This window comes from Prunus avium, chromosome 5 (genome assembly GCF_965620075.1).
Source record: "Prunus avium chromosome 5, drPruAviu1.hap1.1, whole genome shotgun sequence".
Classification (NCBI taxonomy): Eukaryota; Viridiplantae; Streptophyta; class Magnoliopsida; order Rosales; family Rosaceae; genus Prunus; species Prunus avium.
In genome coordinates this window covers 11,319,540-11,390,507 of record NC_142288.1, presented here as the reverse complement: position 1 = coordinate 11,390,507, position 70,968 = coordinate 11,319,540, and the positions used below count along the sequence as shown (strand labels likewise).

Here is a 70,968-nt window from a genome sequence, read left to right as displayed (position 1 = left end):
TGCCATTTAATATGAGTAGATGTCATACACTTCCTCATGGTAGTTAGAACGATCTCCCCATTCTTCTAAGATGGTTCTCGGATCCAATTCGAACTACGTGGAGCTTTTCTCGGAACTAAGTTGTCACTTGAATGTTGATTTGTGGTTTCCTATCTTAAGCTAGTCCTCTTTCAAGGAATATAGTGTGCGATTCGAAAAATAACAATTGCTTGTCGGTTGATAGATGTAATGTCATAAGGTTTCATTTAGACATTCCACAAATCTATTTTAGCTCTAAGCTTATGCATATCAACCCCTTTGATATCTATGACAAAATCTTAACATTATTAAGATTCAATTTTCATTACAACTACATCTTATGAAGTTCTTTGGAAGGTACTAGGTTTGGCAAGTATGTTGCCATTAACCGTGCTTATCCTAATATCAATTTAATCATTATGGAAAGAACCAAAATCATTCAAATTTCTCGTTAGGAGACTTCCATTATGATGTGATGCCATGTTCCTATAGTATAATTAAGGAACGTTTATCTTCTAATATTCCTTTCTTTGATCAACTCCAGGGTTTTAATACTATTGTCATTATGCTTCTCTTTTATACATTCTTGAATACTTTAAAACTATTTCAAAGAATTCAGACTTGTGTTTTATGAGATACACATAGTCCAACCAAGAGTGATCATCGGTGAATGCTATAAAACAAGAGAAGCATTTTGAGGTGTTACCCTTTTAGTAGGGTAAACCCTCTCTTTAGACCCTTTGGTTCTTTAAGGCATCATTGTTTCTAAACTATCATTCTATCATTCATTTCTTAAAAGAAAAGAGGCCATTATCGGATTGTAGCAGTCCAATTACTTGTTAATGAAGAACAATGTAATTTTGTCAAACAAAACAACATTTCCACCTTAAAGATGAAATTAAGTTCATTTAAGAAAATAAAGACGATTTTCATTCTTATACCTCTAATGTAGAACGTTTAAGGAAGTAGCTTCCACCTACTCTTTGAAGACTTATTCTTTCAAATCTTATACACTACTCTGTGCAGAGATTTGATCAATCATATCCTTGGAGTATTCTCTCTCCTTACTCAGAGTAGAGATTCATTGTTGTACATTCATTTGCCTTCATAACTTTATTGAGAGTCCTATTAAACACCTTTAAGTTATATCTTCTACAACACAACTGTATAGTGACCTCAAAGACAAACAACATAGCCACAAGACATATCTTGCAATCTATGAGTTTTAGTTTGACATGTGAGTAAAGACTCCCATTCTAGAACTCATGCATTTGATTGTGTTGAGTGTACTTGTTCTCCTGCAAGCACTTACACACATATCTTGGTGTTGCCACACTTAATGACTTGAGACCTCGTCCTTCTTTACATATAGAGAAGATACTGTGTGTACTGGTCTTGGTGGAATATCAATGCCCAATTGATACTTCTATGACCAGGAACATATTTAGGATTAGGGATCCCGATAAGTTTCGATGTATGTAATCTCATTACATAGTTCTCATATCCACTTATATATTCTTAAGACTATAGTTGTTTTACTGTTATTGTTAGAAATGTGCCCTAAGAGCCAATACATTTGATGTAATCTCCTTAGAATACATTTCGTATATGATATATAAAGGGCAAATTTAATTTGTTATCTTTTACATCGTGTAAAGAAACAAATGTCCAGGGTATGCTAAATAAGAGATAAAGTAATCTAAAGAAGATTAGATTCGGGAGACCTTTAATCTCTAACTGTAGCATCCCAAAATGTTCCTAATCATAGGTTATCAAATGGGCATTGATAAACCGTCAAGATTAACACATATTATGTATGCTCAATTGGGAGGATGGTTAGTCTCAAACTATTTGTGTAGTTGACACTAATACGAATATGTGGGTGCTCATTAGTGAATGAGTACACTGAACACGATCAACCGTAGTTCTCGTATGGAGTATTTATTTATATGTCAAACGAGAACTCATAGTTGCAATAATGCAAATTAGTCCTTAGACCTGAGGCACACAAGCCGTAAAAGATTTGTCTTAAGTGTTGTTGGGATCTCTTAATTCATCATAGGGGCATGTGAATGTACAATAAAGAATCTCTACTTTCGATAAAAGAATGAGAATGTTTCAAGATGTGATTCAGCAAATCTTTGGCCAAAGTATTTTGAGCTTGATTTAGAAAGTTGTTCTTAATCATGTTCCCTTGAATTACATGAGGTTATAAATCATATTAGGGGTTTGACATAATCAATCCGTACCCTAATAATATGATTTGAAATATTGTATAAGAGAAGGACCGTATTGCATTGCAATTCCAACTGAATAGGTCCTTCATCTATTCTGGTTAGCTTGGGTAGCCTTAATATATTGCTAGATGTCACTCTTGGCTTGTGGAAGTCCTAGGATTGATTGTGATCAATCCAAATAAAGGAAGAATTAAAAAGGGGTTTTAATTCCAGTTGGTTAGAAAGAGTTCTAATATTTTCCCACTGCCTTGCTAATTAGAACCTAATGGATCGCACACCTTAAATGGTTAACTTTGAGTAATACAAATGAGAATGAGGAAATCAATTTGATTGATTTGATGTGGATAATTTACTGCGTGTAAAAACATATTTGGGTCTCGGTAATAATTAACGGGAAGCCCAAATGGTTGGGTATCAAGCCCAAGGGCTTAAGACAACTAAATATTATGGTTTAAGTGTCATAAGGCCCAATTTTGGAAGCCCAATGGGGTTTGGCCGAAAATGCTTAAGTGAATGTGTATGAGAATTGTTTCCATAAGCTCATTGACACACAAACGCAATCCAACATCAACCAAATAGGTTTGGGAAATCAAAGAGAGAAAAATGATAGTTTTCAAGAGTGAAACACTTTCTTCTTTAAAAGGGGTTTAGATTTAAACCAATCTTGAGAATCTTGCACTAGCATCCTGTATTCTCAAGTACTTCTTCTTATCTCAAGGTTCCATTGGTGTGGAAACTTAGAGGCCATATCCTTTTGTGGCTCACAAGGAGGAGAAAGATCAAAGAGGAGATCAACAAAGGGAAATCATCAAGAGAAGACCAAAACACAACTTGGTTCATATTATAGCTTCAAGGGTAATGAGAACTTATCCCTTTCTCTTGTACTTTCACTTTATGAAATCATATCAATGTTCATGGCTTAAGATACTTGGAAGAAGTTTTATTTTGAATTTAAACAACCAACATATTCTTCCGCTGTGATTAATTTGATTAATTGTATGTTTAATATTCAATTGAACTTCTTAAAAATGTTTTAAAACCAACAGTTATGACAATAGACCTATTGTCATGGTTGAAAACAACTAGTCTTGCCCATGAATAACTTAATAAGTTATTATAAAAGATGTCATTACTATTAATTATCACATAATTAGTTGGTTTTAAGGGCATACTACTAACAACCTTTGCAAGACTTAAAACCTTGAGGAGAAAGATAAGCTAAATGGTGAATATATAGAACATATGGGAGAACCCTAGGGTTCTCCTTCTCTCTCCAAAATTTCGGCACAAGGCTAGGTGAGCCTTCTCTTGGGACTCTTGGTCTAACTTATCCCACTTATCCCTCTTTTCTCTTTTTAAGACCCTTTTTGCTAAAACTCCATGGGCCTTTAGTTTCTCAAACCATTTTAAGACCCATTCTATTTCAACGTAATTAATTAACTCTTTAATTAATTCTCTCTCTAATCAATTAATCTAATTAATTGACTTAACCGTTGATCTTGTCATCTTTCATTATTTATCCAAATTTTAAGCTTATGGTGTGAGATCCATTGAGTTCTAATTAGTGAGGTTGTGGGTGATTATGAACTCTTTATTTTATCGATTGTGAATTATAACTCCTTTTTTAATTCCCCCTTTATGATGACCCATTTACAGAATATCCTCAAGGCTTCCATAAATTGTAAGTGACGTTTAGCAACATATCACAGTTACCCAAGCTAATATATAATATATTAGGATCAGGGCCGGCCCTGACTTTTGGGTGGCCCTAGGCGATAAACTAAATGAGGCCCCTTCCCTTAGTATACAATTGCGAAAAAACAACAAATAAAATGATTTTACATAGCGCGTAGAGCGCCTGAATAAAAAAGGTCGTATGCATTATAATAGGACACATATATCCGTAAAAAAATTCAGATTAGATATTTAATATCATGTAGGAAATTACAAATTTACAAACCAACATTCCAGCAACCAATAATGGGAACATGTCCCTAAAATTGGTCATTTGTATTCTCAAAACATACATTAAAACTAAGCATTTGTTCAAAATACTAAACCCTTTCCCTTAAGATTGGCTTTTGGCTTCAGGCTTCATCACATGAGTTTAAGTGCAAAATCCTCTTTGTGGTCTGCAAAAAGAATCATACAACATAAGAGAAGTAACAAATGGTAGCACAAATGGACAAAGAAACTACAATAAGTAACAACATACATATTTTTGAAGACATAAAACTGAAAACAAAGAAAGTAGGACACAAAACGTCCACTAAAAGTAACTCACAAATGTCTTCAACTAAAAGAAACTACAATAAGTAACTTAGCATACATTACGATAAAAAATTATAGAGCATAATCCTACCTGGTTAATTATAAAGCAGAGTCTAAGTCTCTTAACAACAAAGTCATTGTCTGTGTATAATTTGGATCACAAAAACAGCTTTGAAAACAATATATAAAATGGTTACAGGAAATTTGGAATGTCCAAAATCTGCATGGAGCCTACTTCCTCCCAAATAGGCAGCCAATAAGAGATCCACCCCATTACAATGTGCAAATATCCGATGCTTACCCTTTATCAAAATACACAAATATCTGCTTGATTTCCTCTGCACCATCTACAATCCAAAAAATATAAACAATAACATTAAAAGTACAATCAATCACTGAAAAATCCTTGGTCTTCTAGCATTTTGAGATGCAAAATCTTCAAAAACATCTTCAAAATCAAGCTTTTCCAACATATTCTTTTCAATGCATAAGATTGCCAATCCATTCAACATTTCTTGAGACATAGTTGAACGCAAGTAAGATTTTATTAATTTTAATTTTGAAAAACTTCTTTCTGCAGATGCCACAATCACTGGCATAGTCAATATAATTCTATAAGCAACCGAGATCTACAGATTTTACATAATTAAGAACTTGAATGGCAATCTTTGCCTCTTGTGGTAAATACAATCGTAAAACTTCCAATTCAGAACACAAATCATCAACATTAATATCAGATTCATTGCCATGTGTCAAAGTATCTTCAAGATTAACACAACATTCATGCAACATTTGATAATTCATTACAAATAACTTTTTAGGATTCAACAAAAAACCAAAAATACCTTCAAATATTTCTAATTGTTCAAATCTACTCCTCAAAGAAGAAATAGCAACATCGACCACAACAAGAAAATAATTAACCCTAAAAGATTCTTCAGCAGATTGAAAAGTCTCTTCATGATCATTTTCATCAAATTGTTTTCTCCTACGACTTTGACGTTTTTCATGAAATACTGGGTTAATTTCCATCTTAGATGCAATATCTTTGGCAGAAAGTAAGGCAAATGTGAACCCATTTTGTCTATAGTCTTCAAAATAAGAAACAAGGCCCTTCAAATTTTTTATTGCAGCATCAATTTACATATCTCCATATTGCAATTTTTGGCTAACTAAGTCAATTTTTTTCAAAATGTTATGTCATATAGTCATGCTCAACAAAAATTCAAAACTTTCAAGTTCATGTGTTGCTAAAGATTCAGCTTCACTCTTTGTTTTGGCAACTTCACTAACTCTAGACAATTCAAACAAAGCTTCTCTTATATCATCGGTTTGGGTTATTATGGCTCTAACACTATTAATATGACTTTCCCATCTTGTTGTTGACAATGGTTTAAGAGTTAATCCATGGAGATGATCTTGAAAAAATTTCCATCTCTTTGTAGAACTAGCAAATAGAGTATACATGCGTTGCACAACTCCAAAAAATGACACAGCTTTAACACTTGAGTTTGCCATATCACAAATGTTAAATTAAGAGAATGACAAGCACATGGCCCCTTTCCATATAAAATGCCCTAGGATTTATTTCAAGAAGCCTATTTTGCACACCACTATTTTTCCCCTTCATATTAGATCCATTATCATAACCTTGGCCCCTTACATTATTAATATCAAGTTTAAGAGACTGTAATATAGCTTGTAAGTCATTAAAAATTCCAAATCCAAATGTATCATTCACTATCAAGAACTCTAAAACATACTCTTCTACCTTTATTGGAACATTTGACACATCTACACATCGAATTATTAAAGTCATTTGCTCATGGTGACTCCCATCTGGAGTACAATCAAGTATTACGGAAAAATATTTTGCCTCTTTGATTTTTTCAGTTATAGCACTTCTAACTTTAGAGCCTAGCATACCAATAAACTCATTTTGAATTTTATGGCTAAGATAGTGATAATGAATCTCATTATTTTGAATACGTCTAAAATGCTCTTTCATTACCAAATCAAATTCTGCAATCAATTCAAGCAGCCCCAAAAAGTTACCATTATTATCTTGGTAAATTTTCTCATTCTCTCCACGAAAAGCTAAACTTCTTTTAGTAAGACATCTCACAACATAAATTATTCTTACTAAAACTAGTTTCCAATATTCTTTTTCTTTTTTAATTTGCATTTGTATGTCTTTATCAATTGTTTCATTCATTTTCAATCTAATATGCAAATTAATCCAAGTTCTCATGTTAGTGATATGCTCAATACTATTTTCATGTTTTTTAAGCCTCTCACTTAAATGTTTCCAATCATTAAGCCCTTCATTTGCTAACAAACTTTTATTCTACACTGATTTAAACAACTTACAGCAGAAACAATATACTTTGTCCACATTTTTTGAGTACACTAGCCATTTTCTATCTTGTTTCTCTCCATTTGGTAACTTTCTTGTATAGAATGAATATGAAAAATGCCTAGAAAGCCCATCCACGGGAAACTTGAGATTACTTTCTCATATAGGACCATTTTCTACTAAAGATCCTTTGTTTTGTTATCAATGTTATCCCAATTTCTTGGATCATAGATATTCAAAGCATGACTTATTTGTTATGTTTCATTTTCATTCTCAAATTGATCACCAACCCCATTCAATTCATTTGTATCATTTTCTCTCATTTCTTCCTCATTATTTTCATTCTTAATGAGATCACCAACCTCATTCAGTTCATTTGTATCAATTTCTATAATTTCTTCCAAGATTATTTTCATTCTCACTGAGATCACCAACCCCTTCATTAAGTAAATCATCAGCTGAATCTTCAATTGAAGAACTAGTTTTAAAAAACTTATCAAGAGCTCCTTTTTGAGTTTGAATAATTTTTTTCTATTTTTCTCCTTTTATTTCTTTTTGCACTTCCAGATTCATGTTTCCTAACCATTTTTCTAGTGAAACTCTCAAGTCTAAAAAGTAGAAAATAGACAACCAATGAACAAAACAAACACAGCAAACACAACCAATGAACTAAAGTGTACAAAAAAAAAAAAAAAATTAAGCAGCAAATAAAGAGCGATAAAACCTAGTTAAAGCTTATATAAAAAGGCCTCAATCTTGCAAAGCTTTATTCAGGCTAGCTGTGTTGAAACTAAAATTAGAGAAACTTCACTCCGTACCTCCACCTGATTCATGTACATATGAAATGATAAGATACATGCAATTCAATCAAGTATTCATAAATTTGATTACCACTTCGTGTCTCTATGTGTTTTGTTCCTATTGGAAATTGAAACAATAGTTTGCTGGGTTGGAATAAATATAAATAAAAAAATTATAAATCTGATTACCTTTTCAATTTCTCATGCTCCTCCCCTCTTGGTCACCATCAATCTCAAAGACAATTTGTGAGCTTTTTAGGCCTAGTTTCGGATTACTGTCACTTTTTTAAAAAGTTGCTTCTGCTGTGCTTTAAAAATAATTAGCTGTAAAGTAAAGTAGCTCCATGTTTGGTAAATAATATTTTTAAAGTGCTATTAGTACAAAAAACAATGTCAAAACCGTTTGGTAAATTTTAATATAAAACTGTTGTAATTGTGAATAATGACTAAAATAGACATGATGTTGAAAGTGTTATGTGCTAATCATGTGATGGTAGTGGTGGTTATGGGGGTGGGGGTGGGGGTGAAAGAGATAGAGGTGAAGGTGATGGTGGTGTTGAAGGTGGAGCTGGTGGTGGTGATAGTGGTGGTGGTGGTGGTAGTGGTGGTGGTGGTGGTGGTGGGGATGGCAGTTGTGGAGGTGGAGGTGGTGGTGGTGGAGGAGATGGAGGAGGAGGAGGAGAAGGATGTGGTAGTGGCGGTGGCGGTGGTGGTGGTTGTAGAGGTGGTGAATGTGGTGGTGGAGGTGGTGGAGTTGGATGTGGAAGTGGAGGTGGTGTCATTTTTTAAAATGAATGATGGTATTTTAGGAATTAAAAAAATTCATTAAAGGTTCATCTCTGCTTCTTTTGAAAGTAGCTTTGAAAAGCAACCTAGAGCTTGCTTTTAAAAGCTGCTGTTAAAAGGCCACTGCTTTTAAAATAATCGGGATATTTTATTTTTACCAAACACCTTAAACTGCTTAACTTTAAAGTGAAGCAGGTTTTTGGCGGAAAAAAGCAATCCCAAACGGGGCCTTAGTGTGAGATTGATTCTTAGGATTGCAATATGATATGAGAAAAGAGGGATGAGAGAAACTGAAAATAATGGATATGGATTGAAGGGAGATGGGGAAAACAGAGAAAAATATGGTGGTGGATTATTAAGAGATCGGTGGATTAAATAGAGTTCAATGGCGAAACGAACTAGGAGAGGTGCTGCTGCTGGTTGCGTGGGAAACAAAGAGCTTATGGGAAGAGGAATCACCTTCCTCATTTAATTTCATTGCTGACTGTTTTTTTTTTTTGTAAGTTGGACAATAGTATATATATAATATAAAAAAATTTGGTGCCCCCTTAATTGGAGGCCCATGGCCAATGCCCTTCTCGCCTACCCCTAAGGCCGACCCTGAGTAGGGAGTTCTTAGTATGAGAGAATGTTCAATATAATTGTGGTTAGTTAGGTTCTTATAATTTGTAGTGTTACAATCATAAGAATGAGGTCGTTGCATCTTGGGAGACAAGCGTCGTTCAACCCATGTGCACTGAAGTGGGATGTAAATTATCTTAAAGACAGAATGCCAAGCGTTCGCCTCAAACAATTTTTCAGGTGTTTCTAATCTAATTTATATGTATATTCAGCATTGGTGTTGTTCATGTTATATATATATATATATATTAAATTTGTATATTTAATTGCATGTTTATTTCTATATTTCTTTGTTTAAAATATAGCAATCAGACCCTTTATTTCCTACATTAAATGGGCAAAAGAAAAAGTAAAAAACTTAAATTAACGAAAGGAAATTTCCAACAAAATAGCAAGTCACATTTTTTATTTTTCATTTGATCCGGCAGACCCAAAGAAAAGAAAAGAAAAAAACTGTAGATAAAAATAAAATAAAATAAAAAGGCAGCCAGCCACGATCCATAAAGATCTGGGGCCTTATGTAACATTACAAGAATACCCTTTTCCCTATTTATGCCGTGGAGTGGAGCTATAAATATCGGATACGTAAGCGGAAATTAGGTAAATTCCTTGGTTGGCACGAAGGCTTGGTTTTCTCTCATCGCACAGATCAGAATTCGGTGGGTTTTAGGCAAAGTCGGTTTTACATAACAGAAACTCTGGATTCCACCTCTTCCCGTCCTTGGCGACGGTGGTTATGCCGCTTGGCTTTCAGGTTCGTTTCCTTTTCTTTGGATCTGATTCCCCACGCCTTTTCATTATTTGTTCAAGTTTTGTTTTGTTTTTCTGTAATTCGATTTTATTCAATTTGTTTTGGCTGAATTTATTTTATTCTCTTTGTTTTGTATATCGATTTTATTCAATTTGTTATTTGGGATTTTTTTAGAATTAGGGTTAGTTCTTCTTCACGTATTCGTCTTGATGTGTTTCTTCGATTTCGGTTGAAATTTTGTTTGGTTGCCGAGAAACTGTGGGAAAGGCTTCAGGATTTGACAATTTGGGGCTCTTTCTTATTAGATTTTCTTCGTCTGGGTTACTATGGTTTGGTAAAAAATTTCTGATCTGGAATTGCTTCTCTGGATAATGTAATTTTCTGGGTTTAATTTGGTCATTGATTCGGTTATTGGAGGCTTTTTGTTTGTTTAATTGTTTTTATATCAGCGATTGATTGTAATCTCTTTTAAGTCTTTATTATATAAATTGGTAATGTTGTATAATTTTTGCCTATTGATATTTAAGAGAGGTTATAGCGTAGTTCATATTTATAATACGCCTGCTTCTGGTTTTTAATGCTGGAATTTGCATCATTATGTGCCCAAATTATGTGAGATTCAGTTTGAGTGGTCATTATATTCAGTAATGGATTCCTTGTATCATGTCTGCGTGATTCATCTGATGTGCGGTTACTTGTTGTAATCTAAATTTCAGGTTGTGCCGGGCTTGGATCTAAAGAGCTTTGATATATTTCTGAAGACATGGAGCAGATGCGCTTCTGGTCAAATTGCCACCAGTACCGGGTCTTTTCTTTCCAGGAAGTGCTTGACTGGAGATTTCTTGTCCTTGGAGATTTTCTTCTGGTTTCCTTTGTTAATTGCACTTAGTGGTCAGTTTCTCTTAAATGATCAATACGGGAGACGTGATGCTAGTTACTTCTGAGTCAGGTGTTGGATCTTTAGTGCATAGCGCATTGCTGATACAACATCGAGTTGAAATTTCCGTGAAAACTTCTTCAGGGGTACAGTATACATCTCACATAAACTGTTATGCATCTACTTATTATCCAATGCCTGCTTCATATGCCTAAACTTTGTTCTCTGTTTCTTATGACAGGGCTAAAGTCTAGCAATCTGTGACTGAAGATCTCTACATAGTTAATATTAGATAATCAGTTACGTCAACCCAAACCAGTGCAGACTGTTTATTTCATAGTTATTATTTCAACGTTGCTCCTGATGGTTTCTATGAAAAGTGGCAAGATATTGGTTAACTAAAGATTCCACACTGATTTCTACTTAGTTTAGATGAGATAGAAGTTTTTGTTTATTGAGCCTTGGGTGACACTATCTTGAGCTTGGAGTCTTTCTTCTGCGGGATAAATCATTCTGGTTGGTTTTTCAATTGGTGTCGATATGTCCTGTGATGCTTGCCCTTTTTTGCCATCTATGTCATGCTCTAGTCCGCAAGCTGTGGAGTTAGTAATGAATAAGGCTGTGCAGCCCATCCATCATAAGAATTCTGGTTTTGTGCTTGTGCGTGTTGCCTCACAAAATTAATGGTTTGATTCTGCTGGACGAGCAAGGCAGTTGTTTATATCCTACAGTGTATTTTAAGGATCATCTTCTGAAGATAAATTCCCATTTATCTTTTACGAGTCTTTATGCTTTCACTGAATAAAGAAAGAGCTGCTTTGTGTTCCACAGGAAGAATGGAGAGGTAAGGTTGTTTACTGTGCGACTTCCTTTAATGTTTATTTGTTTATGTTGATACAAATATGTAAATTTGTGGTTACTCTAGGTACAAGTTAATAAAGGAAGTTGGAGATGGCACATTTGGGAGTGTCTGGCGTGCTATTAATAAGCAGACTGGTGAAGTTGTAAGTTTGTTTTTCATTTTCTTAAGAATTCAGTTTATGATTTACAGTTTTAAATTTTGTTCTGATTATAATCAATGAAACAATTTTACAGGTTGCAATTAAAAAAATGAAGAAAAGATATTATTCATGGGAGGAGTGTGTAAGTCTACGAGAGGTTAAGGTAGTTCAACTTACTATATCCTCTTTAGATATCTTGCTTTACCATGCATTTTGAAATTATATCATGAGCTTCTACTTCATGCAGTCATTGCGTAGAATGAATCATCTGAATATTGTGAAGCTCAAGGAAGTCATCAGAGAAAGTGACATCTTGTACTTTGTGTTTGAATACATGGTAAGTTATATTAACACAAACTTGCAAATATTTTCAATGACTTTTGTTGGCGAGCGTTGTTGCTTATTCTCTATAATCTCATATGGACATTGCAGGAGTACAACTTGTACCAACTTATAAAAGATAAGGAAAAGCTTTTCCCTGAAGCTGACATCAGAAATTGGTGTTTTCAAGTTTTTCAAGGCCTTGCTTACATGCACCAGCGTGGATATTTCCATCGTGACCTTAAGCCAGGTAATTGATGCAATTTTAATGCACGACTTTAGTTGAGTAATTAAAAGGTTCGAAGAGAATTTGAAGGGCTTAAGGCATCTATGCTAATGAAAATTCTTGTATATCTTTTTTTTTTTGAGATGGAAACATGTGTACCTCTTCAATATTTTGTTGAAGAATCAATCTTAGTTGCTTATTGTGGGTTTGGGTTTGTTACTTTTTTAGTGTCAGTTTTCTTTCATTTCAAAGCAGATTGATGTTTGCTGAGGCTGCAATGATCAAGTGGAATCCTTGATTTATTAGTGTACAATTTCCCCTTTGTTATACTTATTAAGAGTTGTAATGCCTGCTGCTGTTGTTTTTGGACACCAATTCGTAATTAGCTACTTTTCTTCTTTTATTATTTGATATTTATTTATAATTCCAGTATAAAACCATTGCTAATGAGATTTGATGTGGCCATGTTTCCAATGGTTTTGGAGGTACACATTTATATTTGAAAATAATTTTTAAATTTAGAATCTACTTGCTAGATTAGAAGCAAAAAAAAGGTTTTGACCACCAAATTGAAGTTTTGAATTGGTGAAACGTTGGAAGGGGCGCTGATCAATGTACATGCTTTATATTTTCTTGCCTCTTTTAAGTTTCTCTGTTTTGACATCTTTCTTCAACAATTTGTTATTCATGTATTGTAGAAATTTCTGTCCACCAGTGGAATGCTTTGTTTTGTTTGTGTTTTTTTTGGGGGGCCTTCTATGTTGCTTCGTGCATGGTGTTGCTATACTTTGTTCAAGTTGTGTTTGTATTTCTCTTTTGGATTCTCAATGATCAGTGGCAAAATCATGTATTACTTTTGTTTATTATGTTCTGTGTCTTTAAGTCGTTCATTGTTGTCATCTGTTGGGTCCGTGTCTTCTTTTGCTACCGAACTCTAACACAATGCTACCTATCCTTCACTCCTTTGTAGAGAACTTGTTGGTTACCAAAGATGTCATCAAAATTGCTGATTTTGGTCTTGCTCGGGAAATCGATTCGCAACCTCCATATACGGAATACGTGTCAACACGGTGGTGAGTGTTTATTTTCGTAATTAGTTAGCTCTGCCTGAGTGCAAACTGATTTGAGTTACTAACCTCTAGAATGTGGGCATGTTAGGTATCGAGCACCTGAAGTCCTGCTCCAGTCATACCTGTATAGCTCAAAAGTCGGTGAGTGTTTATGGAAGTTCGAAGTTTTGATTTTTTTTTTTTTTTGGAAAGTTAATGCGTTATTGATGGTTGGTTTCTGAATGACTTAATTTTTTCATTTATTTAAATGTCAGATATGTGGGCAATGGGTGCTATCATGGCTGAGTTGTTTACTCTCCGCCCTCTATTTCCAGGTGTTAGGTATGTATTCATTACTCTTTAAACATCAAGTGATTTGTTGCCCAATGGGAAATATTGCTATGATTATTGGATAGCATTTTGATATTAATTGATCGTGTAACTTGTTTGAAGATATTTAGTAGTTTATCTGCTGATAATTTAGCAACTGATATATCAGTTGATTTACTTTTAATGTTCTTCTTACCCTTGCTTCCCCTCCGACTGTGTTTTCAGCGAAGCAGATGAGATATACAAAATATGCAGTGTGATTGGTAGCCCAACCAAGGATTCATGGGCTGATGGGCTTCATCTTGCAAGGGATATCAACTACCAATTTCCTCAGGTCAGTTTTATCCTACTTTCTTTCTGGCATTTTTAGTGTGTTCGTTGAGTTGCGTAGACTTTTACAGCAATCTCTTGGGGAATTCTTTCTTCATTCTTACATGTAGCAGACAATGCTGTCATTTCTGTATTGTATTTATGAAAGATCTTCGATATAAATGATTTTGAGGGGCATGCCTTTTGGGATTTAATTTTATCTGCGTCATCCAGTATGATTAGTGGATATTAAGTTGGATCTGTTTCTTTTTGCAGTTCGCGGGTGTTCATCTTTCTACGCTGATTCCATCAGCAAGTGATAGTGCAATCAGCCTTATGACAGTAAGTCCAATTTTGTATTAAATGTAGCTGCTTTCCCCTCCCTACCTCCAACCACCCCACTGTGGCACATAGTTTAAATTCTTGTTACCGGAACTGGGGAATTTTTCATGTCCTCAGATCAAACTAGAGAAGCCATTAAACTTTTATGTCTTAACTAGTAGTCACTGATGTGACACTTGCGTTTTCCCGTTCCTTCTGTTGTAGTCACTTTGTTCTTGGGACCCGTCCAAGAGGCCAACAGCTGCAGAGGCCCTCCAGCATCCTTTCTTCCAGGTAGGTTTTTTGGAACAAAGTATAATTAGTGAAACATCCAGTCTTGAATGGTTATCTATAGATGTTTTGCATATTCTAAGGTGTACTTTTCATGTGGCAGAGTTGCTATTATGTTCCGCCATCCCTCCGCTCCAGATCAACTGTTGCTAGGACACCTCCATTTGGTTTGTTTATCTGATAATTGTTGAATTGCGTTTTTAATTATTCGTTTTGTTTAGGATATTAATTTATGTGGATTGTTACACAGCTGGAGCAAGGGGAGCATCGGAGCAGCAATGTGCTAGAAAATTATCTGGGACTTTATCTAATTCAAAGACTTCTAGCAACTTTCCCTCCCCAAAGCTGCATGCTTCTATGGGCACAGGTCAGTTTGAATGTTGTTCTGTCGAGTTTTAGTCTTTATATTTTGGCTTCAATATTTTTTTGTTTTTAAACATCCGTAGTTTATGTTCTGTTTTGAAAAATACTGTATGAGTTCTCTGCCAGGTGGTTTTTTCTTGGGTTTTCCTTGTTAATAGCTAATACTGATGGTTTGGGAAAACAATTCCTCAATGAGAGTATGAAATAAAATTGAGTTTTTTTTTTCTATTTAAAAGATGTAATTTAATAAGTGCTCCTATTACTAAGGAAGCATTAATTTTCTAGATTGATTCTCATTATGTGATTAAATATCATTGCAGGTGTGCAGCGAAAACTGGATATGGTTAATCAGGTGAGTGCAGACGCGTATTCTTTCATCTGTTTTATTTCAGTGTTTGTGTGCTATGCCATGCACATACAAAGATTGCTATTACTGTAACTAATAATTTTTTCAACTTTATCATTTAAGGATGCGAAAAAGAATGATAAATACTTGAAGAGCTCTGCTAAGCAACAAAAATATCGACCCCCTGGTAAAAGCAGTCCTAGTAAGTTTCTTGGGTACAACAGGATTATGTTTCAGAGATTTCAATTGTGTTCCATGTACTGTGCTGATGACATTTATCAATCATAGGGACAAGTGGCGTCCTTTGGTTTTTGGTTATGTAAATTTTTTAAGCTCGAGGTGTTCCTTTTCTGTTTGATTTGTGATTAACTGAGAAAACTATGTTGGTTGGCAGCGTCTGTGAACAAGGGAAGGATTTCACGTGGAGTTTCAGATACATCTGAGAAGCTGGCAAACATGACAATTGGTTATCGCAAGCAGACTGTGGGGCAGCAGATGCGCCCCCCTCCCATGAAGGCTGGAGTCCAGTGGATTGGCGAATCCGGAAACTTGTATCTCAGGCCTGTTCAAGAGATTCAACCTGGCAGAACCTATTCGAGGAAAATTGCGGGTTGATTGAAGAGCGACTTCTTTAAGAGGTCGTCATATATATAATCTTTCATTTGTGTGATATCATCACTTGCAGCAGTTGTGGATTTCTCTGTCTTTCTTAGTTCTGAACCTATGTACTTTCCCCTGTGGCATTTGGTTTGCTTATTGGTGTGTCAATATGACCTAATGGCATCTTCTGCCTGGTCTATTATTAACGTTATCCTATCGCTTTCTAAACAATGACCTGTATTTTCAGAGTAAATAAATGAAAGCGAAAGGTTTTATGTTTGTTTAAAGAAAATCTGTTTATTTCTTTGCTTTTTACGACGTGGCATTTTACCTTCTTAAGGGTTCAATTCTCCTGTTACTATTTGTCGTGTCGCCTTTCTAATTTTTTGATGTGTGCTTTTATTTAATCCTAAGTTTAGTTTTTAATTAAATTTTAAAAAAACTAATAATTGAAGAAAGATCCAACAACCACAAGAGCTCTCCCACCTACCCAATTCCGCCGGTGCAACCCCTCTCTCCTCGCTGTTGGAAAAGCCTCCTCTCTGTTTTCCCTTTTCAATCGCTCTCTTTCTACCCCTTGGTTTTCGATCCAAATCTGAGTAAATGCACAAACAATAACCTAGCTCATTCTTCATCTTATTGAAAATAAACACCCCTCGAAATCTGATCAAAACCCAACAAAAGTTTAAGCACTGACTAAACCACAAACAAGACCTATCAGTTTTGCATATTGTTTTATATGGATCCACACAAGATTAAAACGTGCACTTCTGGCTTCTTTGAAAGAGAGGGATCAATAGGCAAAGAAATCAAGATATATAAGGGGCACAAATGTAGAAAAAAGCAGATAGAGAGAGAAAGGCTTTGCCAGCACCAAGGAGAGGGGGTTGTCGCCTATTGGGTGGGTGCTGGGTGGAGTTTTGGTGGCTGATGGGATTGGGTGGGTGGAGGAGTTCTGGTGGCTGCTATATCTTTTTATTTTTCTTCAATTATTAGTTTTTTTATTTAATTAAAAACTAACACTGTTAACTATGTAGCACGGACACTCCATCGGGCTGAAGTGTCAAAGTGTCTGACACGCGGACACATGGACACGTCTCGGACACGGCTTGGACATGGGTCAACAGTCAAGACATGTTTTGGACACGGTCAATTAAAATCAAGACACGACAGGGACCCTTTTGGAAATTTGGAAATTTTAAAACAAAAACTGGGGTCACAACATAATTATTGAAATAGTTGTGGGCATATTAAAATAGTTTTTAAAAGTGGGTTTTTCTTCTCTCCTAGCCAGCCGCCTTTCATGAAAAAAAAACCCCAGCTTTTCTTCTCTCCTTCTCCGCATATTCTTTCTTCTCATCTTATTTTAAGGGAGCTAATTTCCCCACTCCCCTTTTCTCCACTTACACTCCCTTTTGCTTTTTAATACTTTTTAATCAATTTTGTTCTTTCTCTTTCCTATTCTATCATTACCCTACATTAATTTCTTTTTTTACTTCACTTTTATATTATTTCTTTTTCTTTATACTTAATTTTCCAACTTACACTCCATTTTCAGTATTAAAGAGAGAAAAAAAACTTTATTTCTTACTCGATTAAAGGAAAAAAAAATATTGAAAATGAAGTGCAAGTTGGAAAATTAAGTATAAAGAAAAAGAACTAATATAAAAGTGAAGTAAAAAGAAATTAATGTAGGGTAAGGGCATAATAGGAAAGAGAAAGAATAAAATTGATTTGAAAGCATTAAAAAGCAAAAGGGAGTGTAAGTGGAGAAAAGAGGAGTGGGGAAATCATATCCCTATTTTAAATTACTTAAAGTTGAAACCTCAGTAAATGCATACGAACTATTGTAGGTGAGGGTTTAATATTTTTTTTCTTCTAAGTTTTGTTTAAACATGTTTTTTTTTTTTTGTCTTTGTTCCTTTGTAGGAGAGCTGATATTTTTGGTTGAATAAAGATATTAATAACAATTTGGTCGTGAGAGAAGCATATTTTTTGAGTGGGTAATTCATTCACTTTGTTTCTTTTTGTTCTTTTTTTTATGCTAAGCTGATTCTTATTTTATGAGGTGGGAAATCGTTTTATGTGTGAATAAATATGTGTATAGTGCTTTATTTTGTTTAGGGAAAAATGAGTAATGCTAATTCAAATAAGGCCTCCTCTCATGCATGCAATCATATTTTGTGGTGCATTAATTATTATGTATAAATGATGAATATGAGTACCTTGTGTTTGTTTTATTGTATTATGACATTAAAGTATTGAGTATGAATTATTTTTGTAATATAAGTATATAGTATTATAATTTTATTATGATTTATTATTATTTTAATTGACGTGTCCTAGTCGTGTCCATGTCCTAATTTTTTGAGATTTTGTGTCGCTATGTCACATTTTCGTGTCCCCGTGTTCGTGTCCGTGCAACATAGACTATTAACTTAGGGTTAAGTGGAAGGACACGTGTCAACAAATTAGATAGGTGACATGGTGGACACAAGAAAAATAGTAACAAGAGAATTGAACTCCATTCTTAACACGCCGTACGAAATCTTTTCTTGCGTTTGCTCTTTATTTGGCTTGCGGTAGATTGGTTATGTTGTATGGTTGTAGTCATGCAACTATAGCCTAGGGGTCATCATTTGGTCCCCGAGCCCACTAGCCGATGGGGGCTTGCCCAGCTAAATGAGGAAAAGTTCGGTGTGGCCCGTTATGGACCGACACGATATATTATTCAGTGGGCTGGGCCTAAACTAGGGGTTTGAAGCTTGGCACGATCTATAGGCCAAGTTCGTTTGAGCCTAAGAGAGCCCAACCCGGCTCGGCCATATATATATATATATATTGAAGACCTTTCTTATTGAGATGGACGATAATATACTAAACTTACACACATTATATGGATGTTAGGATTCTAAGCAATTGCTTCAAACCACTACATATATTTAACTTATCATGTTAGGTTGGTTAGTTTGCTTGGGATTTTTTGGGAACAACCAAGCCCAATAAGAGCACTTCCAGTAGTGCCCTCCAGCCAGAGCAACAGGGGGCCCAAGCCCCAGTTTGATGTTTCAGCGGGCTTCTACAGCCTGGACAGCGCATGGGTCCCAACAAACCAGGCCAACCCAATGGCAAGAACAGCTTGGGCTGTTGCCTGGGTTTGCTGACATCAACGATGACGTCAGCAATGAAAAAAAAAAAAAAATCTAAAAAAATACTAAGAATTTCAGAATTTCTTTAAATAAATACTTAGTCATATTCTTCATTTGCTGCCACTATTCACATGAATAGTAACAGCCCTTGCCCTTGCCCTTTACCATGGCAAATGGGTGGAAATGCTCTGAGGGAGAAGCCGAATCCTATCACCACCTCTGTACAAAAGCATTTTACTATCTTTCATTTTTAATCTAGCCGCACTACAACAATCTGCCTTCTCTCTCTCCCAATCCCTCTATCAATTAATTAGTTTGTTCATAATTTGATATCTGTTAGAAGAGGATTCATTTCACATAGTGAAGCAGGGGTTGAAAGATCGATCGATCTAAGGTATGAATAAATTCATTTCCTTTTTTAATCTCTCTTGTGTTTATGTTCTTATTAGTTCTCTGTCTCTAACCCATTGCTCAGTTGGGCTTGATCTATTTCACAGAAAAATCAGAAACTCAGAGACAGAGACAGACAGAGTGGGAAACGTTTTGACTATGATCTCATCCTCCTTGTCAATCTCTTCTCTGGTACTTTTTCTATGGGTTTTGACTATCATTCCTTGATATCGTATGAGCTGTTTTCTTTTCTTTTTGTTTGTATTTTATTACGTAAGCTGCTATATATACTCTGTTTACACCATAATCAACCGAGCATATCTAGCACCAAAGCGACTAGCACCAAGGCAGACACGCCTTCTTCCCTGCCAAAGGAAGACACTCTTCCAAGACAACCAACACCTGCCGAACCTAGTCTCTAAGGACACGTGTCACCTTCACAACGACTGACACAAAGTCCCACATCGGAACTTTATACAAGCCTCCCATTTTCACCTCCCTATAAATAGAGAACAGTACCCAAGACGAAAGGGGTAACTAATTTCTTACCTTTACAGTTACTTTGCCAAAATTACCATTCTTAGCTGACTTAAGCATCGAAGAGCCTTCGGCGGGCACCATACCGGTGTCCGAAGCTTAACGATTGCTTCTTCCACTTTGTCTTCTACAGGGTACTCAGCTATCGAAGGTCCTAGCCATCTTCCTTGCTGAAGATCCTATACTTTCCTATCTAAGTTGACCTCCCAAAAAGAGCATCAACATACTCTGTGGGAGGGCAAATCTGCATAGAAAATTAAAACTTCATTTAGGTGTGGTTTGGTTTATAGTCAAAACGAGATAAAAAAAGATAAGAAGAAGGGAGCCAAAAACGTTTTGAAATACTGACCAAATAAGGGAGCCTAAAAGTTTCAGGGACAGAGACAAAGTAAGTTTCCAATACTGACCAAATGAAATAAGGGAGCCAAAAACGTTTTGAAAGATAAAAAAGAAAGAGTATTAGTTAGTGGTTTGGTTTGCTCAATTGCACATGGAAAGTTCAACTATATTTATTTATTGACAGATGATTTCTTGTTGAGTAGATCTTGCTGTGCAGCCTGTGGAAATCTTAAAGCAACATTTCTTATTGTGGTGGTGAGTTATATGATTGTGATTTCAGTTTTATTAGATGGGGTATTATTTTATGCTCATTCTTGCATTGTTATAAGGTTTTTTTTTTTATCACAAATGGTCCCTTAGGTTTGCAAAATTATCGCATTTCGTCCATAACGTTTTTTTGTGACATTAATGGTCCTTAAGGTTACCCTTCACACATCAAAATGGTCCCTGCCGTTAGCTTCCGTCAAATTTTCTGTTAAGTAGCTGATGTGGCACGTGTGTGGAGCCCACACATCCAATAATATACATCCATGTAGCTTTAAATAAATTTATTATATTTTAAATATTTTAAAACTTAAAATCCAAAAAAAAAAAAAAAAAAGACATGTACCTCCTCTGCCGGCGCCTCACACCCACCCTCGCAGACCCACTCTGCCTCTCTCTCCCTCCTTTTCCTCCCTTCTCTTTCTCTCTCTCCCTCATCTTCCTTAATTTTTACAGGCTAATCTACCATAGCTTGATGTAGTTTCTGCATCAAGAAGTTTCTGCATCTACCATAGCTTGATGAAATAAACACTTGGGTCCTTTTTTGTTTGAAAATCAATGAAACCCACAACCAAGGAAGATCATTTGCTTCAGTTTTTAAAATAGAAGTTAATCATTTTTGTTGAATTTCTACACTCGTTTTTACCCAGAACCTGTCTCTGCAACTTTGGAACCAATATCGGGCTTGGCATAGTTGCAGTACACTTGGGTCCTTTTTTTGTTTGACCAAAACCTGCAAATCAATGAAACCCACAACCAAGGAAGATCAAGGAAGATGAGGGAGATAGGGAGAGAGGAGGGAGGAAGAGAAGGGAGAGAGAGGCAAAGAGTGGGTCTGCGAGGGTTGGAGGCATTGGCAGAGGGAGAACGTAGATGGTACAGGTTTTTTTTTTTTTTTTTGGGATTTTAAGTTTAAAAATATTTATAATATAATATATTTTATTTAAAGCCACGTGGATGTATGCTATTGGATGTGTGGGCTCCACACACATGCCATGTCAGCTACTTAACAGAAAATTTGACGGAAGCTAACAGTAGGGACCATTTTGATGTGTGAAGGGTAACCTTAGGGACCATTAGTGTCATAAAAAAAGTCAGGGACGAAATGCGATACTTTTGCAAACCTAAGGGACCATTTGTGATAAAAAGCCTTGTTATAATTATTTGGTCTTTGATATATATTGAGTCTTTACTTTTGTTGAATTTTGGTAGCCTGAATCAATCAAGATGGATAATGGAAGCGAGATACAAGTGAACGAATCTACAAATGATTCCACTCCACCCTCACCACCACTTCCAAGTGCACTGAGATTAACAAGTAAAGTGTGGTCTTATTTTGAAAGGGTTAACACAATTGAAAATGGTAAACCAGTAATTAAGACTAAATGTGTTATTTGTAATACTAAGTTTCCTGGTAGCCCTAGTAGTGGTACTAGTCATTTATCTCGTCATTTAAAAAAGCATGAAGCTGCACAATATAGGATTAGTCCACGTCAAACGTTATTAAATGCTGATGTTGTTGGAAATTTAACAAATTTTGCTTATAATCATGATGTTGTTCGTAAAGAAGTTGTAGATTTTATTGTTAGAGCTGAACTGCCATTTACATTTGTTGACAGCCATGATTTTACAAGCATAATTCAGCGTGCATTTTGTCCTCAATATAGAGGAATTTCATATTCTACATGTAAAAGAGATGTGATGAAAAAATATGGTAAAGAACGGGCTGAAGAATTAATGAAAATTAAAGCATCAAGACCAGATTGGATGGAAGCCAGTGAAGAGTTTGAGAATGAATCTGAAAATGAGACAATTCAAAGTTGAAATATTTTTTTTTTGGAAGACTTTAATTTTAATTTTATATTTGACTTTGTTTTTGCATAGCTTTGGATTGGACTTGAATAGACTATTTGTTTGGAAGGGGCTTGAATAGACTATTTGTATTTTGGACTAACGATGTTTTACTCCATCGAGGTTTAGGTGCCGTATCGAAATGGGTCTTGATGTTTCAATTTCATCAATTTGGTAATCAATGTTTTTAAATTTTATCAAATTATGATCTTCGTCAATTTCATCGTTAGAATTTCTGTTAAATTGATGACATGGCAAGTGTGCTATCCATTTTGATGTCGATGTGTGAAAAAGACAATAAAATTTTTTGTAAAAATATTTTATAACAGAAATCAAACACCATATTCCCCCTTCTCTCTGTCAGACTAAAAATCAAACACCATGGCTTCATCTTCAATCATGGGCCACAACTGCTACCCTGATCAGCTAGACGCCTCCCCACCCCAACCCTACATGGGCTATGCCCTCAGTGGCAAGGTCATGCTCATCGACATCATCAAGATCCTCTAGAGAAAACCAAAATGTCGTCGATAAACACGATAACAAGCTTATCCATGCATTCTTTGAATACCCAATTCATGAGGTCCATATTTGAGATGGGTTGCGCATATTGGAAAAATACCAATACCAGTGTTTTATGTTCTTTTCCTTCTATTTTTACTCTAAATTTTTCGAGTATATCTCCCACATTATTTTTGACAGGATCTGACCCAAATTACACTTTGGAATCCGAGCCAAACCCTATACATGTCCGACACCTGGCAAGTGCCGGGCACAAATGACCTAATTGCCCTTCTAGTCAAAATTCAATTAAGCTAGGGTTTGACTTCTACCGAAAAGTCGGCAGCATCTCCCTTATAATTTGATCATTCCTCAAAATTTAAACCTGTCAAACAAGCATATAAATATGCACACCAACTGCCAGCATTCAAATATTTACATTCTAACAGTTAAACATGCATTCTAGGGCAATATCAGAGCATCTACACGGAAATAGATTACAAGTATAAAATAATTATACAAAACCCTACGTTGGCAAATGATGTGGAGGAAGGTGGTCTCGGCCCGGTGGTGGCGCAATGAAGCACAACTACTGCCTAGGGGCGCAAAACATTAAGAAAGGTGAGTGGACCAAAAACAAAGTTTCTGAAAGTACATAAGAACGTACTAACCCCACTGTAAAAACAATTATGAAAACTAAATCAATTTCTTCATTTATACTCGTACGGAAACCATTCATACATATTTATATCTACTAAGCCAATCACACCCTTCACTCAAGTAATAGTTATTGAAAACAGTGCAAATGGTTTAGCCTACCACCTGGGTTCACCCATCTCGTTTCCGTGAATTCCTTTAGTTTCCGTGAATTCCTTATAATCCGTCAATTCCTCGTATCACCATTGGTGACACATCCTCGCAGGTCTCGGTGACGCGAAGTCAACCCAAGCCGCAACCCTCGCAGGATTTTGGGGACATTTAGTCGGCCTGATCCGCATCCCTCGCTCCCACGGTCCGGGTATCCCTAAGACTTGTGGGGCAAAAGTCAAGCATGCTGACATACCAGAAGGCAACATTTATTTTATTTCAAAGGCAACCTTTTTATATCCGAAGGCAACATATTTATATTTGGGTACCTCAGGTGGCGTAAAGAAATATGAAATTCTGAAAAGACTAACGAATAAATGAATTCCTGTTTAACTTAAAACTCTGCTGCCATTAAACCTGATATTTAATTAGATTTTCCTTTTCCTATATCCTTCAAGGATATCTCCCTCGGCAGCATATAGATTGAAATACTTAAAAGCAACAAATCGAATCATAGAAACATTGATCATTTAAATAAACTTATTCAAGATCAAATAATGAATTAAACCACATAAATTCATTTATGAAAACAAACAGTCCACTCACTGATGGTTTGTGCTAGCTGGACCCTTTGAAGGTCCCTCTTGCGGGTCAACTGGTGCTCGGGTGCCTGATTCAATCATCATGAATATTTATTAATAAATCTGCTCAATAATATAATATTAAATTAAAAACCTTGACCCTCGGCTCCTAAAAGTGTGTGCATCGATTTAAAGTCATTCCTATGCCCACATTAGCTTTTCTTTCATTTGGAATGGTTTAGAAGTAACTCTAGACCCAAAAGCGATAAAGTCCCAAAAAGTTAACCTAGGACCCCGTGGGGTCCATGACCACAAATCTCTGATCTGATAGTTCGTAGAGGATCCAATATGCCTAGGACACATGTCCCAAGAGTTTGGTCTAGATCGGATGGTCGGGTTACTAACGATCGCACGATTGGACGGACGGACAATTTCTGTAATCCTAGCCCTAGGGTTGGCATTTTCAGGGTATCCGAGACTCCGATTTACGATCCGTCGAAACCTATACGGTCTTGAAAATATCTAGATAAACATATATCAAATTAACTACGATCCAACGGTTTAAATGTATAGAAGCCGGAAATCGCACAATAGGCGAGATCCGTTCGGGGTTCAAACGTTGTCCGAATTGAAATCCGCAAGTTCCTACACGCTCGTGAGGACACGAACATCACTCTAGGATCGAAAGTGGTCCCTAAAAATTGCGGCGGCCGTAAATTCTCCAAATCATCAGCTCTAACTCCTACCCTGGGTAAAACACCTAATTTGGAACCACTTTTGTTCTTAAATTAGGGCTAAAAAGTGGCCGGAAGTGGCCGGAATCGCGATCTCAAAACTAGCAGAACTTTGAATCCAAAATCAACCCGCCTAGGCTAGGAATTTCTCAAATCCTACCCAACCATCAGCTAGAATAGACCTGGCATTCGTGTCGTGTTATCAGTATTCGTGTCGTGTTCGTGTCAACCCGCTTTTCTTAACGGGTTGACACGACACGACACGATAAGAAAACGGGTTGAAAATGCTCAACACGAACACGACCCGTTACAATTCGCGAATCACACGACACGACACGATTTACACGATAAGAAAAATAAACCATTTTTAAAAATATATTTTTAAATCTTCAAATAAAATATCAATTACTGACAGACAATACATTATAGATGCAGGAAAAAAATCCCAAAAAAAGCTTAAAATGTATTAAACATTTACACCAAAATATAGACATGGCATTCATGTCGTTCCAAACAAACAACACATTATATTATACATGCCCAAAAAGATCATTAACATTCCCAAAAAAAAACTAAAAATATATTAAACATTTACACCAAACTTGAGATAACAAAAAAGAAAACAACATGTATAGCATCCATGAATGTGATCCAGACTTCAACATTTCACTTGCAATGTTCCTGGAAGAAAAAAAAAACATTGACAACTATGAGAAAGTATACAATTATTGAGAAATATTATATTGATAAAATATCAATTACTCATCCATACCTCACATCAATCATCAAGAGAAATACTATTGGAGCATTGTCCCGATCTAGTATCTTCACAATTAAGTTTGAAGACATCTTCAGTAAGGATTTCTATCTCTTCCTCCATGGCTAAGCATTGAAGAAAACCCAAAAATTACAAATCATTATTAATTCACATAATGAAAAAAAAAACAGAAAAAAAACAGACTAGTTTTTAGTTATATAATTAATACCTCCTTTGCCAAAAAGCCAATCTCGAGTACACAACAAAGCTTGAACAATTTCAGGCAATAACGAACTACGATATTGATCTAATACTCTCCCTCCAACACTAAAAGCCGATTCCGATGCAACCGTAGAAATAGGAATTGTTAACACATCACGAGCTAGATGTGAAAGTATTGGATAATGAAAATGCTCTATTTACCACCAAGAAAGAACATCTATGTCTTGCTTTCTATCTAGTCTTTCCTCATCCAAATACTTATGCAATTCATTTTTCCTACTTGAACTTGGACCATTTTTGTAACTAATATCAAAATCCTACATCATACAAAATGAAACATACAAAAATTAAGGAGACATACAATATGCAATAATACATGGTATATATATAAAAGTAGTTATGTTACCTCAAAAATGGTATCTCCACCTTCCGTGTGATTAGTCGTCTCATTCATTCCATAATTCAAATTAACAAGATGAGATAAACTTTCTGAGTACACATCAAAAAGAGAAGCCAATGTGTCTCTAACACACTTAAATTCTTCAGAATCCTTACCATGAAGCTTGGTATAAGCCCACTCTACAAAATGTAACTTATAACGAGGATCCAAAATAATTGCAATTGCAAGAATCAAGCTGTACTCTGACCAATACTTCTCAAACTTTATATTCATATTAGTTCCCATCTTGTTCATGAAACCATCAATATCTTCCATGGCTGCCTTAATTTGGTGCTGGATTATAAACACCTTAGGGAAGAATAAATTTGATGTGGGGTACTTTGTCCCAGAAAATAAGCATGTAACATCATAAAAGTACCCCCAAAACTTGGAAATCTTCTCTATTTTAATCCACTCTTGGGGAGAAGGACAACTACTGAAATTTGAATCAATCAACCCTAAATTAATAAAAGCACGACGAAAAAAGAGTGCACTCTCAAGCATGGTATAAGTTGAGTTCCATCTAGTAGGGACATCTTGTCTCAATCCTCTCTTATTACCCATGATTCCAACTTGTGAAACACATTCATAGAACTTTTGTTTCCTCCCCTCAGAACCCTTTATATATTTGATGCACTCACGAATCTTTATCACTGAAGAATCAATTTCCTTAAGTCCATCTTGGACTATCAAGTTTAAAATGTGAGCACAACAACGCACATGAAAAAACTTGCCACTCATCAACAAAAGACCTCTAAAGTTCAATTGATTCGTTAAAATATCAACAAAAGAAGTATTTGCAGAAGCATTATCCAAAGTAATAGAAAACAACTTCTTCTCAATCCCCCACTCAGTTATCAATGTATTGATTTTTTCAGATAATGCAATACCAGAATGTGGAGGAGGCATATGACAAAAATTTATAACTCTTTTGTTCAATCTCCAATCTTGGTCAACAAAGTGAGCAGTAAGAGCAAGATACCCATCAGTACATATAGAGGTCCATAAATCTGAAGTTAAACAAATTCTTCCCTGAACTGAGCTTAACAAACTATGAAGTTTCTGTTTTTCACTTTTAAACATCCTCAACACGCATGCCTTAACGGTGTTTCTACATGGCAGCTTAATATCATGAGAGATATATGCAAATAAAGCCCTTATGGAGTCATATTCAACAAAGCTAAAAGGCAAATTATGCTTGATGATCGCCTCTATTAACAAATCACGAAATTTCACATGATCAAATTGCGGGGAACGCAATCCTGAGGATGACATAAGTAATTGTTTCACATCACCATGTGACTTCTTAAGGCAATTTTTAGCATGATTCAACAAATTTCCTGTACCATACCTACTATCACATGCATATATAATCCCACAACTTTTACATTTAGCACGCTTTTTTTTATCTTCACCCATAGGCAATAAATCAAATGATTCCCAAGCAGGAGATCTTAGTTTACGCCTACCCACATTGACTCTAACCTTTTTCTTTGTAGGGCTTAACTCTTTATCTTCTGTATTTTCAGTAGTTGTATCAATACCCATTGAAATGTCAACAGACTCCTCATCATTAATCTCAAAAACATTGACAGCACTATTTCCTGTAACATCCATCACACCCCCTTCAGAAAGAAAACAAGAAAGACATATGAAAATATCATTAGAAATAACAATTCAAAAGATGGCCAACGGACATGACCTGAAAAGGTAATTCTTTACTTTATTCACACACAAAAAAGTAGCTTTTGTCAATTTAATAATATTGCAGCCATCATTAGTATTTAGTACCACTTACAGCAAGTAAACACCGAAAATCATTCACATTTGCAGATTTTCTCAGTTTCTTCAACCAGACCAGACATCAGAAAAGGCTGAAAGCTTTGTAGAGACAGAATACTTAGCAAACTCGAAAAAACATATCTTCAGTTAGATGAACTCATTAATCCAGACTAAGATTATGAGAATTTCAAGCAAAATGGATTATAAATCCTTAAACCACATACCCATAAAAAGCTATGAATCTATGATAGCAGCAACATAAGTAGACATGAACCAAAACAGAGGAATCATATACTGTTTACCAAACATGATAATGTCAATTAATGATGCTAAAGCAGAAAAGAAAGAAGATGCCACACAAATATGAAATACCTGAAGAGAAGATTGTTGTACCTGCTTGACTTGAGAGAGTATTTCAGTCTCAGAAGAGAAATGATGATTGACAGAGAGAAAGTTTGAGAGAGATCGTAGGAAGAGAAGAAGATGAGGTTTTGAGAGAGAGAGAGAGAGAAAGTGAACTGTGATTGTGAGTGTGCGGCGGAATGAATGAGAAGCAGAATGCTATTGTGCTAGGGTTGGTAAGGATTTTAGAATAGACAATTACAAAACTACCCCTTCTTAACGGGTTGGTTCGTGTTTTCGCGAATGGACACTGAAACGACCCGTTAGCTTATCGTGTGGCTAACGGGTTGACACGATAGCAACACGACACGATAACACGAACACGAATACTGAATTTTTTTTGCGAATTCGTGTCGTGTTATCGTGTTTCGTATGATATTGCCAGGTCTAAGCTAGAACGTGAAAAATAGCTAGAAATCCATACCTCACACGTTTAGATTGGTGGCCGGAGGAGAGAGAAATCGATGGCGCAATTTCTGTCAAAATCGGCGACTTTTCGCGGCGGTTTCCGGTGCGATCCGACGGCAGCTAGCGGCAGGGAAGGCTGGGCTAGGGTGGCGGCGTGACGATAGTCCTTTCTGGATTGGTCCGGCAGTGGATGGTGGTCAATGGTGGTAGTTTGCAGGGGAGGGGGGTGTCGAGAAGGAGAAACAGAGGGGGAGGGGGGGTATCGCGAGGGGGAAAGAGGGAGAGTGAGGCGAGAGAAAGGAAAACAGGTTTTTTTTTTAAAATTGACCGGTCAAATTACCATTTTACCCCTCAACGTAATTTGCTTGTATTTTCTTCGTTACGGTTCCGATTCGAGTCCACTACATGTCTACGGACTCATTTCGTCACGCTCTACGTAGTGGTGAAATCGAAAATTTCAAATTCCTTCTCGGTCAAAAAGTCAACTTTAAACCAAGTAAAATATTCTAGGGCTATAATTGTCTTTTCCTATATGAATTAATAATTAAAAATTAATTAAGGTTTGGGTTATTACAATTTTCACCATTCATTAACGAGGAAATAGTTTTTTCCTCATTGAAAGTGTAGCGAGAATTTTTTACGATTCCCTTCAAATCTATAGCGACCAACAATATATAATCCTTGCAATAGAAGCCTTTTAATGAGGAATTAATTGCCTCGCAATATGTCTCCCGCATTATTTTCACAATTTATTAAGGAGGAAATAATTTTTTCCTCGCTGAAAGTGTTAGTGGGAATTTTTGACATTTCCCTCCTAACCTATAGCGTCAAACAATATATAATCCTCTTAATAGAAGCTTTTTAATGAGGAATTAATTTCCTTGCAGTTTGTGTCCCACATTTTTTTTCACTTTTTTTTTAAAGTACCACAATTTTTCGGCAAAATTAAAATAGGATTGTTATATAAAAAAAAGGTTTAAATTTTGTTATTACTTTATTTTTTAATTCAAAATTAGATTTTGTAGAGCTTTGGGGTGAAAATAATGTCACAATGAGTTTATAGGATTTTGTCTTGTATTTTTCTGATTTTTAATTTATTTATTGTGGATTTTAAAAGTGAAATTGTAGGGAAATAATATGAAATAGATGAGATTGACTCGTGTCATCTTCTTACGGCATCTCCGTAAGCTTTTAGAAATTTGGCCCTATTAGATTATGACACGTGTCCCTGTCTTGTTATTTTTTGTTTTTATCTTAAACAGTACATAACAAATTAAATAAAAATCACAAAAATACACTGAAAATTGCTACAAACTCCTTGTGTAACAGTCATCCATTACAGAGATCTTAAATCATAATTCCACATATTTTAATTAATGGGAGATCATTGAATCAAAGAAACAATAGTGTATTGGATAGAATGTTTTGATTTGTCTATGAAGAAAGTTAAGTTTTTATTATCACTTTGTATTTTTATAATTTATAATTAAATTTTTGAATCTTTAAAGAGAAGAGAATATCACAAGGAGTTTATAGGAATTATCGGTGTATTTTTGGAATTATTTATTTATTTATTATGTCATTTTCTTGTAATTTATTGTGTTATAGAAGTAAACAATTCATAAGAAATTAAATTAAAACCAGAAAAATACACCAAAAATTGCTACATACTCCTTACAACATAGCCTTCGGTTATGGAGATCTAAATTCATGATTCTAAATATTTGAGTTAATGGTAATCAATGGATCAAAGAAACAAGATTATAAGGTGGTATAATGTTTTGATTTGTCTATGAATAAAATTGGGTTTTTGTTATTACTTTGTATTTTTATGATTCAAAATTTGATTTTGGGAGTTGTAAGGTGAATAAAATATCACAAGGAGTTCCTTCGAATTTTTGGTGTATTTTTCTGATTTGCAATTTATGTATTATGAATTTTAAAAGTTAAATTGTAGGGCAATAATAAGAACTATAAATTATTTGACATGTGTTAGCTTTTTAAAGGCTCTCTGTCAGTATATATGACATGTGGCCGTATAACATGGTGACATGTGTCCTTTTCTTGTTATTTATTATTTTTATCTTAAATAATTCATAAAAATGAAATTTTAAAAAAATTGTTATTTATTATTTTTATCTTAATGAATTCATAAAATTATTTTTGCGTGAGCGCCTTTTTTCACAAAATTTCCATTTTGCGGTTTTATTCCTTTGAAATTTCTCTCTCTCTCTCTCTCTCTCTCTCTCTCTCTCTCGTCCCTAACCTAACCACAAACCCTCTCTCTCTCTTTCGCCCTCTCTGACCCCAAATTCTCTCCCTCTCTCTCCACCCCAAACCCTCCATCCTTCTCTTCCATTTAGCAACCATTCAGGATCACAAGACACTCACACCTCTATGCTCTCAAGGTAAGCCTCTCTCTCCATGGCCACTTTTATTCTGGGAGGAACGAAAACACAGTCTTAAATTCGTTGAAAACCTAAGAGCATGTCCAGCACAAGGGCCCTGCCTTGGCAATAGGCCCCCCGAGAGCCTAAATCCCCCTCCAGCGCAACAAAACCAGCTTGGGCAAGCATTGGGACCCACCAGCCTGGGCTCAAGCCCGAAGGCGCTGACATCAGCGAGCCAAAAAAATCCAAAAAAATTCAAAATCTTTTTTAAAAAAAATACCAAAAATTTATGGATGTTTTCCCTATAAATATATAGCAATTTTATTCACTTTCCACACCAAATCCTCATACAAACTCTTCTTCTTCCAATAGTTATAAATTGTAAATATTTGTAAATTTGTAATTTTTTTTTTCTTGCATTTGTAAATTTTTTATATTTTCTTCCATATTTATTTTTTTCTTGCATAATCATTTTATTTCTTACATTTCTAAATTATTTATATTTTATTGTATATATATTTTTTTCTTGCCCTTGCCCTAGTCTTTTAGGGTGGAACCAAAAAAGGCAAGGCTGCCACTAGGGAACTTGCTCTAAGATCCCCTCTACTTTCAATTTCATAATCGGCATTTCCACGTCTGTGCTACCATCGACAACGGCCTCCCTCTATCACTGTGTCTCCCTCTGCGTGTCTCTCTCACCATCTCCGTCTCCCTCTCACGGTCTCACCAGTCACAACCACCGCCTCTCTCTCGCATCCGCTGTCTGTATCAAGGTATCATCTCCCTTTTTCCTTTTTGTTTCAATTTTATTAATGCGTTTGTGATTTTGTTTCGCTGTTTCAATTTCTATATTTATTTGTGGTATTGGATTTTTATTTTTGATTTCAGATTTGATTGGAGGTGTTGAAATTGCATTGTGGTGTTGGATTTGTGATTTTGTAAGTGTATGCTTGAAAAGGACTCTGTTTTTATGTCTTTTGACTTTCTGATTTTCTGCTTTCTGTTTATCAGTTGTGGTAGCTTGGTTTGTTTCTTTTTTCCCTTCTCCAAGTTTTCTGAATACTATGACTTTTCTTTTTCAAGTGGTTATTGTGGGTTCTATGTCAAATTTGGGTAGGGTTTTGTGTCTGATATGAATGCCCTGTTTTGCATTTGATGTGGGTTCTATGTCAAATTTGAGTAGGGTTTTGTGTCTAATATGAATGCCCTGTTTTGCATTTGATGTGGGTTCTGTGTCAAATTTGAGATGTTTCACTTGCACACGTACCCAGTAGTTAATTCATTTTTTTATGTTTTAATGCTTTGAGTCTGATTGATTATTTTCTAAGTCTTGAATGTTTGCTTTATACTTCTGGATTAAATCTGAATTTCTTTACTATCTGTTGGAAGAAAGAATATAACAATTCATTTATATAATTGAAGTAAAAAGTTAGAAGTTGGAAGTTGGTCATGTGGGTGTGTATTCGTTTCAAGGTTCCTTTGCCTTTGTCTGCGAGCTTATGTTTTTTTTGGGGTTATTATTATTGATTCTTTTGCCAATGTAGCTTATTGAGCTAGCTGCAGAGTTGTCTGTATATTTTATATATAAGCTAGCTGCAGGGTCATCGTCCCATAGATTAACTCGTCAGTTTAGCAATTATTTTTGTCCATTATTCCTCTGCACCTTCCTGTCCCATAGATTATCTCCTCTGCACCTTCCTGTCCATTATTCCATTATTCTTCTTCAAAAACTTTCTCTTTCATATTAAGATACAGTGAACTAACAAAACAAAAAGAAAAGCTCACTTCAATTTCTGGCTCTGGTGGCTCATCTTCATATCTGCATTAGATAAATTAAAAGGGAGTCAAATTCATATACACAAAACACAGAAACAACCACAGTTTAAAAAGGGAGGCAGAGAGAGAACCCCATATCCATGTCGTTGTAATCCTCGTCCGCCATTGTTAATGAGTGAACAAGTTTTGAGTGGTTGAGAACTTGAGAGAGAGAGAGAGAGAGAGTAATGTCTCAGGCAGGGGACTGGGTTTAGGGTTTGAAATAGGGATTTGGATGTTTCGATGTGGGAATGACCACCCTAATAAATAATAAGAATAAGCCACTTTTTTTCAAAGACCAAATTTGATTTTTCATTTTGAAAAAGGAAAGTGTTGCTAAAAACGGCGTCGTTTGCTTTTTTATTAAATTTTTTTTTCCTACAGCAACGCCATATTAGGCATCTTTTTCCCCAAAACACCAAATTTCCTGAAACAAAATTGAAGTCTGCTTCAGCGACCTGACCTCAATCTTTGTATCTCTTTTCTCTTTGGCGTTCCGAATAGCTCTAGCTCAGCTTCTAATTGTAAGTAAGCCCGTTCCTGTATTTCATCTCTTTTTCTTCTATCTTTTTTGGTGTGTATTGCAGAAGTATACTTATATCTATTGTTTTGAATCCAGAAAAATAGGAACATTAATAGAATTTTCGCTTGTTAGTTCTTATGTTTGTGCTCTCTGAAAACTAGACAATATTTGAGTAATGAAAATAGTCGGTGCAAATTGCAGTGCCCTTTTCAGTATTTGACACCCTAATAGATTGTTGTTCTTGCAATTCTTTATTTATTTGTATTTGTTTATTCAAATCAAAACAGGAGCTTGGAGGCTGGAAAGGTAGTTTAATTTATTGTCCTAGAGTAGATAAGGTGACGTTTTATCATAGAGAAATACATCTGTGTGTGACTCTCTTCTGTTGAGAGATTGGATTGATTGTAAGTGTTCCTTCCTAGGGGTTATTTTGGTGTTTGATCTTTTAAACAAAGAATTGAATCATTCCTCTACTCAATGCAAGACCGGATTCCTTTTCAAATGATTAGGGTTGTCTCTTTCTTTCTGTACTTTATATGTACTTATTTCTGTATGGTTATCTGGTGTGTCAAATATTATTGCAACAAAAGCTTTTTTTATATATTTATTTTAGAGGTTTTAACTTTAAAGTTTTTCTTGGGTAGGTGATTTTGGCATTCACTTTTGTTCCCCTGCACTCCCTCTCTTCCTAATGATTTTCTTATCTTCCTATTAGTTGCCTAGGTTTGTTTGTTTTTTGTTTTGTTTTGTTTTTTTTCTGTATGTTTGATTGTTGTGTTTTGATCAAAACATACAGAGTGGAATCACATTCTGTCATCTTTCATTTTTTTTTTAATAAAAATTTTAAAATTGTGCTTCACCTTCCGTGGTTCGTTTGGTGGAAGTGGTTGAGGTTATTTTTTCTATTTATTTATTTCAAATTCGTGCTTCATCCTGTAGGCTGGTAAAGTGGATGAGGTATTTCATTTAATTTTAATTTTAATTTGTGGTTTTCCATTGAGAAAACGAAATGTGAAGGTTAACCTCTGAGGGCTGTGTTTCTCCCTGGCAGGTTATTGGGTTTTACAAAATTGTGCAATACTTTGTTCCTTCAAATTGTTCAAAGAAGTCCAAAAAATGCATAAGAATAAGGGAAGAAACAAAGGGAGACCCTCTACGAGACAAATGGATAGGAAGGACCAAAACATGGACACTGATAACCAAGAAATTGCCACCGAGATCCAAAAAATGGACATGAGGGAGATTTCGAAACAGATTGAGCTTTTGGGTATGTGTATTTGTCTCTTGTTTTTCACATTCATGATTCATCCACTTTCTTTTGTTGTTTTAATGGAAGGTTATCAACCGAAAAAAGCACATGTAACCATATTGGTAGCTCTGTTTGTTTAACTATGCTCTTAATTTTGTGATTCTTGCTGATACAATGATAATATGAAGTATATTGTGAAAACTGATAAAAAATTTGAATTAATTATTCTAATCTGACTATTTTGCATCTTCCTTCTTGTAAAATCAACCAGCAAAATATGAGAAATTAGTTGTAATGAATAGCTTAAGGATGAATGAAATTAGGTTGGTCCTAAATGACGCTGACATGCTAGTTTGTAAAGGATTGGCATATAGTGATTATGTTGGTCAGTTTCAGGCTTGGATGACCTGAATTACTTAAGAAACTGTAGTGTCAAAAAGTACATTGCACCAGTTTTAGATTGTCAGCTGTATCTTGAAATCAATTTCAAACTTCTTGATGAACTTATGTTCTCTGTGCTGTGATTATGGATATGTGTTAGAAGTGAATGGATTGTTTTTCGAGCTTATTTGAGATTGTCATTGAATCAGGAAATCAGCATTGACACTCAACAGAGTGAATTGGTCCTACATGATGCTGACATGCTAGTTTGTAAAGGATTGGCATATAGTGATTATGTTGGTCAGTTTCGGGCTTGGATGACCTGAATTACTTAAGAAACTGTAGTGTCAAAAAGTACATTGCACCAGTTTTGGATTGTCAGCTGTATCTTTAAATCAATTTCAAACTTCTTGATGAACTTATGTTCTCTGTGCTGTGATTATGGATACGTGTTAGAAGTGAATGGATTGTATTTTGAGCTTATTTGAGATTGTCATTGAATCTGGAAATCAGCATTGACACTTAACAGAGTGAAGTATATGTTTGCTTATATGACAAGTGTCTCTTAACCATGTGAATATGGAGCTAGTTTCTTGCTTAATCAAGTTCTGTTGCATGTCCAGGACTGCATTCTTGATTTGCAAGTCTATCATGGCATTTGATGGACTTAAAGTCTTAGTTTAATCAAACTACAAATAAAAAAATTGACTAGACTCGAGATGCTCTAGTTGGAGAGTTAGAGTGCACCAAAGATGTTTCATAAGAGCTATTAATCAAGAGGTTATGGAATATGTCATACATGGTTAGATGCACTAGAATTCAAAAGGTTGGAGGGATCTTTCATGAGTTTGAACTTGATTCTCCTAAATTTACATACAGTCCTGTCTAATTAGGGTTCATTAACAACTGAATTTGGATTCTGAAATCCATGGTCTCATTGGTATCAAGGTGCAGTGAAGATTTGGAACCTTTGAGGTGCCACTATTAAACTTGAGGCATGGTTATATTCTAGTAAATAGTTGGTTGAGAAAACTGCAATTGCGTCGTTGTTCAGTTCAAAATGGATATAGTGTTACCAAAATTTAAAGCATGAGGGAAAACTCCTTTACCCTATGAATGATCAAGATCTATTTACAGTATGAAGGGGTGCTATTTACCAGTTCACCTGTTATCATGGAGTTTTTTTCTCGTAATCATCTATACTAATTGTTGGTATTTATTATTACCGGGAAGTGAAGAGATATTTTTGTTTATATCTTTGTGAAACAATAGTATTGCTAAAGTTTTCCTTCTTGAGAGAATGTGTACATATCTGCAAAATCATATTTATATTTTGGAAGATTCTTAGGAAGAGGTCTTACAGTAGAAAAGCCATGATGTGATGAGTAAAATATGTCTTAATTTATAATAACCTGCTACACCTTGCTTAATTAGGATGTGGGGAAATTGGATTCAACCATAGTGAGACATTTCATGAGCTGGGAAATAAAGTTATACTTTATTACAATTTGTGTCAAAACTTGTGTAAAAAACATAGTGTCATTGATCTGCCCCATATATATATATATATATATATATATATATAATGAGATATCAATCTTCATGATTTGTGCATTGAACTTATTATATAAGTAATACGATAGAACAACTTCATATGTTTGAATGTGTGCCTTTTCAGTTGTGTTAAAGCTAGTTTTAGTCTGCTTTTTCACTTCAAACTTTTGCATCGCAGGTTCTTCTCATATGACATGGAAGCAAAGGAAGGAGTTGGAGAATAGGAAAGTGATTTCTCTAGGTGGAAAGGTATGGACCTTGGCCCTTATCTTATTCAAAAGTAACATATTAAGCTATGCACTGCTTTATTTTGAGTTCTGGTTTGTTGTGGGAAAGGGAAAAGGATTCACTATTGGAAAGATAAGTGAGCGGGAGAATTTCCATAGTGCCTATTATTTCCACACTTTACAAGCTTTGTTGTCATGTACCTGTAGCCGGTTTGATAATTACCTCCTTCAATCGAAAATCTCATGTCACAATCATCATGATACAATTGAATCCTCTGGCATCTTTTGCATGTAAATCCTATTCGGGCTAGTTTATTGATGACCCATCTCCTAAATTCAACCCATCCACGATGATTTGAAAGGCTAAGGTACATCATAAGGTATAAATACTTGCTTGGATAATTGACCATGGAAAAAGTTCATACCTGAAATTAATATTAAGCTTTGAGTTCTAATGAGTTTAGAGATAGTCCATCATTTTAGCTTAATGTGGATTGGAGGGCTGATGTAGCATATAGCAGTTAGTTTTTAAGGTGTGTTGCCTGTTATGATGATGGTTTTGTTCTGTTAATGTGGATGTGGTGGTTCCAATCCCGTTTTCAGCGGGCTGGTGATTTGCTGTGACATACCGTTGTTTAGGTTATTACTTTGGTTCATTAAAACAGATGGGGCTAATATCAGTGTAAAGCACACAGCTCATTAACAGAAATAGGACATTGGTTTCCTTCTGTTGTACACTGAGCTCCAAGTAGCACTGCTTCCTTCAACTATGGTTGTGTATTTATTCATTTGCATGCTTTCCAGTTTCCAGAAATATTCATTTGCATGTCTTCCAGAAATATTCATGTGTGCCTGCCCTTGAAACAGCCTCCAAAGAAGCAGAGACTTCCTCTAAGTATAGCAAGAGTGGTAATGAAGAATCAAAAGGAAAGGGAGAAAAAACTGCTGGAACAGGTGATTATTCGCTTCCATTGCCCCTGTTGAATGGGGAAGCATGGTCAACTTTTACTAACTCAATAATCAATCTGCATAGAATATGGTTCTTGGACGTTTTGGTGGCAATTTCAGTGGTGGTTCTAGAAGATCAATGGAGAAGCAAAGGCCTGAGAACAGGGTTCTGAAAGCAAGTGAAGGTCGCTTTAGAAATGGTGTACTTGATGTGAAGCATTTGTTACATGCAACTCCGTCTAGAGACCGCAGCTCTGGTGCCCATGTGTTCAGAGAGAACAAGAAGGGAAATGGAAAGCAGAACAAAGGTAAGAAGATCGGTATGGGCCCTTGAATGCATGAAGATGGAAGATCGTTTCGAACAAAAGAGCAGAAAGAATTTGCTTCTGCTTGTTCTCCTATTGGCATTTGAGCTCAAACAGGCAATACTTGGACTGGTATTTGGGTCCAAGTTTGGATTTTCCCAAATTTTGGCTCCTTCATTTTCTTGGGTTGGGAGAGGTTTTGGGCTATAATCTGGGATAGTTTGGATTTAGCCTCTTAGGTTGGAGATAACCTAATTAGCATATAGTTAGAAAATCTTTTCTTTCCATGTTTTTCTTCCTTGCACTTAGAAATGTTTGCAATACTTGTCACTGAATTTTGTTTTCTACCATTTAAGGCTAGACTAGCCAAACGCCTGTATTTCATGTGCTAATGCATAATATGGATATGTTGCTTAACTTGGAGGAAGAACGGGGACTATTTTTATAGCTTTCTAAAATTATTTTGTATGAATAGTAAAATATAATCTTCATACTGCTGAGATATGCATATTCTTCTTTCCCATCTATCTACATCCGCAGGCACACCTCCTAACTTGACTCAACTAACTAAAAATACTGACCAAGCAAAGAAACATGCAATGCCTGGAATTAATATAGTATATGAGCAGTGAGCTGACAAGAATCATAGACGTAAACCAAATGAAATGATTAGAAGATCACTTCGAATGATTTATTTCAATTAGATGGGAAATTGTTAATCACATGGTTGAGATGCCTTCACCTCTTTACTTTTTATGCATATGTTGGCCAAGCTATGTGAACAAGTCATAGAAACATTTAATTGTGGAAAAATTCAACTTACCCTCAAATAGGACCGTGCAAGTATTATAGTGACCGTACTAATATTCTGAAATTTTTCCGAAGCTCACATTATTATTTCCACAATTAAATACTACTATTATATTTGAGGGTAAATTAATAACGAAGAATTTGAAGTTAGAATTTTGGTGTTTTGACTTCAAGGAAAAATACTAGATGTCGATATGACTGTGTGGTATTTTTTGGAGAATTTTTGGAAACTCGGAAGCATTTTTAGTGAATTTTAGAATTTTAGAAAATAGGAAATTAAAAAGGGAAATAGCGGTATATACCCCTAATTGTATAATCTTAATTAAAAATACCACCACCCCCCCCCAAATATTTGTACAACTATCACCTATAAATATAAAATTATTGTCCACTTATTGCTGAATTTTCACAACTTCAGAAATTTTGTTCTCTCTTAGGTCACTCAGCTCTCTCTCTCTCTCTGGCACAGCTCTGTTTCTGTTTGGTTTCTGTCTAAAGCAGCTCACTGTGTCTCTCTTGGCTCTCTCTGTGTCTAGCGCAACTCTGTGTCTCTCTCTTTGCTCTCTTTCTCATAGCGCAGCTCTTTCTCTCTCTAGCTTCGTTATGTATCTTTCTCCCTCTATTTGGTCTCTTGCTCTCTGTTTGGAATCGCGAACCCCTCCCTTTAGGTATGTCTTCTGAATAGCTGCTTGCAACCTTGAAGCTTTAGTGGATTGCCGACCTCGAAAAGGTAGTGTTGATGGTTATTTTCTTAAAATTAGTGGGATTATGTGAAATGGGTTATATTTTGATTGTTTGGGTTTGTGATAAATTCGTTTTGGCTTTAATTGCTTTGGGTTAGGTTTTGTTGAATATTCATGCTCAATCATCTGGGTTTGTACCAATTGCACTTAGATTGGTCTGGATATGTGAATCTTGAAACTTGGGATTTTCCATTTGATGTAGTATATCTGTATAGTGTGATTGCTGATGTGTTACTGTTGTACTACTGTTGCGTTCCTCTTATTTCACTGTCGTATTGCTGTTATGTTGATGTTATATTGCTATTATATTGCTTTTATATTGTTGTTATATTGCTATTGTATTGTATGGTTATTGTGGTTATATTGTGTTAATGAAATGTTGTTTTGTCATGGTCAGAAATGGAGACAATTGTTATTCTCGTGTGCTACAATGGAAAATGGGTCACCTCGAAGAAGATGTGCAAATACGAAGGGGGTGAGTCAAAAGGCTTAATAGTTCCACGGACCATCAAATTTGCTGAACTGTTGGACCGTGTGCATCAGATTCGTAATACAAACAGCAGGGAAGACAAGGTTAGCTTAAAATTCTCAGTTTTGGTGGCCTCGAATGAGTGGAAGCACATAAAGATTGAGGACGATGATGATGTAAAATTTTTTATGAAGTACAATTGTGAGGTAACACCTTCAAAACTAGCTCCCTTACTCGTGAGTATAGAAGATAAAGGACTGAGAAATGATGTAGTTGATAGTATGCATATGACGACAGATAGTAGTCGGATGGGTCGTTCTTCAGTTGGCATTGTTGAAAGCAATCAAGTAACTTGGAATAATACAAATGGCACTGATGTGGGAGGTGAAATAGGGACATATTTTATGGATATGATTGATTTTAGCGAGGTGGATGAGATGCATGGTGGTGATAATGGTACTGAAAGAAATGAAGTATCAGTGTACTCTTCCCCTCCTATTTTGGGCTGCTTAAACACATCTGCCCAACTGCCAATAATGCGTTTAGGAGGAGAATCTGAACCCATTCGTGAACATTATTCGAATGAAATAGGTGAACAGAACCGGTACAATGAAGCCGGTGTAAATGATGGAGCATATTTGGATGGGGGGTTTTCGCGAAGTCATTGGAATCCGAAAATTACAGTTGGGCAAATTTTCTCTACTAAGAAAGCATTGTTGACGGAGTTACAGTTGATGGCATTAAGAGGCCACTTTGAATTTAAGGTGCAATCGTCTTGCACTAAGAGGTTGGTTGTGGTTTGTTGTCAACGTCCATGCCCATGGCGAGTCCGAGCATCGAGATTTGGAGATAACAGCTTCATGATTGTGAGGTGTACAACTATCCATAAATGTGATTTGAGGGTTGTAAGTGACAACCATCGTCAAGCAACTGCAGCACTTGTAGTCACTTCATTTAAAAGGAAGTTTAAGGATTCTCGGACAATATACACACCAAGTGACATTATGAGAGATGTGAAACACAACTTTGGTTTCAGCATCCATTATTCGAAAGCTTGGAAAGCAAGGGAGTTAGCTCTATTGTCCATTAGAGGATCAGCAGAGGAGGCATATTATATCCTTCCAGCTTATTGCTATGAATTGGAGCGTATGAATCCCGGCACAAAAACACACATCCAAACTTATGAGAACAATCACTTTGTGTATTTATTTATGGCGGTTGGCGCATGTATTAGAGGGTTTCGTTCTTCCATGCGGCCAGTGATAGCCGTGGATGCCACTCATTTAAAATCCAAGTACAAGGGTGTTATGTTTGTAGCAAATGCATTTGATGGTAATCGAAATATATATCCTCTTGCTTTTGGGATCGGGGATTTGGAGACGGATGCATCATGGCATTGGTTTTTCACTAAACTTCATGAAGCCATTGGTGAGTGTCCCAATCTTGTTATTATTTCTGATCGCAATGTTAGCATAGAGAATGTGTGGAACAAAGTTTTTCCAACGGCGCAACATGGCATATGCTTTTATCATATGAAGGGGAACATGAAACGCACTTGCAAGTTGAAAAAGCATGATCACATACTTATGAACTTTGAGAAGGCTGCGAAATCTTATTCCATTGCTGAATTTGATTGTCATTTTCGCAAGATCAAGCGAAAGGAACATGTTGCTCAATATCTTGAAGACGCAGGGTTACATAAGTGGTCTAGAGCTCACATGGATGGACGCCGCTACAATGTAATGACAACAAATATTGCGGAGTCAATCAACTAAGTCCTTAGGTTTGCAAGGATGATGCCAGTGGTTCATTTGATAGGGGAAATTATGAATCTCCTTGTGAAATGGTTCACCGAACGTCGTGACTTGGCTTTGAATTGCACAACAACATTGTGCCCCAATTTTGGAGAGAAGAAGTTGAGGAACAGGTTGGAGGATGCTGCAAGGATGAATGTGGTTAAAGTAAATAATGCACAGTATAATGTTTTAGACGGTTATATGGATGGCCTCGTAGATTTGACGAACAACAGTTGTAGTTGTAGAAAGTTTCAGCTTGAGCAGCTACCTTGCAAGCATGTAGTTGCAGTTTGCCGCTTCTTGAAAGTAAATGTATACTCAAAGGCTTCTCGGTATTACACTCGAAAAACTTGGATGGATGCTTATTCGGATAGCATCTACCCGGTACAGCCTCACGGAAGGTGGGATATTCCTGAAGATGTTCGAAGTCAAGTTGTGCTGCCTCCCATGGCAAGGGTCATGCCAGGCAGACGAAAGAAGTTAAGAATTCCCTCGCACGGAGAGGGCACCATTACAAGAAAGTGCTTAAGGTGTGGTTCCGGAGGCCACAATAAAAGCACCTGTAAAAACAATATTCCATTGCGCAATGTATCTTAGACAATATGATTTGTGTTGCTTTGGTAGGTCATGTAAACTTTACTTTTATTTGTGGTGGGTTTCGTGTTATGTTGAATGGGAATTGTTTTAAATTTGCATAATTTGGGTTGCATTGCTACAGCATGCTGTATTGCTTCCAGATTGCTATTTTATTGTACTTTTATTGCACTGGTATTGCTTCCAAATTGCTATTATAATTTGAGTGCGAAATTAAAAGGCCTGGAATGTAATTCCAAAAGGATCCAAAACATTAAAGTTCTTAGAATTCCTTTATTACACAGTTACCCTGATACTCCGACTAAACCTTCTTTTCTGATTACAAATTCAGCGGATGCATAGGCCAGATGTGGGGCAAATACAAGGTGAAATGTCCTATGTGTTTGACTACATATAGTTGTTGAAGGAGCATTACGAATGTTAACCCCAATAGATTGCTCTTGTCTTGCCAAGAACACTCTTGAATTTATGCAATGTGCCCAAGCCAGTCCCAAAGCTGGACTCACCCGTCTGCCTGATGTGTCCAGGGACTCCAAGTTTCCCAACCTCGCCCCATTCACTCCATCATGTGGCCCAATAAAATCCACCACTTGGTTGGTGACAACCACCGCCAACCCAAACTTATTTGCTAAACCCTTCAATGTCCCAGATATGTTGAAGAACAATTCAGACCGCCGTTTCAAATCTGCCGGTGTTGTCTGATACTGTGATCGGAACAATGCACCAATGGAATCAATGACAATGAGTTTGACAGGTAGGCGGGTGTGATCAATGGCCATAAATGCTTCTATGTCTCCAAGGACATGGATGAGTTCTTGAGCATCATGAACACCACGAACATATATGTCTTCCAATGGCTCCAACCTTATTAAGTTGGGGTATGATGCATGATAAAGGTTGCCTAGTTGTTGCAATCGACGAAATGAGAAGCTAAATTCTGTGAATATGTAGACGGAGGAGCCCCCTAGTCCGCCATGTGAGGGTGGGAGCTGAGCTCGTACCGTAAGTTGGAGACAAAGCTGCGTCTTCCCGGAACCACTCTCCCCTACCAATTATGTTATGGAGTTGCAGGGTATCCTACCTCCCAAGCAGTGATCTAGTATTGGGCATCCAATGGATAATTTAGGGGTTGAAAGAGGAAGGAGCATGAGGTTTTGGGGTGTCATGTTTCTGTAATTTAGGGGGGGATGTGATGGTGCCACAAGGCATGCATTATATATATAGAGTTCATTTTGAAGGTCTGTAATGTAGGCCATATGTCTTTTAAGGGATGTATACTTCATCCTTTTTCCAGGTTGTAATTACTTTTTTTTTTTTATGTTTTTCACCAAATTGTTGAGGACCAAATAATTTGAAAAACATTCTGATGCAGTACGTACTGTAATAGGATCATATTGTAACTCTATCATCTCTCTATTGTACTCTTATTGACATAATATTGCCATTATACGCTTGTTTATTGTATAGTTATTGCTGCTATATCGCCACTCAACTGGACACCAATAAACTGTATACGCACAAATACAAAAAGAGGCATGATCATTCCATAAAATCCTATTTCCAAACTTACATAATACAACAACAGGCCACCCCATGGTTACATAATACAAAAAGACGCCACCTCATAGTTCCATTTCCCTGCTGTTGACAAATTCGAAGTTTGCATACTGTTCAAGTGTGGCGACCACGACCCATGAAATTCATGACCCCGCCCACAGTGATGTTGGCCCAGTTTCCTGCCGGATCCACTATTTTTGCAAACTTACGAAATAGTTCAAATCCCCTTTCCACTTGTTCTTGCTTCAACTTGGCCATTTCTTCTGATTCCTTGAATACCATAATTGCAGTGGTAGGGGCAATTTCAATTTTTCCTTTGATTGCCTTTATATGTACGAGATGCATGCGGGCATGATAACGAGAGCGAATTGTGCGCTTTTTTATGACATCCCATCTAGCTTGGCCCTCCACAATTTTTGATACTATGTCTGCATGGAGATTTTTCCAAAACATGATATTGCCTCGACACTACTGCATGCCATGGACCAAGTCTGCAGTGAGTGAATTGGGTGACTTGGCTTCTGTTTCAGTCTCCCCTTCTTCAGTAATTGAAAGCGTTGGGTTTGGTGTGAGGTTATGGTCCATGGTCTTCGATATTTATTGTAGGCTGGTGTATGACTTAATTGGAAAAAAGGGGGACTAAATGTGATGGGAGTGAAATCAGTGGGGAAGGTAATGGCTGCAAGCAGGAGTTAATGTGATGGAAGCTTTGATTTCAAACAACTGGGTTTATTAATATAGGCAGGTTTTAATGACATGGAGTAACAGAGACAGTTAGTGGCGGGAGGGATTAGGGGGAGTCATTGGCGGGAGGGATTGGCGGGAGTCTTAGGCGGGATAGTATTGGGCGGGAGTTATTACCCAATTGACTGTATGCCTTTTTGTAATATATTTCTATTTTGGATGTTCCGAAGTTGGTAATTTTCCCATTATGTAATTCAAATAAGGGATTTGCCTATTTGCCTAATTGATCAACTCATTCAAATTGACCAATATGGTTATTGTCTTATTTCTCATTTCAGCAATCTCAATTCGTTTCCATTTTTCCATTATTCATATTTTCCTATTTTCCATGTGTCATCCAATTATGCAATTATCAAATTATCCATTTTTTCATTATTTGTGCCTATTTTTTCCTATTTTGCAATTTCCCAAGTTTCCTTTTGTTCTATTTCCAGTTTTCCAATTTTTCAATGTTCCTATTTTCCCATTATGTAATTAAAAAAAGTTGCCTACTTTGCCTAGTTGAGAAAGTAATTAAAATTGTCCAATATGGTAATTGTAATTCGTTTCCAATTTTCCTTTTTTCCATGTGTCCCTGTTTCCTATTTCCATTTATCCAATTTTCAATTTTTGTCCAATTATCCAATTGTTCTATTAACCAATTTTCTTTTTTCCAATTGCCCTATTTTCTAAGTTTTCTATTTTTCCTATTTCCAATTTTCCAATTTTCCAATTTGCTAACTTTCCTTTTGTTCTATTTCCTATTTTGCTATTTTCCAAGTTGCCTTATTTGCTATTTTTCAATTATCCAGGTATCCAATAGTCCAATAGTCCAATTTTCCAATTTTCCAATTTGCGAATTTGCCTATTTTCCAAGTGTCCTTTTTTCCTATTTCCTATTTCCTATTTCCAATTTTCCAATTTTCCTTTTTTCCAATTTTCATGTTTTCAAAGTTTCCTTTTTTTCCTTTTTCCTATTTTCCAAGTTTCCTTTTCTTCAACTTCGAATTTCGAATTTTCCAATTTTCCAAGTTGCTTTATTTTCCAATTACCCAATTTTCCAATTTCCTATTTTCCAACTGTCCTTTTTTCCTTTTTCCAATTTTCCAATTTTCCAAGTGTCCTTTTATCCTATTTCCTAGTTTCCTCTTTCCAATTTTCCAATTTTCAAAGTTTCCATTTTTTCGTATTTCCGATTTTCCAATTTTCCAATTTTCCTTTTCTTCTATTTTCAATTTTCCAATTTTCCAAGTTTCCTTATTTCCCAATTTCCAAGTTTGCACTTTTGCACTATTGCTATTTTGCTATTTTGCAATTTTGCAATTTCCCATTAAGGTTTGCTTTTTTTCATTTGTAAGCCAATTTTATTGTTGTTAATGTAATGCTGTACTGCTGTAAATTACAGCCAAGGAGTTAATGGTGTAGTTTGCAATCCCATCAATTTAATGCACCAACAAAATACCCAATATATGAACCTTCGTATATATAACAGCAACATAGGCAGCTTAATTAACGGGAAAGGTAAACATTCATATCAGTCTGACTCAAAGGCAAAGGCAAACATTCATATCAGTACTTCATATCAGTCTTACTCAAAGGCAAGCATTCTCCACATTCATATCAGTACTTCATATCAGTCTTACTCAAACGCAAACATTCTCCACTAAAGCTAACCATATTGTCGTTTACAACTTCAGACAGAATCTACGTTTATTTGTTTTGTTGCAGTCGGCAGCTGTGAATTGTAGTACTTCAATACTTCAATACTTGAAGATGTCGGATGTACGGCCTCCAAACGAGCAAGTGAGTTACCCGGGGGACATGCCGTGGCATGTGCCATTCCCATCTCCACCGCTGACTCCCAATGATGATCCCACTTCATCTGGAAGTGAGGCCGACAGCACTGATCCCCTTGACAAAATCTGTGCCGTGAAGCAGGAGCTCCAATATTTCTCTAAGGCAACAGATTGGTGGGAGACCAAATGTGATCTTGATGGCCAAGTGATGGGAAACTTGGCCAAAAAGTTGAACAAAGCATTTGCTGGAGAAGTGAAGCAAACTCTAAAAGCAAAAAGTCGGAGCAAAAAGTTAGAGTCGTTGAAGTTGAAATTGGAACAGCGAAAGAAAGATGCCGTCGAAAAATTCACAAAATCTGAAGAATATAACCATGAAATGGTTGAATGTTTCAACACCGGCTTCAAAATGTTCCGAGATTATGCTTCGGTCATCTCACCAAACTACAATTGGAGTGAAATTGATGTAGCTGGTGTGTGGGATGTGCTCAATATGGGTGCTGAGGGAATGCCTCATCATAGTCTTGTGCGTGCAGCGAGGACAAAGAACAAAGACATGGATCTTTTGATGGACCTGTAGTAAGGGTGAGTACTGCTTCAGTTCATCTGACCCGAGTACATGGATCTTTTGTTGCCTTCGTTTTCCCTTCGCGGGATAGTATTGTTAAGGTTCGGGGGCGATTTGTTTTGCATCTGTGAAATGTACTGTAATGGATGTGTGTGTATTGTATGTACATTTACTTAATATTGCTGTTATATTGCGTGTATATTGCTTAATATTGACTTTGTATTGCATATATAGTGTATGAATATTGCCACTTATTGGATGTATAGTGCTAAACTATTGCTACCGTATCATCCATATATTGCTCCCGTATTGGCTCTATAGTGGATGTATATTGGTCTGATATTGCTATTATATCGTATGTCAATGGCATTTGGTCTAATTACACTCCACTTCGTTCAAAGTAATCCTGATTTCAAATATCACGGACACGACAATTGTTATCCATCCTTATATTTCCCAAGTTTCCTTTTGTTCTATTTCCAGTTTTCCAATTTTTCAATGTTCCTATTTTCCCATTATGTAATGAAAAAAAGTTGCCTGCTTTGGCTAATTGAGAAAGTAATTAATATTGTCCAATATGGTAATTGTCTTATTTCCCATTTCCACAATTTCAATTCGTTTCCAATTTTCCTTTTTTCCATGTGTCCCTGTTTCCTATTTCCATTTATCCAATTTTCAGTTTTTGTCCAATTATCCAATTGTTCTATTAACCAATTTTCTTATTTCCAATTGCCCTATTTTCTAAGTTTCCTTTTTTTCCTATTTCCAATTTTCCAATTTTCCAATTTGCTAACTTTCCTTTTGTTCTATTTCCTATTTCCTATTTCCTATTTCCAATTTTCCAATTTTCTTTTTTTCCAATTTTCATGTTTTCAGAGTTTCCTTTTTTTCCTTTTTCCAATTATCCAAGTTTCCTTTTGTTCAATTTCCAATTTCCAATTTTCCAATTACCCAATTTTCCAATTTCCTATTTTCCTATTTTCCAAGTGTCCTTTTTTCCCTTTTCCAATTTTCCAATTTTCCAAGTGTCCTTTTATCCTATTTCCTACTTTCCTCTTTCCAATTTTCCAATTTTCCAAGTTTCCATTTTTTGGTTTTTCCGATTTTCCAATTTTCATTTTCTTCTATATTTCCAATTTTTGAATTTTCCACGTTTCCTTATTTCCCATTTTCCAAGTTTGCAGTTTTGCTATTTTGCTATTTTCCTATTTTCCAATTTTAATTTTTGAAATTCCCAATAAATGCTTAGTTACATAGTCCTATTTTGGGTTGAAATCCACAAATTCCAATTTCCCATTAAGGTTTGGTTTTTTCGTTTGTAAGCTAAATTTATTGTTGTTAATGTAATGCTCTACTGCTGTAAATTACAGCCAAGGAGTTAGTGGTGTAGTTTGCAATCCCATCAATTTAATGCACCAACTAAATACCGAAGTACATGGATCTTTTGTTGCCTTCGTTTTCCCTTCGCGGGATAGTATTGTTAAAGCTTCGGTGGCGATTTGTTTTGCATGTGTAAAATGTAGTCTGTAATGGATGTGTATGTATCGTATGTAGAATCACTTAATATTGCTGTTATATTGCATGTATATTGCTTAATATTGCCTTTGTATTGTATTGCTAGTGTATGCATATTGCCACCCTATTAGATGTATATTGTCATACTATTGCTATCGTATTATCCTTATATTGCCCTAATATTGTGTCTATAGTGTATGTATATTGGCCTCATATTGCTATTATATCATATGTCAATGGCATTTGCTCAAATAAGTCTCCACTTCGTTCAAAACCAGGATGATTTTTGGCATGCTTGGGCCAAATACAACAGAAAAAAAAATTCATTCAAGCTTCTACAATGGAACGCACAATAACTGTTTTACATGCCCTTCCAAGACCAGTGTGAAGTATCCTCGGATGGTACTGTAGAACTCTAGGTCCATCCGGAATTTGATAGAAGAAAACTTATTCAGAATCTTTCATATTTGTAACCACTTTGCTTGTTCTCGGAGGAAGAAACAAAAATAATCATAATAATAAACGGTGTGATTTCAATAATTTCAAAAGATTGATGTCAATACTGTTTGTTTGACATCAATCTTTTGGGCATGTCTCACACAATTAAGCCCACAAAATAAAGTAAACATGCTATAAGCTCCACAGTAATATTTACTTCATCTCTATAATCAGAATAATGGGGGAAAAAAAGCACGGAGAAATACATGAAATGAAAAACAACTCGGCAGTGACTGTGAGATTGTGTACAAAAAACTTGGAACAACGTAACCAATTAAAGCTAAGGCATCGCATACAGCCTACAGAATATAACAGTGTATGGTCATCTTCTTTAGAATATTGCAATCAACACTTGGTTGAGACCGACCTGCAAAAACAACTGGGTTAAGTACAGAGATAGAGTTTATGAATGGCAGTTCCAGAATTAAGACCTATGTTGATTTGTAACTCCCACCGAGTCAGTTCATAGTGCCAAATGCAGCTATCTGGCACACAGATATGACAAGCCAAAAGATCCCAAGAAAAAAAGCAAACTAAACAAGAAAAAAGAGGCATGCCATAAATGGGAACCGGAGCAGAAAGCATCACATAAGCATAGAAGCAGATTGGCTCCATTACAATGTTCAAGAATGATGTAAATACTAGATAAAAGAGTTGTTATTCAAACCTCAGCAGGTTTCTTGGTTTCATTCCTGGACCTTCAATATCGTCTTGCACAATAGCATCATTTGACTTCGTCAAACTTCCAGACAAAGACTCCGCAATTTCTTTTAGACCCTGCAACAAAGTGGCATGACTTAAATACAGAAGGAAACTAATCCAATATGCAAGATGAAAGACGAGTGATTGGTACCTGCTCCAGCTAAGATCAGCAAACACAGTATGAGGTTCCAAATTCCAATAACAACATAATGCTAAGCAGAAAAGTAGAATTGCTGCCGACATTATTTAAAACGAACTAAGTCAAAACTAAATTGAGAAATCTTAAGAAAGCTGTATGCTTCAGTAAGTCCACTAACAGATTCCCAGTGCAGGAAATAAAATTTACCTATATCACATAAATTGCAAACAAAACCACAGACACAAAATGTGAACAATGGCTACAAAAGCATCCATAAAGAGCAACAATATTTATATATGGAGGTGTACAAAATAGGTAACCTTCAAAATCGAAACAGTGTGTGTGCCATGTAAGGCAATTAGCCACTGCTTCTAGACTGTACAATATTACACCTCACAATATACAGCAGGGCCAAAGACCCGGGTTGCTACACATAATAACTAAACCTAGTAGCTCTAGCAAAAAGGCAGGAATTTCCAGCAAAGCATCCACGTCTGCATCTTCATATAAACGAGTTCCTGACATAATTAATGAGCACAGTGAATTCCCAAGTCCTAAGTCCACACTCAACTAAATTCACAGACATGAAGACATATACCTCATACATATGCCTCCCCCCTTAAACCCTCTATTGCAAGCTTCAGTCTGTAATATTTGGTCTTCAAAGGGTCAATTGTATGCAACGAAATCCCAGCACTGAGATGCTCCAAGAATTTTACGGTCATGATTCCGCAAGACGCACTGTCAAGCCAATAAGTTGGGAAATTAGAACTGCATTTATGTAAAATAGTTTCTAAACTCCACTAAATTCACAAACCTTACCCATCTCGTTGTTGTGGCACATCTCCAATGGTGCAAACTGAGAATGGCGTAAAGCTTGACATCTGCAGCCCCCTTTGCTTAACCTCTTCATGCTCAGAAGCTTCATAAAAGTTCATATTGTACAGCACTTGTGGCAGCGTCTCGGCAATAGGGCGAAGCAGTCCAACCAGCTTCTTTGTGGCGGTAAAATCAGAGTACGAGTCATACACAGTTGCAGTATGATTGACGAAATCAAGTTCGATTGCAACCCAGTGGGACAATTTCAGATTATATGGAAAATAGACCTTCCTAACTTTTGTCCAAGCTTGGCCATACCCGTGTTGCCACGTACCACGCACATAGTGATGTATATTGTTCAGCTTGCTGGGTGTAAGGTCACTGATGTTTGAAGCAGCTGCCTTCTTCGCTCCACGTGTCTTGCCAGTCGCTTTGACCGGCTCTAGAAATTGCTGCACACATTGAAATGAAGCCATATTACATAATGACAACCAAAAGCAAATGAAGCAGTGAATGTTAAATGGTAACATGTTTACCTGCAAGCAACAATCTGCCGTTGTCCACTGAGTTCCAAATACCAACGGATGCGCGAGTTGCCTTTTCCGGATGAGAAAGGTTGCCATGTCCAAGTGCTGAAAGTTCACGTATATAATATCAGCACAATTTCATACAACTGTACACTTAATAAAGGTTAGAAAACAATTGAAGTATCGTAATAAAGTAGAGAATTGTGTATTCTTACCCTTGAGCTAATCCATTTCGTATCATCGATCAGTTTGTAGAAAAAATCAGCGCCCACCGAACATGATTCCAGCTGCACCTCCGCACTACAAGAGGCAAAAACGTAAATTCCCGATCAGAACTTAGGTGGTAACAGTTTTCACAACATATATGTCCCATTTAAAATAACAGTTTTCAGAACTTAGGCAAAAACGTAAATTCCCATTTAAAATCATTTATATTGTAAAATAATAGTCGTATACATGCTGTCAAATTATACTATAAGCACATTGGGCCGTGAGCAATCAATAACGTGGCCGTCATGCGGAGGCCCTACGGGCATAAGTTGAAATCCGGCTACAGTCCGGCTACAATGAGGGAGTTATATATGGCCCTTACGTCAGACAAATATAGAATTGACTTATATGTAGCAATTAGGTGAGACAAATATAGAATTCTTGCTAAGTAGGAAGCTACTTCACTGGGGAGTGGAATAATTTTGCCTCAATTGTAACAAAACTTTCAAATTCTATATATACATATGAAGAAACATTATAAAACAGGAAACAAAAAACTTGTTTGATTTTATCTCCATGTTTTAGTGGCCAATCATATTGACTTTATTTGTCTCCATTTTTGTCCCCTTGAGCACCAATTGAGAATTCTTTGGTAAACTACTTATCTCTATTTGTTTCTCCACTTGAAATTGTAACGACAACCAAGCAATTGTATTTGTCTTCTATTTCAACTCTGTTTTTCTTCACTTCAAATGTGACCATAAGTTCAATTCTTTGTTCGAGTAATAATTTGTTTTAGATTAAGAAACTCTTTGAACACATAACCATAATCCAAGAGGTAACTGCGATATACACTTTAAACACATCCTCGACTGCATTAATATTTTTTGTTATGAATAGAAACGTTTTATTGATAATCAAGAGGAAAAAACATCGATTAAACAATGAAAAGGAAAACTCCAGAACAACTAAAGAAAATCTAGGCAGCTATGACTGAAGATAAAACACTGAGGAAAGACACTAGCAGAGTCGAGGAACATGAGGAACATAACATGGAGGAGAAGACCAGATGCCATGGGCGGAAGGAGCCGCTATTACAACCCCTTCTAAATCTCTGTTATTGTCTTCTTTTGAGTCTAAATGTTATAATAATAAACTACAATTCAAAATTTCTTACTACCTATATTTAACAAAATACATTTAACAGCAGCAGTCAATATTTTTTTGCTTTAACAAAGTCTGAATTTTGTTCATCACAAATATACACATGTATATTAAAGCGAACTTGGTAATTCTCTCATTTCTATATCAGCACATACTAGCATAACATGAAGATTGGATTTTGAAGGTAAATAATCCTAACCTGATCTCGTTTTTCCAGCCAATGCAAAACTCCATTACTGCCTTCACATCTTCAATGGGAAGGGGTTTTGATGGATCAAAACATGGCGGGGTTTCAGTCGCATCCGACACACTCATCGTCCTCTTCTTCCTCAACGGATCAGTAAATGGACTACACAAAGTGTGGGACGGACGCTTCTGTCTACAGCCTTTACCTTTCTCTTCTTTTGTTTCAACACTTTTAGACCCTTCTCCATCACCAGCCATACTCACTTTCGGTATACTTGGAGGATTGATCGGACCTCCCGATGCCATACTATCACTTATTTTCCAATCTTCTAACAAAAACATCAGTCTTTTGCAGATTTCGTCACACCCGGCCACATCTTCCGGGGTAGGCAGCTTCTCGACTTGTGCATGCTCAGCTGCTTCATGCACTTCTAAGTGAGGAACGGAAGTGACAATTTCTGGCTCTTCGATTAGCAAGGCTGCGGATGGTTCGGCTCCATCACCGGGGCTTTTTGTTTCCATTGCTGCCGGTTCTATATGGGGACTACCACAGTCATGTAATGGTCCTTCATTCATATGAGGACTACGGAGGTCCTCATGTCCTTCCCCACCCTCATTCAACCCACTATTTATTTTTTTCAGCTACTCTATCTCCCCCTTGAAATAATGTTCCATGGAAGCTAGGGTCTTGCCAAAATCCTCCACTGATTGTTTATATTTTGCAGACTCTGTTTCACGTTTCAAGGACTCCATCCGTACAATTTCTTCCAACTGATGCACTCTTTTGCGAAGTCCTCGATTCGAAGCGGCTAAATTGGCCAATTCATCCTTTGTCCTTTCAAAGTCACGCTTCAAAGTGCGTAAATGAGTGGACGCGACTTTACCCTGCATTAAGTTATAATGCAAATGTTACAATATTTCAAAAATATTTCCCATCAACAGCAGTTTTTTTCCTATGGTATTATGACGTATATATTGAAAAAAAAAGTAATGCTTACCTTAGAAGACGATGGAAGGCTAGCAATTTCAGCAATGTCCTCATCTTTTTCTTGCACGGAGGCAGAAGTGCTGGTTTTTGGTTCTTCGTCATCGCCAATCAACTCAACAACTTCTTCAGTGTCATCAACATCGTCACCCCAACTCCAATACGGCTGCTGCTTCTCAATTACAGATGGGCGGAGAGGTTGCACATCAACCTGCATAACATTAGTATTATTAACAGAACTAACCTCTGCATTTTCAAAGACTTGGCTCATTACTTCGTGAAAACGAGGCAAACTATTGATTCTCCATTGTAGTATACGAGGGACTTGGGCATTCTGTTCGCGCACAACGATATGCAATGCAGCGAATGCTGGAAACACCTCAAAAGCCCATATCTGTTTTCAAGAAAAATATATCAATCACTGTAAACAAAGTAAATGGAACTTATACATAAACGGATATTTCCTCACCTGAAGTGCAAAGCCAAATCCTTTTATGTGGTACTCCCTTGGTCTACCACTTGCCATTGTCTTGGATTGCTTTGCTGATTTTTTGGTTTTTAAGGCTTTCTGGGGCACTTTGACTCGCTGGTACTCTGCGCACAGTGCCCTCAACAATGACGAATTTGTCTTGGCATATGACACAACACCCCACGGATACTTCTGGAAGTCTTCAACATCTTCGGCCAATTTCAAGTAGCGCATGTCAATGTTGACATGCTTTTCACTGCCCAACAGCACAAACACAGCAAAATATAAAAGCCCAAACTTGAAGACGTCCTCCTCATCACTGCAGTCGATGAAGGCTTGTTCGAGTTCGGAAAGGCTGACCGTTTTATTGTTGCAGAAATACTTCTTCTTCAATGAGCAGTTGTCATTAGTTGCAGTCGGAATGAAGGGAAGCTTTCCAAACTGCAGCCCTGTGATGACGCAAAACTGTTGCGCTGTGAATTGTATGACCTTGTTGCCAACGATGAATTTGATCCCATTGACTTGAGAAACTGTCCTCGGGTTTGCCTTTCTCAACAACAAGCCATGGATAATTTGTGTTGTCCACTTCAGGTCCTCAATTACTAACAAATGGCCAAAACAACTATCCTTGAACCTTTGTAACTGTTGCCGACTAAATTTGTCCTTAATTGTACAGATCGCTGTTTTTGTATGGGAAAAGGTCAACGCCTTTCCCTGGATTTTTTCATCCGCAGCAATCATCAACTTTGCTTTCGAGACCATATTTCCCTACACACCACCATTATACAAATAATTTCAAGCCTTTTAAATATACACAATTACAAGCAATAAACACACAATACAGATGCATCTCATGGCAATATGAACAAGATATATCAGTGATAAAACTACAATACAGCCCCAATAGAACTTTATATGCATTTCATGTTTGTTCACCAATGGCCCATGACAGAAAAAATACAAATTCATTGTACCTTCAACCCTTATCTTTTCTCTTCACAAGTCTTGCTCTTATATTTTCCCATTTCCTTCTCTTATATTTTCCAATTTCCTTATGTTATATTTTCTGTCCACAAGCTGTGCTCTTATATTTTCCCACGTCCTTCTCTTATATTTTATCTTCAAAAGGCTTCCTACAAAAGTTTTTCCCATTTCATACACCTACAAGTGCAAAAAATGGGAAAAACTTTTGACTACAAAGTAACTACGGAGTGAAGTGAAGTGAAGCCTATCGTCGGATTTGACACAAGGGGGTAATAATGACACATTGTGCAGAAAAACATCATTTTATTTGAAAGAAACAATGTAATTCGTAAGCAGTGAACAGTGTGGATATCAAAGATAATTTAATCCCAATTGCCATTATTTAAACCTCAAACTAAATATGTTGTGTATTCCAGGTTGATTCAGACATTGTTACATGTCAATAAATCAAGAAGCTGCGTTACGTAACCACAAAAAGCATGCTGAGAAATGAGAGGCATCACAAAAAACAGAAATCTAACCTCAAGGAGTCTGACAACAAAATATTTTATGTAGTCCCGTCCGCTATTCTTTACAATATTCTCCAAAAGATACAGTTATGGTGACTTCTGCTCACTAGAAACCTGCAAATTAGTTTCTACAATTAGATACTAAACACTAGTTACATCCAATATTGTTTGAACAAATAAGTGACTGATAAACCAAAGGCCTAACACGAAAATGCTTCCCGAATGAGAAGGGAAATGGGAAGGAGAAGCTATTTCAGTATAGGCTCTTCAAATCCATTTAAAAGATAGCACAAGCAACACATCTGCAGGTACTGTAACTTCAAAACTAGCCCATTGTGCACCCAAAACTAATATACATCCCCGCATATGGTTCTTTGCCCTTTGTTTACACATTCAATATTCATCCCCAAACTGAAATTCCAAATAATCACAACAGAATATGAAAAACAAAGATAACTTATCCATATCCAATATGCAAGCCCTAAACTTATCAATGACGTGTTTGTTTCACTGTCGTACAATGTATAGCCCAAATTACTTTCAAAGACGTACATTTAAAACAAGTCATAAAAGTGTGTCATTGAACTACATTTGTTGTTGTGGAACATGAATAAAACCATAATAAACCATTACAACCATAACAAACTAGCAATACAACTGCACTAAAATGAATATACAACGTCACTACATCAGCAATAACCCGGCAACAACAGAGCAATACAACATAAATACCAATAGCAAAACAACACCAGTGCAAGCATCATTCCACAAACATCAAACCCATTCACTGTTTCAAACAATGAATCATCGGAATCACAACATTTCAGACCTAAACCAATTTCAGTGAAACCCCTAAACCAATTTCTGAAAAACCCCTAAACCCTATACCCATTTCAGAGAACTCACTAAACCAATTTCAGAGAAAGCCCTAAACCTAAACCCTAAACCAATTTCAAACAAACCCATAAACGATTTTCATACAAACCCATAAAACCTTCGTTTTCCGTAAGAAAATTTCGATGAACAGTACCTGGTTCATGTAATCGATGGCATTGATCTTCAATTAACGGATTCCGCTGGGAGAGGAAGAGAGAAGAGAGAGTGAGACCTGAGCCACCAGAGACTGAGAGCGTGAGAGCTCAGCCACGAGCGACGACAGAGTGAGAGTTGAGTGACCAGAGAGTGGAGACTGTGAGAGACGGAGCCAAAGAGAGAGCTGATTCGCGAGAGGTGATTTTCAGAAAAAGTGTTAGGTGAGCAATAAGTGTACAATAATTTTATATTTATAGGTGTTAGTTGTAAAAAAAATTTGGGGGGGGGGGGTGGTATTTTTAGTTAAGATTATAAAATGGGGGGTATATACCGCTATTTCCCAATTAAAAATAGAACTAACACATGATGTTTTCTGATTGGTTGGAACACATCACACCGCCACATGGCAGCGTGTGATTGGTTGGTCCAACATCAAATCGTTGAGTTGGACATTGACTCAGATTTTGGATTAGGTTCTCTAGTACTATTCCATAAGCTCACTCCATCTAGGCCATTGATCTGATTTTAAGATCAGATTTGGACCATGGATCAAATCAAAGACTTTTGACTTGATCTAGGCCATATATTGGTAGTTGGGAATGCATATGGACTATCCATCTCAAAGCTATCATGCACCTCCTCACACTTAATAAAAAACACATCTTTTGATTTGGGTTTTGAATTAAATATTAGAATGGATCCAAGCCATTGGAGGATTCTATAAATACCCCATTCCCTCCTCCATTTTTATTCACACCAAAACCTTCAAACCATTCTTCATCTCTCTCTCCTCCTCCACCAAAATCACTATTTCGACCTTCTTTGAGTTACTATTCATCTGGGTTACTATTCATTCAATTTCATTATTCACTTCCCTAAGTTAATAGCTTATGTTTCCTGTTCATTTCAGGAAGTTACTATTCATAGGCACTATTCACAACGGGTTTCACTATCCATCACTCCTCCAACCAAGGTGATCTCTATTCCTTATGTCATTTTTCATTCACTTTAAGAATCCTATGGTCTATTTTCCTGTTTTCCTTGGACCATAATTATTGGACCCCGTTATACCTATTAATATTCCTTTGGGCCTGATGTATGGATAACATAGGACTATTTGGACTTGAACTTTACCGTACCATGAAACTAACAGTTTTTGGACCAGGAATGGAACCTCAAGGATTGTTTTTTGGACTTTTCAGAATATACATACCTATGTGCAATTATTGAGGATTGAATTATAAATTGGACAAAGTTAAAGTACCAAAGTGCCAATAAACACAAGTATAAGGACTTCCATGCAAATAAGGGATTTTTAGTAACATTTTTGAATGTTGTACTAGGACTCAGTTTCCCAAGAAAGCCTGGTTTAAACTCAAGGCGTATAAGGCGAGTCAGGTTTGACCGCAAACATGAGTGCAAGTTAAAGTTCATGGATCGGTTTCTAAAAATGAAACCTATGAAGTTCCATGGGGCAATAGAAGCCGAGAAAGTTGAAGGTTGGCTCAAACATATTGAGAAGAAGTCAGACAGGCAAGCGCCACATGAGTACTGTGTGAAGTTTACAACCCAGATGCTGGAAAATGAGGCAAGCAACTTGTGGGACACTGTACTCCATCAATGAGGTATGCTGACACAATTACTTGGGACTAGTTTAAAGAATACTTTCTCAACTGGTATTTTCTAACTACCCCCAAGCAAACCAAGATCCAAGAATTCTTCGCCCTAGAACAAGGCAAGATGACTGCGGCTGAGTACATAACAAAGTTCATGGAGCTAGGAAAGATTTGCAGCTTCCTTGATGGTGGATGAAGATATAAAGGCAACTAGGTTTCGACAAGGCCTCAGGCATGGTATCCACCGACACCTGGTTGCTCAATGGAGCAAAACATATCAAGAGATAGTGGATGCTGCCTATGCGTTTGAGCAAGATTACCCGATGAGTCAAAAGAAAAAAGTACAACAAGGAAGGTTTGAATATGGAAAAACAAACAATCCCATAAAAAGAACTTTGGGGAGAAGAACGATGAAGGATCTAGTAGCAGAGGGCCAACCCCAAATAAAAACAGGACTGCCACCTGTTACAAATGTGGCAAAGAAGGCTATGTCAGACCCAACTGTCCACATAGAAACTAGACTGGAGTACTAGACACACCAAGGCATCAACCACCGGGGAACGAAGGTGGAAACCATGTTGCTCGACCTCCACAACAAGCTCCACATAGAGGAAACCAAGGAGGACTTAGTAGGAGACTTGAAAATTAGAAACAAGGAAGGAATGGAGGATGAGTGTTTGCCGTGACATGCAAGCATGGAACGAAGAAGAAGAAGCTGCACTTGATGGTACAATTATTTTATCCAACACTCAACTTCATGTCTTCATCATTCATCAAGGAAGCTGCAAATCTTCCTAGCTTCGTGAACTTTGCTGTGTACTCAGCCACAATCATCTTGCCTTGTTCTAGGGCAAAGAATATTTGGATCTTGGTTTGCTTGAGGGCACTTGGAGAATACCGGTTGAGGAAGTATTCTTCAAACTTGTCCCAAGTAATTGTGTTAGCATACCCACCCCATTGATGGAGTACAATGTTACATCAGCTGCTTGCGTAATTTTTCAGCATCTATGTTGCAAATCTTACATGATACTCATGCGGTGCATGCATAGAGTCTAACCTCTTCTTAATATGTTTGAGCTAGCCTTCGGCTTTCTCTGCTTTTGTTGCACCATTGAACTTCATAGGTTTCATTTTAAGAAACTGCTCTAGGAACTTTAACTCACTCTCGTGTTCGCGCTCTACTTCTTTCACACTTTGTGCATTCCAATTGTTTTGTTGTAAAACTTGCATCATCGCTTGGACGATGGTTACCAGTTCTTCAGGATCCATATTTTAGGTTTGGTGTTGTGCACAGAGTTTTCGCAACAACTTGTCAACATGAAAGAGAATTGTAGGAGAAAAGACGATGAATAGGAAGCATATTCAAGATTCCAAAAAACAAGGAAGTTCAAAAAAATTCTTGGAAGAAGTCCAAAGAACTTATAGAAATGGAGAGTCAGGTCTTTCTGAAAAATATATTTAATTATTCATAATAAAAATTTTGTAAAAAAAAAAAAACTTGTTCAAAATCTTTTGAAAACAAAATTTTCTTTGACACCATTTTTTTGTCACGCCCCAAAATTAGGATACGCAACAATAACACGTACTTTGATTAACTCGAAAATGTAACACCTAATTTTAGGTGTTATACTTCCAAGATTCCCAAAATAAATTTAGGCATTTGATTTATTTAAAATGAGTGGGATTAGAATTTTAGTGGCAGCATAAAATGAATCACACATTATATAAAGTTTATTGAAAAGAGAAACCAACCCTTAGGCCATGGAATAACACCAGTAACCTCATAAGTTACTTTACAACGAGAAAATAAAAATACACGCCATCCTATACATAACTTACTTCTATACAGAGGAAGGGGAAGATCAACGAGCACACTCACTAAGAGGAAAATAAGTAACAACATGTAGGAGGTGTGATATGGAATAGGAACCAGTTATTGGGGGGGTTCGAAAAACAGCACCAAGTGATGCTCATGGATTTTGATCTACATGGAAAAGTAGGGGTAAGCATCACATATGTTGATCTGCCCAGCAAGGTGTTGGAATTTTAAAAGGTTTTAACATTTTAACCATTTGATTTATTTAATTATTTTGGCTGTTTTATTTTATTTATTTTGGGGGGTTATACATATTAAATTTTCAGGTTTTATTTCTATATTGAATGCCTTAATTTTCTGGTTTAATGTGGTGAAGGTCACATGTTATTGGATGCCTATAAAAGGCCACTCCTCCTTCGCATTTGAAAAAACACAATACACCATTAGAAAATCACATACCACAATCACCACCACAATCTGATTCTCTCATATTCTACTTTTTATATAATTTCTCTACGTATTTTATTATTTTGGGAAATGGTTATGAGACTTGGATACCTATATCCGTCTATGAACATGACAAAATTGGGTGACATTGAAATCACAGTGACCGAATTTAATTTTGAGCTAAGTTCTAGTGACCAAAAATATAATTAACTCTTAATAAAACACTATTGCTTTGTGTGAAAAAAAAAAAACCTAACACAACATGTGATAAAACCCTAATTTGTTCCAACCTCCAAGGGCACAATTGGAATTTAGAGTAAAAAAAGTGTTGGGTCTGTTTAGTAAACAGTTGGGTCCGACTAGAATTTCCAAAAACCTAGTCCACAAATTAAAGCGCGAGATTTTTCTACACTTTTTTTATTTTTCACTTTTTTATTTTTCGCGTGATTCAAACTCTCTCTCAACTCTTGCTCCGCCTCCTCCCTCCTCTCTCAATTTCACTGCCTCAGTTCTCTCTGTAGTACTATCATCCTCCACTCTCATCTCACTGCCTCTTGCTTTCCATTAAAGGTATGAAAATTCTGAATTTTTCTTTATTTCTGATTTTATTTCTTTGTTTTTTACTGTTTGAATAAGTGGGTGTTTTAGAGGTCGTGTTTTTGGACTGTTTTAATTTAGGTTGATTGAATTTGGACTGTTTTTGGGTTTTACCATTGCTGTGCCAAAGCAAAGTGTTGGAAAAAGAAGCTTAGAAAGGAAAAAAGGGAGAGGTGCATAGGTTTTTGGGTTTTGCCATTGAAATCAATGCATTTCTTTGTATAAATTGTTAGGATCGGTTAGTGCTGGAATGAGAATCTTCACAACTAAAATAACAATGTATGCAGAAAAATAAAGAACACCAGAAATTAACGTGTTCGGCAAGCCTACATCCATGGGGCAGCAGTATAAACTTCTTCTACTTTAACAGAATAATGGGTACAACAAGAAAGATCTTATCAAGCCAATGCCCAAGGCTTGATGATACACATAGAGAAAGTACAATGACACCACACTATACTCTCCCGCTTTTACCTCACTCACCCACTTAGAGTGGTACACAATTAACTCTCTCACTCTCACAATATTAGAGTGGAATACTGATGGCTTTCAGATGGTGTTCTCACACTTCTCTCTTTGCCTCACGATTTACGTCCACACCTGAAGGACTGGCCTCCCTTTTATAATTAAGAAAAGAAGGTTTGGAAGCTTTTGGATTTACTTCCAACGGATATGAGGCATTGGCAACATCATTTTGTCCAACACCCATCATTTGTCTTTTTAAAATGTTTCATCATTGTGTTGGCAATGATATCCATCTTTTGACTGCACCGAAGGCATATTCTTCTCTCATAGGCTAGACCCATGGTAATACACCAACAATCTCCACCTCCAGTCCAGTCCATGAGGGAGGAATACCGCGCCTGGCCCCAAATTTAATTGGAGTCCATTCCAGTAGCTTTGATGCAAAAATCCAGCTTCTAGGTACTTGTTTACTTTTGTAGGGGGAGCTTTATCTTGGCAATCTGAGCTGCAAAAGTGTGTTGCTTTATCCATAATAGAAGCTGAGTACATAGCAGCTACAGAAGCATTCAAAGAGTTATTATGGATGAAGCAGTTCCTTCAAGAATTGGGTTTGAAGCAAGAAGACTATGTAGTCTATTGTGACAATCAGAGTGCTCTTGATTTAAGCAAGAATTCAACATATCATTCCTGAACCAAGCACATTGATGTACAATATCATTTTATAAGAGAAGCCATTGAAGACAAGTTGCTGCAGTTAAAGAAGATTCATACTGACAAGAATCTATCAGACATGTTGACAAAGATTGTCGCTAAACAGAAGCTGGATTTTTGCATCAAAGCTACTGTTTAGCGACAATCTTTGATGCAAGTATGGAAAGAAGTCAAGTCCATAAACTATGAGTGGGGGAAGAGAACTGGGAAATGGAAAGACGTAGGTTGTACTAATTGTTACAAGAAAAGATCAATTTTCTTTAATCTTCCTTATTGGAAATCACACTATGTTCGACATTGCCTCGATGTTATGCACATTGAGAAGAATGCACTCGAGAGTGTATGCGAGAGTATTTTCGGTACATTATTGAACATTCTCGAGAAAACAAAAGATGGTGTGGCAGCTCGTGAGGATCTTGTTAAATTGGGGGTAAGAATTGGTTTGGCGCCACAAGTTGGGGAGAAGATAACTTTTTTGCCTCCATCAATGTGTACATTGAATAAGAAGGAGAAAATTTCAATGTGCAAAGCATTGATGGGTATAAAAGTGTCTAACGGCTACTCTTCAAATATAAGAAACGTTGTGTGCATGAAAGAGTTGAAACTACTCGGTCTTAAGTCACATGATTGCCACGTATTGATGCAACAATTGCTACCCGTTGTTATACGTGGTGTGTTGCCTAAACATATTAGATATGCAATAACGAGATTTTGTTTCTTCTTCAATGATTTATGTAAGAAAGTGGTGAATGTACCTAACCTTGATAGGATAAAATCGAACCTTGTGGCAACATTGTGTTTGCTTGAACAATTTTTTCCTCCATCTTTCTTTGATATAATGGTCCATCAAACTGTGCATCTTATTAAAGAGGTTCGATTGTGTGGACCAGTTTTTTATAGATGGATGTACCCTTTTGAAAGATACATGAAGGTATTAAAGGGTTATGTACACAATCTTGTGTATCCGGAGGGTTCTATCGCTGAACGCTTCCATGTGGAAGAATATGTACAGTTTTGCTCAGAGTACATGGCTGATTTAAGTGCAATTGGGGTACCTATCTCGTGGTTAGATCTAGCAAATACTAGCACTGCTTTATCAAGCGCTGTTATAGAATCAATGCCGCATGACAAATGGGAGTAAGCACATCGAACTATCTTAGATAATACAATGGAAGTTGATCCTTACATAAAGTAAGTTATCTTTTAAAACAACTCTCTACTGTTGTTTTTTTTGTTTTGTTATTAAGTCAGCTTAACATTAGAATATATTGGAATGTTTTACACTGAACATAAGCACCATTTGAAGGAGACTAATCTTAGGAAAGCAAAAGATGAAAAAGGGATACAAGATATGCACAACCGAAGGTTTATTAGCTGGTTTCATCATAGGGTCAATTGTGTTTATAGTACTAATTTGTGTTGAACATATTTAATTAGTACAACAAACAAATTTATTCTGTTTTATTATCCTAGGTGGGTGGTCAATTATGCATGAATATGAATGCGGTGACAGACACCGTAAAGTGGTTGGCTCAAGGACCTCGAAAAAGAGTTATGAAATATAGCGGTTATACCATAGATGGATACTGATACCACACCAAAACCCGAGACAACAAGCGTGCTGTCCAAAATAGTGGGGTTTACTTGGTAGCAAGTACTATGCAAGTTTCGAGTGCAAAGGATAAAAATCCAATTGTTTCAAACATGAAATTTTATGGGGTTATTGAAGAAATATGGGAGCTTAATTATCATCAGAAGGGAGTATGTACTTCCACATAGAAATGACCCAGAAGCCTTGAAGGAGCCTCCTGAAATGTATGACTTCATTGAATTATCAGATTGGCAAAGTTTTGTAATCTCTAGATTGAGTGAAAATTGGCAGGTATGATCAGATTTGTGAACACCATCATATAACTGTAAATATGACACAAACTTTCATAGATTTGTAAATATGACATAAACTTGTTGTTTATAATGTAGGAAATCCATGAACTCCAAAAGGAGAGTCGCAGTAAATGTAAATACCATCATACAACTAGCCGTAAAAGATATATTGGAGTGGTAGAAGAATTAGTAAGTATATATATGGAGAATCTGTATATAGCTGGGTCAGTTGGAGTAAATTTCTTTGTGCTAACTTTGGTTTATCTTGAATAGGTAGATAAGAAGATAGTGGCAAAGGATGAGGAAGTAGATCAAGCTCTTCTATGGAAGGTAGCACATGAAGATAAGAATGAGAAGATTGTTGATGAGGAGGTAGCTAATTTGGCTGGAACAATTGTAAGTATATATATAGAATGAAAGTCAATTGTAAGACAAAAATATATCTTTCTAATATATATATGTGTATCTTTCTAATTCAGGAAAAGTTGTTGAAGGAGAAAGAAGAAGGCCTTATAATCGTATAATGTCTTAGCTATGACTTTGGGGACCCCTGAACATGCTGGAAGGGTGAGAGGTGTGGGAGGCTTTGTGAAGCCAAGTGTGTTCTTCAACGTTCCTAGGAAAAAGAGGGAGTGTGTGTCAAAGGGAATGTTGAAAGAACGAGAAGCTTTGCTGCAAGAGACAAAAAAGATGATGGAAGAACAACACAAAAAGCACGAAGCTGTGCAAGAACTTCTTCAAAAGCAAATAGAGATGCTGAACGTGGCGATTTCCGATCAACCTTGTAATGTATCTACCTCATCCCATGTTCCAAATATTTCTCCCATGTCTGAGAAAGCATCAACAAACATACCATCAAAATTTGTTGAAGTTGTTGCTGGTAAAGAAGTTTATGAGGATGGTTGTGATGATGTGGTGGAGCAAACTGAAGTTGAGGTGAACAAGGTAATGTTTATTTGAATTTACTTTGATATTATGCACTAATTATTATTGCAGTATTAGATTTAGGCACTACAAATGAAAAAATAGATTTTGAACTTGATACTAAGACTGAATAGATGCTTGTTGAATTTCATTTAGTTTTATAATATGCATATGCTTAATTTAGTTTAAGGCTAGGATATATGTAAGACTAGGGTATGCTTGATTGTTATTTTTTTTCACATGTCTTTTATATGTGTAATAGGGTAAGGATTGCAAATTGGCTTTCGGCTCAAAGAAAAATATTGTTGCAAGTGGCACAATTGTTGACATCAATGTGCCTCAACAGTTGCTTCATAATATTCCTTTAGGAGATGGAAATATAAGAGTCTCTGTTAATTATGCCATAAATGGAGCTTCTCCACTATCAATACCAGTGAAATGAGTGTTGAATGCTGTTGAGGATGTTGTTGGGTCTCAAGTAGCTTGGCCAGAGGATCTTATAGTTTTTATAGACGATATAGTGGTAAACAACCTTACTTTTGAACTTGTTTTATTTCATATTATCCCTAATATATATATGTGACCTTTTGGTGTATGTGATAATTGTAGAAAAAGAAAACTACAAAGGAAAAATTAGCAAAGTCATTGTTTCAGTCTATCCCAGAAACAGTACCAAAGTCTTGCAAGATTTTATACGGCTTTGCACAGAAACTGATATCCCAAGGTCAGACTCTCGCTTCATATATTGATGAGGACATATTTGGGGTAGAAAAGATGATGTACGTCCTAAAAGAAGATGTTATCAGCTTCGTTCAGATGAACGAAATAGGACAAGCTGTAATAACCGCTTACATTAGGTAATAGTCACTTTGTGTTTTATAATTTTATGTTTATATTTGGATATTAATCATGTGTTTCAGTTTACTGACTCTATGATAATGGTTAACAACTATTTATATAAGTTGGTAAAAGACCAAGAATGGGAACGAATGATTGCATTTATGGACCCAAGTCGTACCGCACATGATCCGTTGTCACCGGATGAGGCAGGGAGGGTTCAATACATTGTGAAAGCTTTGAACCAAGCTAGTATTGACAACATCTTTTTGATCCCATACAATCCTGGCTAAGTAAAGTGGTTTGTTTTTTAGAATATATATTTATCACTATTACTATTAAATTTCCAATTAATAAGTAGGGGTCATTGGATCCTTACAATCATTGACGAAGAGAGAGACAATGTGTATATCATGGATCCTCTTGGGGCTCGTCACCCTCATGATGTGTGGAAACGTATTGTAAACGCGTAAGTCGTTCTTTTTTAGTTATTTCCTTAATATGTCAACTTTTTCATTTGTATTACAGCCTATAACAAGTGTTATTTATGTGCTAAAGTAGAATAAAACAATTTAATGCTGAAAAGGGAAGAGGCCTGCGTAGACCACCAACATGGATTATGCTTTCGATATGTGTGCATTTGACAATTTAGTAAGATTAATTTTAGGGAACGTAAGTACTAAATGCTAAATCTGTTTTGTGCATAGTGTAGGGTGCTCCTAGACAAGTTGATGGAAATATATGTGGTTATTGTGTGATGCGGTACATGAAGGAAATTTGTGAAGATTCATCCCTTGCTTTTCAAACTAAGGTACTTATACAAATTATATATAGCTTCAGTTTTTAGCATGATGTAATATGATTATGGAACTAAGGTCTTTTCTTATTGTGTTTGCTATTTTATAAGTATTAATCCAGCCTCTTGGCATGTATTTTGTAACTATAATCTGTCTAGTAGTTGCATTCCCCTCTCAATTTTTGTTTATGGTGAGTCAAAAAGAGTTTGTCTGCATTTAGCTTATCATTGCAACTTGATAGATAAGGAAAAATTAAGTGTAGCCAAATTGCCAATTGGACTTGAATTTTGACCATCCTTGACAAGTTCAAATTTATTTTCGACTGTCCCACTCTGGACATGTGAATCCGTAAATGGATGGCATGATTTCTTTCTTACAGTTTTTGTTTCCTGGGCGTAGTTGCTGTCTGAAGATAAGTTTACTTAAATATTTCAAATTGTTGTTGGAGAAGGAGGAGGACATATGATCAAGACCTTACATTCAACTGTTTTTCCTCTGGATATCAAGGGCAATCATTGTTTCTGGCTTGAGTACTGGTTCACGCTGTAAGGTTCCTTAACGTATCTTGTGTTTTCATCAATAACTTTAATTTTTACTTTGGAATTTTGTTACATTTTGTATGTAACAATACCCTTATATATGGTTTATGATTATTATGATTCAGTGAGTGCTGGGATTATGAACCCATACTAAGGGAATGTGTGACAAGCATGAAGCAGCTAAAACAACAAGAAGAAACCACTCAATTGAGAACTACAGAGGTGAAAGAAATATGATGTTTACATGAAATGTTTTTATTTATTTAATGTCCATGAATCAAGAGACTGAATTGTTTGCATGTCTATTAAGTGTTTTTATTAACTGTTTGGTCTAGTTTCTCGTAATATAATTGGATTTTACTTTCGTAGAAAGAAGCCAAACAAGAAGGAGGAAGTAGCCCCATATGCAGCATGAGATAGCCAACTAGAAAAAACCCAAGAATGATGGCAAATTGGAAAAATACAAAAAGAAAAAGCAAAGCGGAGGTAGAAAACAAGCTGCAATGTAAGAAGATGTTACATGCAACTGATGACTGAATCTATGTGGCTTGACTATACTTAGAATCATTAGTCTTAGAATTTATTTAGTCTAGAACGTTTTAATTTAATATATATTATATGTAGGACTTGAAGATTAATTGAGCATGGCAATCATTAATCTTCAAGTCCTAAATATAATACATTAATTGAGCTTGGTGTTCGGTTCATTTTTACACATGATTTTTCATGTTATTCACCTATTATTTTGAGTTAGTTCTTGACATTTTATAGCTTTTTACTTCCTTTTTGTGTTTTCTTAGATTTTACCTTGGTTAGAATGAAAATGAGCTAAAAGTGCATTATTGGTTGTAAATTCTGATTTTGTTCATTTTCGTAGGTCAACTTCTTGGCCTTGGATCAACATGCTCTGGTACTCGGATGAGGTGAAGATCTTCATGAAACCTGTTCCAATGGATGTTAACTACAACATATCCAAATTTGAGTTTCATTGGACAAGTATTGCCTATCCAACCAATCCAGCATGTTACTACAGCTCTGGAAATCCGAAGTGCTCCAGCTTTTACCTCCATAATGTTATCTTGATTCTTCTTGTTACCATAACACTTGGTAACAAGAAATTACTTTGGTTGAGAGATATTATCTGAAACAAAGAGCATCTTGGTGAAGACAATAACAAAAGAACCCATCATGACAAGGGGACAAAGGCAAAGGCTTTAACAAAAGCAAGACTTTTATATTAAAAGTATGAGCTGGAAATGATGGGCAAAAAGGAGTGCAAAGAGCATCAGCCATTGCAATCAGAATTATTCCACAATTTGCAGAGATTTTGGAGCTGGAGATGAAGCTTGGAGCTAGGGAGCTCAAGGAGGAAGACAAGGGCAACAAAGCAAGAAGTGGAAGAGATTTCCACCATTGAAGACCTTGAGCTCCCATGTTCACAAAATCTGTAACTTCTTTCTAGTTTTGTTTTGAGTTTGTATTTGAAATAAGTATGAGGAACTAAACTCCATAGCTAGGGCTTAGGTTGAGGCCCTAAACATGATTACCTTATTGTTTTGATGCTTGAGTGTATGAATTTCTAGATATTGTTGATGAATTCCAATTCACCAAATTAATCTATCCTTGATGTGTGTTTTTCCTTGGTTGGCCATCTTTGAAAGCATGCTTCTTGAGATTGTTGGGATTATGTGTATCTTCATGTTTTCCTAAGCAATAAATGGATGGAGTAAGAACCATCCATGTGAATTGGTTTCTTGAATACCTAATGTAAACACCATGCTATTAGGGTTCTTGTGATGTTCATATTCTCTTTGAACTTAATGGGTTTTTCTTGTAATTGAATCAAAGTACTAAGCACACCTAGATTCGATTATAGGGAAGGCACAAGTATTGTAGCACTCGTACTGCACTTTACGTACATTAGAGAGAATCAATGCGTCTTGAGCCACTCCTACTGGTCTTGATTGCGAACATCTTCAACAACACGTTTAGAGTTCATCACTTGAGTATCCATGAACATTGGTAGAATTGTTTAGGGTGGATTCCGAAACCCTAGTGTTTGTTACATTTTAATTTCACATTGTGATAATTCATCTCTGCCATTCTCATTTAAATTCAAAGTCCATTTACTTTCATGCAATAGAAATAGGTCACTTGAACCAAACCAAACCCCCCCCCCCCCCAATGTGTGTGTGAGTTGTGTGTTTGTTACGTTGTGTGTCTTGTTTACTGAATTCTGTTTATTTTCGTAACTGTTTTGGACTTTTGGTCCGCTGTGTGTTCTTTGTTTTTCTGTGCTGAATCTAACCATATAAAGAACGTGAATTTTGGACAAACGGTTGGAAAGTTATAGGCAAAACACTGGACAAAGATCGAAACTGGAAAAACAGAGAAACGAATCTGCCCAAAAAAGACCGGTCGTTACTGTTCAGGCGACCGGTCGCACATGAATCTGTCCAAAAACGACCGGTCGTCACTGTTCACGACCGGTCGTCACTGTTCATTTTCACTGTTCACGGCACTGTTCACATGTGATAAATAGGTGATAAAGGGGTGATAGAAAGTGCTGTTTCTGTTTTTCTTTGGTTTCTTGTGTTGTTTCATTTCTTTTACATTTCTTTACTCTTTTTTAGTTTCCAATTTGCATTTGTGGATTTGTGGTGTGTTAAATAAGTGTTCTTTACGTACTCAAATTAGAACTTATAGGAAGCCGACAAGTTCTTCGTGGGATCGACCCCGTACTTACATAATCTATACTTCATTAGATTCGTGCACTTGCGGGTATTTTTAATTGGTTGTTGCACATTAATTTGTGTCCTCTTAGGAATGCAACACTTGGCGACCATATATAATATGTATGGCATTAAAACATAGATGTTAAAATAGTATGTTTAATATAATTTCAATCATTTTTATCAATATCTTAATTGAAAAAATTATTTTCAAGAATTCAACCAAACAAGTTCTCGAACTTTTTAAGACATGTTGCATACTAAACAAATTTATGGATCTAAACAAATGGATTTTAGAACTCCTTGTTTTTAAGAAAAATAAAAGTTTTTGAGTTCCCTACTTCAATAGTATATGCCACCTTACGTCCCTCTTCCTCCTCTT

At 36.3% G+C, this 70,968-nt stretch overlaps 5 protein-coding genes, 1 long non-coding RNA gene and 3 pseudogenes across 7 annotated transcripts; 5 read left to right on the top strand and 4 right to left on the bottom strand.

The window, feature by feature from the left end:
- Positions 1 to 9,684: 9,684 nt before the first annotated feature.
- On the top strand, positions 9,685 to 16,166 carry LOC110768267 (Protein kinase superfamily protein). The gene is made up of 18 exons (XM_021971969.2): positions 9,685 to 9,843; positions 10,557 to 10,863; positions 10,959 to 11,561; positions 11,643 to 11,721; positions 11,813 to 11,881; positions 11,966 to 12,055; positions 12,151 to 12,289; positions 13,236 to 13,338; positions 13,424 to 13,476; positions 13,590 to 13,656; positions 13,870 to 13,978; positions 14,230 to 14,295; positions 14,500 to 14,568; positions 14,669 to 14,732; positions 14,816 to 14,932; positions 15,249 to 15,280; positions 15,398 to 15,476; positions 15,669 to 16,166. Exons 3-18 carry the CDS (start codon positions 11,506 to 11,508, stop codon positions 15,887 to 15,889), a joined length of 1,413 nt encoding a protein of 470 aa, XP_021827661.1. The 5' UTR covers positions 9,685 to 9,843; positions 10,557 to 10,863; positions 10,959 to 11,505; the 3' UTR covers positions 15,890 to 16,166.
- A 15,795-nt stretch (positions 16,167 to 31,961) lies between these two features.
- On the top strand, positions 31,962 to 38,931 carry LOC110773781 (uncharacterized). 2 transcript variants are annotated; one of them, XM_088253549.1, is made up of 6 exons: positions 31,962 to 32,200; positions 32,316 to 32,365; positions 34,817 to 35,032; positions 37,128 to 37,198; positions 38,044 to 38,130; positions 38,210 to 38,931. In XM_088253549.1, the coding sequence occupies exons 3-6, from the start codon at positions 34,882 to 34,884 to the stop codon at positions 38,456 to 38,458; spliced, it is 558 nt and encodes a 185-aa protein (XP_088109675.1). In that variant the 5' UTR covers positions 31,962 to 32,200; positions 32,316 to 32,365; positions 34,817 to 34,881; the 3' UTR covers positions 38,459 to 38,931. The 2 variants fall into 2 exon arrangements, with proteins under 2 accessions (XP_088109675.1, XP_088109674.1); XM_088253548.1 differs by lacking the exon at positions 32,316 to 32,365.
- Positions 33,111 to 33,471, bottom strand: LOC148294292 (uncharacterized). The gene is made up of 3 exons (XR_015835997.1): positions 33,335 to 33,471; positions 33,213 to 33,246; positions 33,111 to 33,125 (listed from the first exon to the last, which is right to left on the bottom strand). It is a non-coding gene; the product is annotated as an uncharacterized LOC148294292 (long non-coding RNA).
- Positions 38,932 to 40,323: 1,392 nt separating the features above from the next.
- LOC148294291 (uncharacterized) lies at positions 40,324 to 42,908 on the top strand (annotated as a pseudogene).
- Positions 42,909 to 43,125: 217 nt separating this feature from the next.
- Positions 43,126 to 44,040, bottom strand: LOC110757388 (DNA repair protein XRCC3 homolog pseudogene; annotated as a pseudogene).
- Positions 44,041 to 46,894: 2,854 nt separating this feature from the next.
- LOC148294290 (uncharacterized) lies at positions 46,895 to 47,494 on the top strand. Its single transcript, XM_088253103.1, has one exon. The coding sequence runs from the start codon at positions 46,895 to 46,897 to the stop codon at positions 47,492 to 47,494; it is 600 nt and encodes a 199-aa protein (XP_088109229.1).
- Positions 47,495 to 50,726: 3,232 nt separating this feature from the next.
- On the bottom strand, positions 50,727 to 53,633 carry LOC148294289 (uncharacterized). Its single transcript, XM_088252910.1, has 6 exons — positions 53,256 to 53,633; positions 51,898 to 51,982; positions 51,692 to 51,787; positions 51,159 to 51,607; positions 50,935 to 51,077; positions 50,727 to 50,854 (listed from the first exon to the last, which is right to left on the bottom strand). The coding sequence occupies exons 1-5, from the start codon at positions 53,582 to 53,584 to the stop codon at positions 50,936 to 50,938; spliced, it is 1,101 nt and encodes a 366-aa protein (XP_088109036.1). The 5' UTR covers positions 53,585 to 53,633; the 3' UTR covers positions 50,727 to 50,854; position 50,935.
- A 251-nt stretch (positions 53,634 to 53,884) lies between these two features.
- On the bottom strand, positions 53,885 to 55,458 carry LOC148294288 (uncharacterized). The gene is made up of 4 exons (XM_088253685.1): positions 54,697 to 55,458; positions 54,472 to 54,621; positions 54,241 to 54,438; positions 53,885 to 54,127 (listed from the first exon to the last, which is right to left on the bottom strand). The coding sequence occupies exons 1-4, from the start codon at positions 55,456 to 55,458 to the stop codon at positions 53,885 to 53,887; spliced, it is 1,353 nt and encodes a 450-aa protein (XP_088109811.1).
- Positions 55,459 to 63,183: 7,725 nt separating this feature from the next.
- LOC148294287 (uncharacterized) lies at positions 63,184 to 65,281 on the top strand (annotated as a pseudogene).
- The last annotated feature ends 5,687 nt before the right edge of the window (positions 65,282 to 70,968 follow it).

Excerpts from the sequence above, each read along its gene's own strand:
- LOC110768267 (XM_021971969.2), top strand. The coding sequence starts at position 11,506 with ATGCTTTCACTGAATAAAGAAAGAGCTGCTTTGTGTTCCACAGGAAGA. Across the intron at positions 12,290-13,235 it reads CCATCGTGACCTTAAGCCAG|AGAACTTGTTGGTTACCAAA; the intron begins GTAATTGATGCA and ends ACTCCTTTGTAG. Across the intron at positions 15,281-15,397 it reads AACTGGATATGGTTAATCAG|GATGCGAAAAAGAATGATAA; the intron begins GTGAGTGCAGAC and ends TTATCATTTAAG.
- LOC110773781 (XM_088253548.1), top strand. The coding sequence starts at position 34,882 with ATGCATAAGAATAAGGGAAGAAACAAAGGGAGACCCTCTACGAGACAA. Across the intron at positions 35,033-37,127 it reads GAAACAGATTGAGCTTTTGG|GTTCTTCTCATATGACATGG; the intron begins GTATGTGTATTT and ends TTTGCATCGCAG. Across the intron at positions 38,131-38,209 it reads AGAAAAAACTGCTGGAACAG|AATATGGTTCTTGGACGTTT; the intron begins GTGATTATTCGC and ends CAATCTGCATAG.
- LOC148294290 (XM_088253103.1), top strand. The coding sequence starts at position 46,895 with ATGTCGGATGTACGGCCTCCAAACGAGCAAGTGAGTTACCCGGGGGAC.
- LOC148294289 (XM_088252910.1), bottom strand. The coding sequence starts at position 53,584 with ATGTTTTTGTTAGAAGATTGGAAAATAAGTGATAGTATGGCATCGGGA. Across the intron at positions 51,983-53,255 it reads GGCTGGAAAAACGAGATCAG|TGCGGAGGTGCAGCTGGAAT; the intron begins GTTAGGATTATT and ends TGCCTCTTGTAG. Across the intron at positions 51,078-51,158 it reads GTGCCACAACAACGAGATGG|TGCGTCTTGCGGAATCATGA; the intron begins GTAAGGTTTGTG and ends TTGGCTTGACAG.
- LOC148294288 (XM_088253685.1), bottom strand. The coding sequence starts at position 55,458 with ATGGTCTCGAAAGCAAAGTTGATGATTGCTGCGGATGAAAAAATCCAG. Across the intron at positions 54,622-54,696 it reads GATTTGGCTTTGCACTTCAG|ATATGGGCTTTTGAGGTGTT; the intron begins GTGAGGAAATAT and ends TCTTGAAAACAG. Across the intron at positions 54,128-54,240 it reads GCCTTCCATCGTCTTCTAAG|GGTAAAGTCGCGTCCACTCA; the intron begins GTAAGCATTACT and ends AACTTAATGCAG.